The sequence below is a fragment of the Lactuca saligna genome, chromosome 5 (genome assembly GCF_052625555.1).
Source record: "Lactuca saligna cultivar CGN05327 chromosome 5, ASM5262555v1, whole genome shotgun sequence".
In the NCBI taxonomy this organism is placed as follows: Eukaryota; Viridiplantae; Streptophyta; class Magnoliopsida; order Asterales; family Asteraceae; genus Lactuca; species Lactuca saligna.
Genome location: NC_136421.1, coordinates 289446999 through 289519087, shown reverse-complemented (window position 1 = coordinate 289519087; position 72089 = coordinate 289446999). Strand labels below are relative to the sequence as shown.

The following is a 72089-nucleotide window of genomic DNA, read 5'->3' as shown; positions in this document are numbered from 1 at the left end:
GTTGAACGTGTGATTAGTGGGGACTACCAACTTCAATATGGGTATCTAAGGGGTTATGGACATCCTGTTATTCTGTCCGAACTTGCAACCCCAAACACAAATACTAATACTGGCCAAACACTGAAACTACCTGAACATTGAACTGCTTGAAGCAGTATACTGCCACATGGTTGCTTCCCAAAAGCTACTGAGACCTCTTGGGTCTCAATTCGCTCGCCAATCATCTAAAATATCAGGTTTATGCCCGACTGTGGAGCCAAAAGACTCCTACTTAATCGTCTCGCACGACTTCTGAACGTGATCCTTCTCTGAAACTAGTAGTGACTAGTTATCATGCCACTGTGGCTCTAACAACCTCCTAATCTAACCGATCGTGTCCATGCGTCACATCCTTTCATCATCCAATCCAAGACTAAAGTGATTGCTACCTAACCAACGGTAGCCTTACATCACAAACGCCCTTAAGCAGTCCATTACTTCCCTGATCTCATAACTGTAGTGGCATTTCTACAGTCTTATCACTTGCTCAACCAGATCTAATCCATCTGGGTAATACCGAAATCCAATATGTGTATTTCCATATCCTCACTGCTGCACCCGAACTGGTGGGTACTACCATTCCTTTTGCGTCTTAACAATGCGCTCACACTATTTACTAACCTAGTGAATTCTGTGGCTACACCCGCAGTCTCACAACACTCTATCATTATCTGACCGCTAGTGAATGGTACGGCTACCCCCGCAGTCTTACAACACTTTCCATACTATCTAACTGTTGGATTAGTGTCTAAGTCCATAACTATTTTAGTATGTACTTGACCCGATGGTGCATGGTCCTTTTGGGTTGCTTTCACCAAAGCAACTTGATAGGATGAATTATGGAGAGAAAGGATTAAATATGATTTATTAATATATTATGGGAATAATATATTAAAGGAGAAATCATATTGTTTAATTAATATTAGTCAAGAATTAATAAGAATTAAGTTTGTGGCTAAAAGAGATTAATTAAACTTAAGGGACTGGAATTGTAATTATAAGATAATTGCAATTTGGGCCATGGATTGCCTTGAATCAAGGGGTGGACGAATTCTAATGGGAAACCCATAAAGAAATCGTCCAAGGGTGTCACACCCCGCTAAAGCGGAAACGCAAGGTATGACAGCGATAACGGTTTCATTGCAAAAGATAAAGATACATCACCATAGCAGTATTTAAAAGTTTACAACCCATAGCTTCAAAAGAAACAAAATACAAGTTTTCAAAATAACATTGTTCAAAATATAACTTCATAATAGCTTTAACACGATGCAACATGCTCTATGATGATGAATCTTTACATCCACTTACTAATTATTTCCTGAAAAAGCATGTAAAACGAGCGTCAACTATGAAAATAGTTGGTGAGTTCACAAGTTTATAAAATCGAGGGTACAATAATGCTTTTCGTAAATACAAGTACATTGCTTCAATGATAAACAAGTTGATTGCTATTAATGAATACAAGTTTATTGCTATAACGAGAAACGAATTTGTATGTGTATGAGCAAACAATGAGTCTCAACCAAACCTATGACTGAAGCCCTATCGAGATCTATGCTTATCGTTCCATAGATGAATATGGTATCATGCACTCCAGCGATTCGGGCGAGTGAGGAGTTGTCAATTCCTAATAGCGCTATCCATAATGACCATTGGCTCAAAGAGTTAATGGTTAGAGATAAGGGAAGGGCCTTAGTACGATAAGTTCTCATGTTTCGTGTTGCATAGACATACATAAAGAAACATAGCAATACAATAGCAATCGTGTTTGATACAAATCAATTTAAATACAACATGCAAATAATAGTTTTTCTGGACATGCTTTTCCACCCCAAAACATAAAAACCGAAAATAGGGGAGTGTATGAATACTCACGATGTTTCGTGTAGGCACAAGCGGTACTTCGGGATGCACCAACGTCTTACTACCGGGATCCTACGACATCAAACACACACACTAGTGAGTTTCCATGTCGATATCTAATGCTAATATACTAAACTCTACATATATTTGTGTGTATTTAAGTGCATTTTAATGCAATTAACTTTAGAAAATAAGAGAAAAATAATTTACAGTAGAGACAAATCCTCAAAATTTTTACGTAACCTCCTACTGTATAATATGATATCCTGGTAAATTTTCATGAATTTTGGATAATCAGAACTATTTTTCCCATTTTAGACCATTATAATTACCAAAAATTGGGAAAAATAGTAAGACATGATGAAAAATCTTGAAATTATTTTATGGAGTCACCCATCACAGGTAAGGTATGCGAAAATTATTAGATATTGTATTTTCACATCCTCTAAAGTGGTTTTGTAATTTATCATGTCCTAAACAAAAGAAAATTAGAAATCGTAATAAACAGTAACAAAAATTGCTGAAATTTGGTGAGGGGTCATTATTCCCCATAAGGATCATCCATGAATTTAGTTGGGATTTATTGATCTCTAGAAGTATTTTATATGATTTATGCCCTTGGTTTTAGCAATAATTCTAATAAATCAAAGAAATAACAAAAGCTCTTGAAATTTTCCAGATTATCTCATGCATGCAAGGGCTTTCAAAAGGAAAAATGTTAAAAATGTATTCAGAAGAGAAATGAGGGTAATGATTTCAAACAATTTAAGAAAACTTGCATGCAATAATGCATGAAGTGTAGATGTGGTTGAAGTTCATGAATTTGTGTAGCTCATTCAGTGAGGTTTTAAGCCACGAAATTTCAACCATCATTCACTAGATATGTTAAGTTTCTAAGGTATTTTTCCTCAGATTTATGGTTGGATTTAAGGCCACTGATTATGCAAGACAAAAATAGTGACCACAGAAAAAGAGCTGTATGCGCAACCATTTTGTAAAAATTTTCAAAAATCGGATATTTAATATTTTACAGTGAGACCAGTTGGGTTTGAAAGTTAACTCAAGGAACTAACCAATAAAAAAATAATATCATTATTTGGTTAAGAAATGACTGATTTATGGCCGTTCAAAGTCGAACAAAGTAATCTGGCAGATTGCATGTTTGCTTGTGTGCATTATTAGGGTATTTCAACAAGAACATCATGCATGCCTTTGGTAAGGTCCGATTTCTAACACATGCATGGAATGAATGAGCATCCAAGATGTACTAGAAATGGTTTAAATGCTTTTGGTCATGCATGAACACAAAAGAAATGGAGAAGAACATGAAATATTAGGTTTTGATGTCACATGATCATATGTGCATCTTTTTCACTCCTTGCATGAGTTTGATCCCGGATTTTCACCATCTCTAACACATGCATTGTGTTATGGTGAGAATCTACAAAACCACAAGGGAAAAATAAAGATTTCTAGCCATGGAATGGCATAGAATCCGAAAAGAAGAGAAAACTAAGAAAGAAAAGAAGTAAAATCATGTAACTATGGAAGAAGATGATGTTGTTTACCTTTGTTATGATCTTGAGGGAAGTAAGAACACTTCAAGGGCTTCAAAATCTCGAAATTTTGCAGAGGAATGAGAGGATTTTCTTGAGTTTAGAGAGAGGGAAGAAGAGAGTGAAGTGTGTGAAGAGTGGAGTGTAAGAGAGTGAAGAAAGAAGAGGTGGAGTGAGGGTTTTGACTTAATGATTGTGTTTTGGGAAAAGAGAGTGTATGGGGAGGGGAGATGGTCGGTTCTTACATGCATTTAGGCCTCCTCTCTCCAAAATTTTAAACTTTATAAACTTCACCTCCATCATTTATATAAAAACATTCATTTTTTTTATAAAAATGCTTATTAAGCAATTTGATTTATTTAAAAATCTTGTTTTCAACAAATAAATTATGATTAATACTTGGTAATTTAATTTCTATTTCATTGACTATAATTCATAATTTGATTAATAAAAATTTGATATTAGGAAGTTTATAGCCAAATTTTATAAGGTTTTTAAGCTTTATAATTTATTACTTTGGATTTTTGGCTCTTTAGGGTTTTTGGAATATTGTTTGATATTCAACAACATGTTGAAGTATAATTAGAATGTTTTAATTTATTTTTAGAGTTTTATACCCTATTTCAATTAAAACAAAGCTTGAGGCTTTATTCTAATTATAGTATTGGCATTTTCTATTGTAGCTAAGCAACTTATTAGAATTGTAAGTATCAAGTATATTAGTCCTAGATCTTAGTTGGATCCTAGTTTATGCAAGATTTTGACCTAATTTATACTACTAGGCCATGGCATGTTGTGCATGAATGGTTTTTATAAAGATGCATGAGTCCGAGAATGACCTGAATTGGCAGTTGTCACAGTATCCCCCACTTAAAAAGAATTTTGTCCCGAAATTCATTCTATGTCATCGTTTGTCGTCGCAAGGGAAAAGTTGTGGATACTTTTCCTTTATGAAGTCCTCGCGCTCCCAGGTGTCACAAAGGGCTTGATAAAAAGGAGTCTATGGGTTGATTAGGGCTTAAGCATCCAAATTAGGGTTTCCTTGTTAGATAACCCTAATAGCCTCACTATATATAGATCCCTCAAGGCTCAAAAACGTGGCTAAGCCTCCTCTAGGGTTTTGTATACGTTTTTGGAAGCCTCCATCCTCTCTCCTCTTCATCCTCTTGCTTATGGTGTTTGTGAACCATTAGAGGAGTGACACTTGTGACTCTAAGCCTTCCAAAGTTAATACAAGGAAATTTGGGATTGTTATTGCTACATAACAATCAAGGTAACATTATAAACCTATTCTCATGTTAATATGATTATTTGAATGCTAGAATTAGGGTTTATAGTCTTGGATTGTATGAGCACATAGGATGTTCTTAGGACCAAAACCCATCAGTGGCATCAGAGACTTGATTGGTTTCTATTGTATTGATGCTTGATGTAACTGAAAAACGTGTTTTGGCCTCACTGTTCGACCTAACTTGGCAAGTCACTCTTGGACTCGGCGAGTCAGCCCTACTCGGCGAGTTCCAGAGGGTGACTCGGCGAGTCGGTGCGTCAGACAGAAGTAATTTCGGGATTTTTTGCTGTTTATCTTTGAGATACTTGCCTTTATCATATTAGATCAATATAAATCCGATTTTATGATATATATGACTATATTCTTGATCTAATTGAAGATATTTATCAATTAATAAGATAATTGTTTCCTTATGTGATAATTGATTGATTATTTTGATTAAATTGATAAATTGTTTTGCAATAAATCATTAAATAAATCAAATATAGATAATTATGTGATTAATTGTTAATTTTAGATTATTTGTAATTTAATCCTTGGTGTTATGAAAAGTTTCATATTTTTCCCTTTGGTTTTATAGTTTAAATTTGAACCCAAAAGTTTGTTGTTTTAAAATTTAAATAGTTGAAACCCTAATGTTTTGAAAAAGGTTTCAAAACTTGCCCTCAAGTTTTGGAATTTAAATTTTGGTTAATAGTTTAATTTTGATGTATATTTAAATTCTAAACCCTAATGTTTTGAAATGTTTCAAAACTTGCCCTCAAGTTTTGGAATTTAAAAGTTGATTAAAAGTTTAATTAGGAATGTTAAATTCTAAAACCCTAGTAATGTTTTGAAAAGTTCAATTTACACCCTTATGGTTTTATTAATTAATTAAAGTGTATAATTAAAAGAAGTTTAATAAATCCATAAAAGTTTAGGTTTGCAATTTAATTGAATTAAAAGTATAATTGTTAAATTTGACCACCTAGTATTTTAAAAGTATAAAATACACCCTATACTATATATATAACATTAAAAGTCTAACATCATATATATGTATAAGTAAAAGTCAGTCTAACCGTTAGTAGGCCTCATTCACGAAGCTCGTCTATAAGGGGTGTTTAAGGAAATTGCCTATAATATGGCGATTGAATGGGTATCCACTCTTACCCACCGCACTCTTGACTAGTGGAGGGTCGTTAGCCGAACGGGTAGGATAGGACGAAACCTTCCATTATAAGTATAATGAAATACAAAGTAACTAAATGTTTTTCAAATTCCCAATCTTAGTTACTTAGGCAAAGTGAATTGATGCAATTCCATGAAATTACACTTTGTGCCCTTGCGAAGACGTTAGTGGAGCGTGTGTGGTTTACCGACACACTAAATGGTTCTAAGCAAAGGTAGCAATGGGTGACTCAATGTTTGTCATAGTTCGGTGGAGCGTGTGTGGTTTACCGGCACATCGAATAGGTGACTGTAACATGTGAGGGCACCATGTAAGTTTGCATGGTTATTTACACCCGCTTTGTGATCCTCGGCATCCCAGTCACAAACAAGAGGGGCATATCGAGATTTAAACATGCCATTGAAATGTTCAATGAATCTCAAAGGATCTAGGAGTTTTCATAGATTTAAAACTTAAATTTCTTTTTTGTTTTTCATGGTGGAAATTAGTGAATCGTCATTCACTTACCTTCAAATATTCTGCAACTAGATTACGACATCCCTTTTCTAGGTTGTAGCGTATTGTGTAGGGTCCTAGACTTAGTATCTCATTTAGGTGATTTACTAAGGACTCAATCAATCAACTAACTTGAGTTCGTTTTCTCCCGTTTTGTAGATGTCAAAGTTCGACAACTATGGTCTTCCCAAAATCCCATGGAACAAGCATTCCACATGAAGACGATATTCCACGATTCGATCGAGGAACAAGAAATCATGCTTCACTTCCTCCTCCTCCTCCAATTGTTCTCCCTAACCCACAAGATCGAAAAATTGAAAGGTTCAATATCACTCAAGCCCTTTTGGCAAGCAAACATAAAGAAGGAAAGTCGGTGTGTGAACACGTCCTAGGGATGAAGTCGCACATTGATAGACTAAGAATGATAGGATCCGTTGTCGGTGAGGAAATGGCTGTTGATTGGCTTCTTCAGTCACTTCCCAACTCGTATAGTGAGTTCGTAAGAGAGTACTATATGATGAACCACAACGTGACGCTTATAGATCTCACCTATATGCTTGTTGCTGCTAAATCAGCAATGGTTTGACGCAATAGAAAAGCAAAGTTGATTGGTGAATCTGCCTTCCAGACCTCTATGGAAATAGACAATGGCAACGAAATACTTGCTATGATCAAAATGTTTAATCATAAGAAAAAGGCAATGTCTGAAGTAGTTCCATGTGCTGTTCCAAGAGAGTCAATTTGCTTTTATTGCCAAGAGAAGGGGCATTGGAGACGAAGCTGCCCTATTTACCTAAGAGATCTAAGAGATGGGAGAGTCAAAAGTATGACTGCACTTCAGGTAAAATCCACTATCTAACTTCGTTTGAGTTCCTATTCATTGATTCGAATACATGATGTGATAATATTTCATTTGAATGTTTTGCAGGATCGGTGAAAAGAAAGGAAGCTTGCTGAAAGAGCAAGATGAATCTAATCACAAGAAATGGATCTTGATCGTATGGACTTGAAGATTAGATTTTGAGCTTAGATAATTACGATAGAGTTGTTAGAAATTTTCCTTTTACATAGTTTTCAATGGATTTTGCGTTGTAAGGACAAATTTTTCCGCTGCTTTTATAAATAAAATAAATTTTGTTTGACTCATTTATTTATTTCCTTGCAATGAAATCATTATGAAAATTGATGTTTGCATATTTCTACAACGAATGGATATGATTATTGGTTATATTATTTATGGAAATGTTAAGAATTTATCAAACAGGGAGAGTTTCTCATCGCCCAAATTTCAATTGGACAGAAATTTGGAATCACGCAACTTGGTTGCATGATGAATGAGAAATTTCATATTTGGAAATTAGACTAATTCGTTGACAAAGTGTCAAGTGAAGAACTAGGAGATCGAGTACACAAAGTTGTGTGTTGATTAAGTTCGCCATAAGAGTAACAAAGATATTCGTCATGATTTACTAAAGGTTTAGTAAATATGATTACACTTATAAGATTAAGTGTAATTGTGAATTGATTAAAAAAGGTTTAAATCAATAGCAAAACGAATAAGAAGAATCAAGTAGGCAGAAAGATAAAAGTTTCTCCATTCTAAGAAGAAGAGAGAGTAGCTTTTATGCTTTATGATAGGTCTTAATGATTAAGAACCATATCTCAATTGATCCTCTAAGTGAGTCTTAGTACAATTGTATGTTTAAGAAGAGGAATCAAGGATTGAAGAAATGGTTAAATCAAGAAGTCTATCATACTTCGTTCCAATAACAAGTCTTAAAGTTAAGATTGTGACAATGAGTGAAAAGTATTAAAGGTTTATAACATTCATCAAATGTGGAAAGTTGTGATGTCGTGGATAAGACAAAGACCAACTAGGACCAATTTATGAAGTGTTTTGATAAAAGCTACACTAACTCTTTAATATTTGTTATTGACAAAAGAATCTTATATGTCAAGGAGTCAGTGGGAGTCTTAATGCTCTTGAAAGGTTTCAAGAACAAATCAAATAAACCTTAACGATCATCACTAGCACACGAGTTGAGTTTTACAACCTATCGTGTTGACAATATTTTGATTCTGTGCTGTTCCAATTGAGTTAATTATGCATGTGAGTCCTATGAGTTCTCATTTTGAACGCATAAAAGGCAAAGCACCTTAATCAATGAAAGGTACATTGATAGGAAAATGTGAGCTGCTTAACTACTTGGAAGACGTGGTGGGCAGCTGTGCTATCATAAGGCAAGAAATCAAGATTAAAAGAGTTCGGTCCATGTGAGTTTGAATTTTTCGTAAACTTTGGTTTTGACAAATTCACATTGATAGGAACATATACACCATTAAAATCTAAGTGTCATAAGATTTCCTCCTTCATGAAAATGATTGTGAGGAAATGCTTTCACTAAGAAAGATTTTAAGAAGATAGTGATTGTAAAGTTGCATTCTCGAATTCAATTATGGTTACAGTATCCCTTTCCATGATTTGAATTGTGAGGTTTGGCAATTAGTCTTAATTGTTTAGACACACATATGAACTATCTAAGGCAAAGGTGTATAAGCTTAAGAGGCCTTGATAAAAGATTATCAAAGCATTAAGCATTAGAAACATGGACTTAAGAAATTCAATAGGTATTGTTTTTCTGGAAGTTAAGATGTTTTGAATACATGTCGAAGTTAGTGGGAGCATAAATGTTATGTTTTTATAGTAATCATCATGATAGTCGGAGCATAAAAGTTATGATTATATGATTATTATGGAAAGTCTTGCAAGTTGGCAATATTAATTATAGAAAACAAGAGTTATACCTTGCAAAGTCGTAAGGGTTGTAAAGTTGTTTTGCTATAATTAAGGGAGAGAATATTATGCTTCATTTCAAATCTAAAGGATTAGGTTGAGAAATGTTGATAAATTTAGTCAAAGGTACATAGTGTGTTCTTAAAATTTTGATTATGATTACGACATTCCTCTTCACAATTCGAATTTTGAGAACATAGCAAATAAAACATTATGCATCGTGTCCCATACGCTTCGGGTATAGAATCGATTGCAAATGCTTTAATGTTTGACCATTATAAAATTTTCCAAATGTCTAGAGCATTTAGAGGGAAAAGGGACTAGGATCGGTTTTGACTAAAATAATTAAACAACTATCAAAGGACAATCCAAAGTTCGACGAGCATTGGTTGCATGTGAGTAGTTGGAAGCATGGTATTGAATGGACCATATCGACATTATTATGAATAGAAAAGATTCTATTAAGAATGAGTTGTCAAATGGAAGATATGAAAGCATGTCCATATTGGGAATTGAATATTGAAAATCTATGTCTAGATTAGAAACTTTTATGCAAAAGGATGTTCAAAGGAATGTAATTTGAGTGAGAGATATCGTATCTAAGGAATTGTCTTGTAACAATCTCCGATAGAAGATTTTGTAATATCATTGGCAATAGTCTTTGTGACTTTGGTGCAGTGATATTACGAAAGGATGATTGCATAGAATGTTAGAATCTAGCATATTCTATAAGTAACAAGAATTTGATATTCTTTCACTTATGAAAAGGATTTGGAATTGTGAAATGAGAGTGATTGGAAATGTGTTTCAATTTGATCTATTTCACAAAGTAAGAACCATATGTAAACGTTGTGTGCATGCTAAGAGCATAGGACAAGTGTTATAATTCAAGTAAGAAATTGATTACCCGAAACGACAAATAATGAGTAATCGGTATGGTGATAAATAAAAGGAGTTTTATTTATACTCAAAGGTTTGAGGCCATATGGGATTAGTATTATTCTTGTGTTTCAATTTGCATGTTTTGACTTCCAGAATAATTGAGTTTATTAAGAATAATCGAATTATTCGAATGGACCACAATCGTTCATATGTTGGAAGTAGGTATGAATGAAGAATCTCGTGAATTGGTGTGTGGATTGTCTAAAAGGCATTAGACATAAGCAAATGTTTGCTGCAACGTTCATGAGTGCTTATGAATATGATTTGAGCATTGGATTATACCCACGCTCACTTGGATCACTCCATGAATTGTATCACGAGTGATTAGTGAGACGATAACATCTTATATTCTTGAAACCGAGATGTGTGAGTTGTATCTTGCTAATCGGTTGCACATTGATAATATGTAAACGCACTAGTAACTTGGTGTTATAAAACATACTGTTGTGTGTGATTCGGTGAGTGAGTGCAAGCAAGCATTGTATCAAAGTTTATCCGTTCCTTTTATCCAAAGAAGGATAAAAGCGATATCTTTTGGGGCCCTCGATGGTTTAGTGATGACAAACGTAAATGCTCGGCCGGGCTATGGCTAATTTGATTTGTTCAATTAGCCAGTCATCATAAATCGGAAATCGAGAAATAGTATAAAGAGAATGATTAGAAATCATGTCTCATACGATATCTAGACTGGAGGAATATATGATCCCTTATCTAAAGGACACGCGTATCTGATATGATCAGAGTTGACAACGGCTTTGGAAAGCTACGATTGCAGATCAGGATCTAAAGTCATACACATAATAGTTATTAGACTTATCCAAGTGGAAGACTATTGGATTATTGTCTAAGTCCATAACTATTTTGGTATCTACTTGACCCGATGGTGCATGGTCCTTTTGGGCTGCCTTCACCAAAGCAACTTGATAGGATGAATTATGGAGAGAAAGGATTAAATATGATTTATTAATATATTATGGGAATAATATATTAAAGGAGAAATCTTATTGTTTAATTAATACTAGTCAAGAATTATTAAGAATTAAGTTTGTGGCTAAAAGAGATTAATTAAACTTAAGGGACTAGAATTGTAATTATAAGATAATTGCAATTTGGGCCATGGATTGCCTTGAATCAAGGGGCGGACGAATTCTAATGGGAAACCCATAAAGAAATCGTCCAAGGGCTTGATAAAAAGGAGTCTATGGGTTGCTTAGGGCTTAAGCATCCAAATTTGGGTTTCCTTGTTAGATAACCCTAATAGCCTCACTATATATAGATCCCTTAAGGCTCAAAAATGTGGCTAAGCCTCCTCTAGGGTTTTGTAGACGTTTTTGGAAGCCTCCATCCTCTCTCTTCTTCATCCTCTTGCTTATGGTGTTTGTGAACCATTAGAGGAGTGACACTTGTGACTCTAAGCCTTCCAAAGTCAATACAAGGAGATTTGGGATTGTTATTGCTACATAACAATCAAGGTAACATTATAAACCTATTCTCATGTTAATATGATTATTTGAATGCTAGAATTAGGGTTTATAGTCTTGGATAACGTGCATGTACAATAGAGAAACCTAGATCCAAGCATTAGGGTTTGTATAAGCACATAGGATGTTCTTAGGACCAAAACCCATCACTAACTACTAGTGAATGCTACGGCTACCCCGTAGTATTACAACACTTTCCATACCATCTGACTACTAGTGAATACTACGGCTACCCCTGTAGTCTTACAACACTTTCCATACCATCTGACTACTAATGAATGCTACGGCTACCCCCGTAGTCTTACAACACTTTCCATACCATCTGACTACTAGTGAATGCTACGGCTACCCCTGTAGTCTTACAACACTTTCCATATTGGGTCGGACACGCACTCGACCTAACACATCACTGAACTAGAGTCCTAAACCGGAACTCTGACATGGTTCCTGAAACCTGCTATGATGTGACCCCACTGTATCAGTACCGTACCCATGCCCGTGATCAACACGTCACAGTAAACCATGAAATCATCTACGCCCTCTTGCAGGGTGAGAATCAGTGCCTGGCACAACCACCGTCTGGGAGTCTCGAAGGCTATCTACTGCTCGGGCCCCCAACGAAAGGTCACTGACTTCTTCGTCAGTCGGGTCAAAGGAACCTCAACCTCGGAGAAGTCCCGTATAAATCTCTGGTAATAACCCGCTATACCCAGGGAATTCCAAATCTCAGATGGAGACCTCGGAACCTCCCACTGCATCACGACTTGAATCTTGTCCGAATCAACTAGAATATCCTTCTGGTTTTTACATGACATGACATTACAAATGTTTTATTACACTATTGGTTTTATAATGATGTATTTAAAAGTGAAATTTTTGGCCTGTATTTTTGGGATGTTACAAGTTGGTATCAGAGCCTTGTTTGAGGGATTCGAGCCTTCTCTCGAGTGTGTCTGAACTCAAACTAACGGCTTGGTATGAAAATTTTCAAAAGTAAAACCATTTTATAAAAAGGAGTTTGAAAAGAATCTGAAAATAGAAAGGAACTTTGAGAAGAACAAAGTGTGTGATGCGTGCAATCAGCCGAGCTCAAGTAAGTGTTCTCCAAGATACCCATACTTGTTATGATATGTTATCTTATGATATGATTATGAGAATTGCATGCTAGCTTAGGGCTAAGTATCTAGGAGGATGCCTTATATGCCTATTGTATGTGATTGTAGACTTGCATGCTAGTATTGATCAGTCAGTGATAGGATAACCTGTTTAGGTTATTGATATGTGCATATTTAGTTATAAAATTCATGCATTATCTTAATACTTTATGTTGATTTTATCTCATTTAATGAACAAAAGGTGATTAATTAGTTTATAATTTCATTTTTCAGCAACAATGACATGCTCGGGTGGAAAAGGAATCGGAATTGACGATTGGACGCTTGGATCTTGGATTTTGAAGAAAGAAGGACGTTGCTGGACAGCTTGACCCCTCGTCAGTATTTTGGCCATATCTCATGAACCGTAACTCCGATTGATGAGATTCAAAATGTTCTAAAAAGTAGACACAATTTCGGACGACTTTCGTGTTTTGAGAAAATGGTGATTCGAAACGTACTCGGCGAGTAGGGTCGATTACTCGCCGAGTTGGTCAGAAGTTTCGCGATTCTGTACGCGCTGACTTGCCGCACACGGGTTTTAAGTGATGGACTCGCCGAGTAGGTCAATGGACTCGCCAAGTAGCCCCTGTTTTGTGAAAATCTATATAAAGGGACTTTTAGATCGATACCCTAGCATATAGATGAACCCTTGGAGGTCAATTGTCGACTAAAGGTGCTGCTGGAGCGTGGGAAGCAAGGGAATCAACCCTACATTCAATTTTAAGGAGAATCAAGTCAAAATCAAGTTTACTCTTACCTAATATCTTGTTTGAACTATTTTTTTACCAATTGATTTCGTTTTTGTGTTTGTTTCTGCTGTAATCATGAGCTAAAAACTCATAACTTCTGGTTGGGTAGACAATTTTGTGAACATGGATTGATTATTTGATTAGGATTAATTTTAATTGGTAATTATGTTTTGTTAAGCTTGTTAAAGAACCTTATGTGTTGACAATAACTATTCTTCTATTAATAAATCAGTAATTAAGTTGTATGAACATCTCTTAGTTATTAATTTCATATGATTTATTGTGACCACATAGTTGTATGTCTAGGAATAACGAACGTGAAACTAGAATTAACTAGAAGATAGGTAAGTTAATGTGTAAGCTTGTTGGATGAACATCGACAAGAGGTTAATTGAAGGGCCAATTTAGTTAACCACTACAAGTCTTACTTAACCCGAATCAATAATCTAGGAAACCCGTTAATTTAGACAACTGGCCATTGCTTGAGTTAATTTGTTTTCTAAGAATTAGGAATAGCGAACATTAACCTAATTATCTTAATCGGTAGCCAATGAAGAATTAATCTGATACATTAAAATCATCCATGGGAACAAATGAGTCGTACCTAAACAGAATTCCTCTTTACTATTGAATTTAGTTGGTAATTAATTGTTTTAGTTGCTAGTTAGTTAATTTGTGTGTTGGTTATTCTAATTAAGTTTCTAGTCTTGTAAAATTAGAGAAAACCCCCTTTTTGTTATTTGTTTTATTTAGATAATATTAGCATTTATTTTAATTGTTTACCGTTCCCTGTGTTCGATACCCTACTTGCTTGAACTATATTACTAATCGATAGGTACACTGCCTTTCGTGTGTTTATTTTGTGTCTAAGTTAGTATGATTAAAACTAGTTGGTTTTACACACATCAGTTATGCCTGATTGTATGAGCCTTTGAATTGCATGTACAGATTCCTTATTAGAGGATAGAATGATCTTATTGGAATATGATGGTCAGATTTCCCATTGTCTGAATGCTGCTTGCTCTGTGATTTGTGGGACTCTTAGTAATGTGAGTTAACTATTAAGTGAATATGCTAGGTCACATGGGACACATGCTGGATAATCTTAGAGTGCGAGACTTGATCCTATTGCGCAACTCTTGTATGAGTCCAAACGTTCTAGGGATGGGTCTTTTACTCGAAGAATTATCTGATCTTTGTTGCATGTAGCTATATTCATGAGGTAGCTAGTTGACATTACTGGGAATTTTTCAGTAGCTGAGGACTGGGTGAGTTCGGGAACCTAGGGAAGCCTAGGATATATTTTAGTGAGTTAGTAGTGAGGCTCAGTTAGACTTGGGTGTACCAGTTGAGGAAGTGACTCGGAGGATCCGGGAGGATTGCTGAGGAAAGTATGGATAGGTGTGGAAGGTAGTATTGGGCCCGTACTACTGAAAGCACAGGATCCATACTCGAATCAGTGAGAGTCTTGGAGAATCTAAGAAGCTTCAGGGAAGAGTTTGTGACCTAGTTTGGGGACAGAGGATGTTCCAGTTGTTGTAGCTTAGCCATTGGCAAAGCGAGCTAGTGAGCGTGACAGGGTGTCAGACCCTGAAGGATATGGTTTCCAAGAGTTGCAGATGCGAGGCCGATTTGGAGCACTCTGGAAAGAGAGGGTTATGCCAGATATGTATAGTAGACGGTCCCGGGACGAGACCCATGATTTCTGATCATCAGGTGAAAGGACAATAGGGCCAGAGACGGTACAACGGGTACGAGAAAGTGCATGAGGGAGTTTGTCACTCCAAGGATTTAGGCTGCTACAAGGTAGCGGGGTTGGTCATGTCAGCAGAAGGGGATCAGTATTCCTCCAGATGTTGCGGGTATTGCTATTAGGTGGATGTTTGGAACACATATCGCTTTGGAATTGTGAGTGAGTTTGGATAAGTCACATCTCGGGTCAGTTTTCTGCTAAGTGTTTGGGTTACCAAGGATCATATATGCCATCCTGCATGCCGAAAGGTCCTTGATGAACCCAAAGAGGGATGCATTTTGCGGAGTGGGTTCCGCGCACACCGTTATCATTTCAGATCTTTGTCAGGATTTATGCGGGAGTATTATTTTAAGGATACTCAATCAGGGTTGGAGTGATTGTTCTCCAATGAAGTCAGCGTTTGGGGATTCTATGATTGTCCAGGTATGGTCGGTAATTGTCTATGGATGAACCTTGGAGTTCAAGGCACTACCGTTGCTAGGACAGAGCAGGTGACATGAAAAGGTTAGTGTCAGTCGTGGGTATTAGATGCATAAGTGGTTGGTCATCGCATGACCAAGAGAATTGTACTCTCGCGTGGGCTATGTCCGATTAGAGTTAAGCGGTGCTGCGAGATTGGAAGTGGGAATAAGGATTTGTCAGCTAGAGTGAAGATTAAGGTCTTCACTTGACAACATGGGAGATGGATTGAGGCGTTAGATTGGACCAAATTTCAAGAGTACTCCTTTGGATTTCAGAGGATGGGCGATCTTAAGGGTTGATTGGTGATGAATCGCTATCACTGGTAAGTACAGGTTGACATCAAGGGGATATTAGGAAGTGAGAAGGGTTGGAAATCCTTCAATTCTTGCGTGCAGTGAAGACTTAGTCGAATCTAAGTGGGGGAGAGACTTTTTATAAAGTTCTCCAAATGTGGGTTCTGGTTGCGTGGGGTGTAATCTCTTGGGCACCTTGTCAACCAGAAGGATATTCTAGTTGATTCGGACAAGATTCAGGCCGTGATGCAGTGGGAGGTTCCGAGGTCTCCATCTGAGATTTGGAATTCCCTAGGTATAGCGGGTTATTACCAGAGATTTATATGGGACTTCTCCGAGATTGAGGTTCCTTTGACCCGACTGACTAAGAAGTCGGTGACCTTTTGTTGGGGGCCCGAGCAGTAGATAGCCTTCGAGACTCCCAGACGGTGGTTGTGCCAGGCACTGATTCTCATCCTGCAAGAGGGCATAGATGATTTCATGGTTTACTGTGACGTGTTGATCACGGGCATGGGTATGATACTGATACAGTGGGGTTACATGATAGCAGGTTTCAGGAACCATGTCAGAGTTCCGGTTTAGGACTCTAGTTCAGTGATGTGTTAGGTCGAGTGCGTGTCCGACCCGATATGGAAAGTGTTGTAAGACTACGGGGGTAGCCGTAGCATTCACTAGTAGTCAGATGGTATGGAAAGTGTTGTAAGACTACGGGGGTAGCCGTAACATTCATTAGTAGTCAGATGGTATGGAAAGTGTTGTAAGACTACAGGGGTAGCCGTAGTATTCACTAGTAGTCAGATGGTATGGAAAGTGTTGTAATACTACGAGGTAGCCGTAGCATTCACTAGTAGTCAGATAGTATGGAAAGTGTAGTAAGACTGCGGGGGTAGCCGTAGCATTCACTATCGGTCAGATAATGATAGAGTGTTGTGAGACTGCGGGTGTAGCCACAGAATTCACTAGGTAAGTAGATAGTGTGAGCGCGTTGTTAGGACGCAGAAGGAATGGTAGTACCCACCAGTTTGGGTGCAGCAGTGAGGATATGGAAATCCACATATTGGATTTCAGTATTACCCAGATGGATTAGATCTGGTTGAGCAAGTGATAAGACTGTAGAAACGCCACTATAGTTATGAGATCAGGGAAGTAATGGACTGCTTAAGGGCGTTTGTGATGTAAGGCTACCGTTGGTTAGGTAGCAATCACTTTTAGTCTTGGATTGGATGATGACAGGATGCAACGCATGGACATGATCGGTTAGATCATGAGGTTGTTAAAGCCACAGTGGCATGATAACTAGTCACTACTAGTTTCAGAGAAGGATCACGTTCAGAAGTCGTGCGAGACGATTAAGTAGGAGTCTTTTGGCTCCACATTCGGGCAGAAACCTGATATTTCAGATGATTGGCGAGCGAATTGAGACCCAAGAGGTATCGGTAGCTTTTGGGAAGCAACCATGTGGCAGCATACTGCTTCAAGCAGTTCAGTGTTGGGGCAGTTTCAGTGTCTGGCCAATATTAGTATTTGTGTTTGGGGTTGCAAGTTCGGACGGAATAACAGGTTGTTCGGGGTATGCCAAGTCACTCGCAGTAGAATTAGTTGAGCTTTGGCCGAGTCTAAGTGTTATATAAGGATAGTTGGGTCTGTGACCTTGTTTTATAGTGGGAACCGCGAGTGATCAGAAGTTGAGTAGCTTGTTGAGGGATGAACGGACTAGATTCAACAATAATGATCCATTATGAGTAGTCTGTCAGGGAATCAGACTATCACTTGGCAGCAGATTTCAGACGGGGTAAATGAGATCTTGTTGCGAGGAATTCGTTCACCAGTGGATTTTAGGGCTTTATGAGGATTGGTCATGGCTACCTTGGGAAGGCTAAGGTGTGCCCAAGTTGGTGATCATGCTACTAGAGTGGTTGGGCAAGTAAGGAATGGTAAGGAATGATTTTGAGGACGAAATCTAATTTAAGTGGGGAGAGTTATAACACTCATTTATTTATTAGTTAAATAAATAAATGAATGAACGAATGCTAGCCTAAAATAAATAATTATATATGCAGGGTGTTGGGTTCGAGGAGTTAATTGCTCATTTTTAGAAGTCGGGGGTTAAAAGTGTGAGTTCGGGACTCATTTATAAATAATTATGAAGACATGGGCTCCGTGGTAATTATCGGGAATTAATTTAAAAAGAAATGAGGTGGAGGGGCTGAATATGTTATAATTGAGACATTGGGGGACTGTTTGGTAAATTGTGTACCTAAGTTGTAAGGGATTTTAATGGTGAGGGTTCAAAGGGTACTTATTATGATTATGAGGGTTTACATGGTAAATATCAGCCCTAACTTGAAAGAAATGAGGAAAGGAGGGACTAATGTTGTTAATATGGATGGAAGTTTGTTAGGAGCGGGATATATGAACCCACATCTCCGATTGCCCTAACCATGGAAACGCATTGCAGCCGGCAACCCTCTACCACCTTATACCTCCCTCATCTCCAGCAGCCGTTCCCTCCTCCGTCGATATAGCTAACCACCGATCGAATGACTCCGGCAACAAGCGTGAAGGACGAGACTGTGGTTGCTGTTGCTATTTCCTGAATGCTGCTCTTTCTCTCCTTCTCTTTCTTTTGATTCGATCCCCGTTGGGCTGCGCCACCGTCACTAAACACCACCGGTGGCTTCGTCGTTGTTGCCGCTGCAATCGTGGCTCGAGTCGCTGCTCTAGCGATCGCAAAATGTCGTCGTGAGCACCGCTGTCACCACCGTTTGGCACGTTTTGTTGCTCTAGTCACCGTTTGCCATCTTGAGATGTCGTTGTGTTCGTGTGTGTGGACTGTCGGTCGAGTAGGGTTGTGAAGAACCACCATGGCAGTCGGCCATGGTGGCTACTATCGTCCACAGGTCGATTAATTGTGGCTGCCATCTCAGATTCGCTATTGCCGCCGCTGGGAGCCACCAGGTGGGTGGCTAGTGCGTGAACCACTCTTCAATGTGCGTGTGTGTGTTTTCTGTGTGTGTGCATCGTGAGTGGCTGGTTTGGCCGGAATATCAAGAACAACCACCGCCACCACCGTGAGGTGGTGGCTGCCGCCTTGAAACACCATGTATCATAGTGATTTTGTGTGTTTATTTCGATTATTAGCCTTGTAAAATGTAATATGAAATTTGAATAATAAAAGGAATTGAAAACCACCACCTTAGGGTGGTGGCTGCCGCCACCGGCCGCTGTGTCGGGTGGCGGTGTGTCTTGCCTCATCAAGTGTGATTCGTTTGGAGTGCTTGAAACCCTAATGGGCCCAATGTAGCCAAATGGGCTTAGTGAAAACCCTAATGAGTCTAATGGACTATAATTGATCCAATAAAGCCTTAGTGGGCTTAATGACATTCTAGTGGGCCTAGTAGGCCCAATAAAGCCCTAATGGACCTAAAAGCCCAATAATTTGATAAATGGGCTAACATTTGGGACGGAAGAACCGTAATGCCAATAAAACCCTAATTTGGGGAATTAATCGGGACACATGGGAATTATTTAATAACTGGAGATATTAAATAATAATCATCGTCAAGAAATTAATCTAAGTAATATTGGACTTAATGGATTAAGTCCTTAGAGGAATAATTCCTTAATGGGTTGAGTAAGAAACTTAACCCTAATCGACATTTTATGTGAAACCATAACTTCACTTGGGTTTATTGTTGGGCCTTTCTATTGGGCCTTGATGATTGGATTATTAATGGGCCACCCAGGAATAATTATATGGACTAAAATAATTTACTAGGCCTAGGGTAAGTCCCATGTAAGGGGTTGGGCCTAATTTGGAAAATTGGGCCATAAATGGACCATAGTTGGGTCTTAATGATCATATAATGTTGGGCCATAAGACCACATATAGGCCTGGGCCCAATTTGGAAAATTGGGCCATATGTTGGGCTTTAATTCCTAGTTCGCGTTGGGCATGTGGATTGGGACTTGGGCTTATATAAGCCAAGCCTGGGGTAATGAAGTAATTATCCAATTATGTATTATGGTTGTGTGTTGGGACCCAATTACTAATTGGGTGTTGTTTTGGTGTTGACATTTCGGGAATCTGCCATCCAACAATTGGGGTTGAGTCTGCGGGACTTCAACGAGTGTGGGATTGTGTTTACGGGACTTCAACAGTGCGAGGTGAGTTACCTTCCAATAGCGGTGGGTCTAAGGCCACAATACCGGCCCACCAGTAGGAGATGTATGATAGATGATTGTCTTTGTGATATCATCTAGGTTTGCTACTACCTGATATGTTATATGCTAGCATGATATGTTGTATGTGATAGTAGTAGAGTTTAGTTGTTAGGACCGAAGGGTAGTCAAACACCCCAGATACGTCTGACAGTATGTGATGATATGTTGCATGTTGGCTTGTTATGTTTTATGCGATATAGGTAGTAGGAGGGGACTAGTCCTCGAGGTTCGGTTGTTAGGACCGAAGGGTAGTTCAGACATCCCAGATATGTCTGATAATATGTTTATGTTATGCTATATGTGATAGTAGTAGTAGGGGGTGAAATAGTCCTCGAGGTTTGGTTGTTAGGACCGAAGGGTAGTCAGCGCCCCAGAATGGCTTGACATGGGTAGTCAGCACCCTAAAATGGCTTGACGTGGGTAGTCAGCACCCCATAATGGCTTGACAAGGGTAGGTCGGCACCCCAGAAAGGCCGTACCGGGTAGGTCGGGCACCCCATAAATGCATGACAATATATGTATGTTATGTGATTATATGGTATGTGGTATGATGGGGGAACTCACTAAGCTTTGTGCTTACGGTTTTCAATTTTGGTTTCAGGTACTTCGTGTTTAAAGGAAAGGAATCGGCTTGATCACAGCGCATCACACTATGGTTTTTCGCACATGAGATCTTTGGGATTACACTCTGATATTGTTTTATGATAACATGTTTAATTATTTATACTTTGGTTTTGACATGACATGACATTACAAATGTTTTATTACACTGTTGGTTTTATAATGACGTATTTAAAAGTGAAATTTTTGGCCTGTATTTTTGGGATGTTACATAACAACTCTTGTCAACCAGATTCTTGAACCCTTTTGCAAAGGCATAAACAAACACAAAGGATTTTATACATACACACATCAAATGCATTATACAGAGATTTATAAAAGCAAAGATTTCATAATATATGTACAAAATAGATACACAAATTAGAATATAAACAACGATACACATGCACATCTATAACCTAAAATAACAAAAACACAAAAGCAAACACACAAAATGCTTAGCAACGAAAAATCAAGAAATGCATCAAATTTCTACTCAAATATATACACAAACATATTTCTTGGTGAACAAAGTGACCTATAACACACATATACTTATATCTACAACATAGACACAAATCCAAAAAGTATTATAAAAATGATGGTTAATGGTGGTGGTGATGAGGGAAGGAAGAGTGAAACAGTACGTTGGAGAAGATTTATGCCGATAATGAGGAGCAACATCAACATTTTTAGCGGAGAAGGTAGACAAGCATCATATTGGACGGCGAAGGTAGACCAGATGCGTCGGTGAATTCAATGGCTATGTTTCCCAGCAGAGGTAAAGGCGGAAGAATATTAGTGGCTAACATTAACAGCGGCAGTACACAACGTTGGAATGGAAGTGGCAAGGGTTTCAACGGTTGGGGATGTCGTATGTCTCATCGAATCACGATGGTGTATGAGAAGGAGGCTATTATGGCTCTTCTGTATATAGTCACGATAGGTCATGGGGATGTTAGTGGTAGTGATAGGATTTGGCAGAGGCAAGTTGTAGTTCCCACAGCCAAATGTTGTTGTTCCTAGAGAGAGAGAGAGATATTTAGAGAGTGTAGCGAAGAGTATATCAAAAGAGAGAGATAAAAAGTTATAGAAAGAAAAAAGAGTTCAGAGATATAGATGTAAACGACATCCGTTCTTGTATTTTATAGCGTGAATGTTTATTTTTGATTGACTTAAATCTATTGACATGGATCATAATCTATATCATCCAATTAAATCTAAGGGTTCATACTAGGAATGGCAATGGGGCGGGTTCGGGGCGGGGCATGGATTCCCAAACCCTCCCCGATAACTTTCGGGTATCTTATCGGGGTGCCCCATTGGGTTTCGGGTTTCCCCGTCGGGTTTCGGGTATCTTATCGGGTTTACAACAACTGATAACGAAATCTTTATTCTCTTTTAGGGTACCCCAATGTCTTATAAAATATACATGTTCTAGCAACTCTTTTAAATTAAAAACATGATGCATCACTTTAATAAAATAAACTGGACGTTATATAAAAAATTATTTGATTTAAGTTTTGTTTAATACGTCAAAACACATAAAAATGATCATTAACACCAGATTGTTAATAACTAAAAAAATTGTCCACGATAAGTATTTTATATTTGAATGTGTACAATTAACAGCAAACATTTTTGAACATATTATATATATATATATATATATATATATATATATATATATATATAATCGGGGCGAGACGGGTCGGGGCGAGGATAACCCACTCCTTGCCCCGAACCCGATAAAAAACCCGATCCGTTACCCGACCCGAAATGATCGGGTTTCGGGTTTCCCCGTCGAGTTCGGGTTTTTTTGCCATCCCTAGTTCATACGCCACCTCCTTGTTTTCAAAACTTTGGTCTTAAAAACTTTATGCATCCTATTATGTATATATTATAAGTAGTAAGATAAGATATTTAACCAAACATCATTTTGTATTAATTAACGACTAGCTTTTAAGTTAGCATGCAAACGTAGCGTTTATATGTTTTTCTTTATGTTATTTATAACTAATATTATTTTTATTTAATAAAAAACTATCTCTTTGAAAAATTATATTACAACCATAGACGTATAAAAATCAACTTATAAAAATAGAAAATAAATTTCAATAAAAAATTATTTTTAGGTACAGAGAAATTTCTAAATACATGTATACACAAAGATATAAATATTTGTAAAATAATAATATTCTAAATAATATTAATTTTATAAAAACAATTTGATAAAAATAAACATATCTAAATAATATTAATTTTATAAAAATAATTTGATAAAAATAAACATATAGAAGAAATTCTAAAAGTATATTTTGTAAAATATAGTTGGGTTAAAAGTTAAAACTATAAAAATCGAAGTTAATAATGTGATAGCTTTTAGGATTTTAATTTTGGAAAAGGTTATATAAAACAACCGTTGGAAGCGGGAAGTCGAAAGGATTGAGTCGGTGAATTGGCGCTTAATATAAACGAATCTTTTCTTCTTCCCTCTTCCACTCTTCATTCATCCCGCTCGCTGCTCTCAAAACACCGCCGGCGACTCATCCTGATCTGCGTGAATCCGCTCTCCTGTGACCCTAGCACCTTAGTCGATCGCAGCACACTCACTACCATGTCTATTATCCAAAGAAATTATCAACGATCATTGTAAGTTTTCATTCTTATAAATTTTCTCTACTTGTGTTTATTTTTAGTTCTGTAGGGTTTCCTCCAATTTCGAGTTGAAACTTCCTCTCTATATATCATATATGGACAAGAATAGATCGAAGCTTTTTTTTTTTTTTTTTTCAGAGTGGTGAGTTTTTTTCAGTAAATATGACTTTCTAATTGCACAAGTTCTATTGCAACATAAAATCATAAGGAAACTACTTCGTATTTCTGTAGTTTTATCTATCGTTTTTTTATGGTGTTCTTCTCCATCTTTTTAATGTTTTTTTTTTCCTGTAAAAACATCATTAAGCGTGTCTGGTAGGCTTATTTCAGAGTGTGTTTCTGTGGTTTTGATGATTATTTGATAATGTCTTTTTGTCAGCATTCGTAAGAATAACCAATTTTATCAAATGATGATGTTTTAGTCAAATCTTTTTTTTATGTGTGTGTTCATCGAATACTTCATCCGAAACTGTTTATTTTGTTTCCTATTTGGGATGTGCCTCTGTAAGATCGTCAACAAACCAAAGAAACATTAATACTATAAGATATCTAAGCCCTAAGAGCCCAAGATTTGTAACATACCAAATGTTTAACCTCTAACTGTTCGATGAAATGCCTGTGAAATCAATTGAAGCCTAAACTTCAAATTTGACTAGGAACATGGTTAGGCTGAGATGATTTTTTTGGGACTTTAACTTTTAACCAAATTGAGTTCAGGAAATGCTTCATTGAAGAGGATGCTAAAGCAGCTTATGCTAACTCTGTATCAGAAGTTACACAGGTGGACTGATAAAATTGTTCACTTAGTTTAAAAGTTATTGATATGAAAATCATATGTAAGTGATGCTTTCTTGTGCTTGGGTTTTGGAGAGCATAGATCTTTGCTATGGAATGATGGTAGATGATATAGTAATCAATGGTCTTTCTCTTACTATTTTTGGAGGCCCTTTTGCACTATGTGAATATGTAAGTGTTTTTTGGTTGTTAAAATTCACATGCTGTTCTTTTCACTAACTGAATTTTTTGGTTAAAAAATGGAGATTATCAGTTATGGCCTAAATAAGAAGCATACGACATATGTCAAAAAGTCCCTAGTCATTCACCCTGTTATCTGGTTTCGCTTCATCAGCTGAGGAGGCTAAATATTATCTTTTTTATACTTAGTTATATTAGCTATTCACATTTGATGAAAGTTAATTACAATCATGTCATGTTTATTTAAAGGGTTTCTTATAAAACTGTCACTCAAAAAAATGTTTAAATGAATGAAATATTTTTATGATGGTTTTTTGGGTAATAATCATCCTAAGTTACATCCTCTGGAAGGAATCTGAGTATAGCTGTCCATCTGATCAGAAGTGTATTTTGGTTATAAGTGAAAGTTGCATATAAAGTAGTGTGTTTTCAGTTAAATTAAGTTAGAATGAATTTGGTGTGTTGATTGTCAACCAACAACTGTGTAAATTTGCATATTTGAAACAGTTTTTCGATTGTCATTGCTACAAAAATATGTGGAATTATGTTTGTATCATGATTTTTTTTATGTGTGGTGTCCTCTCTGTTTTTAAATCTCATTGTATGATATGCAGATGATACAAAAAAAAAGATGAAGTTGTGTTTGCATTCATGTACAGGTCAAATAGCAATCTACTTTCTAGCTAATTTATCCATGTACTCAAGTGTTCGTTTTTTTTTTTTTAATTTTTTTTATTCTCCCATTCAAGTAGGTGACAGAAGAAAGGTTAAAAGAGGTTATCTGTATGTTTTTCACTAAACTATACTATGTGAAAGTTAAACTCAGTTCTAAGAGTTTAAAATTTTTCATTTTTAAGTTATTTATTTACATGGTGTATTCTTTTCAGACAATGAAAGCCTTTGATCATCATGTTACACGGAACTTAGGACATTTTTTGGTTCATGGATTCCATAGAATTTTGAAGGAAATGGAATGGAGATTCCTTCAGTTACAAAATTGATTGACAAAATGGATGGGAAATGGATTCCATCGAATTCCCCTAAATTCTCTATTTATAGGATTTTATCATTCCTAGTGAAGAATCGAAAATCCATTATTTTATTTTTTCATTAAGAAGATTAATTATCGTATTATTAATTATTTATTTTTCTTCATAAGTCACTTTTAATGTCATATTACTTTATTCTAATGTTTAGTAACTGTTTTATTAAAAAAGTTCACCAAAGGGTGTTTTGGTCATTTAACATAATTTTCACTTCATTTATTTCGAAAGATCACAAAACAACAAATGAATGGAATCCAATCCTTTCCATTTCCTGTCAATGCACAAATTCCATTCATTTTAAAAATATTCTTTGAACCACAAGTTTCCTTGCATTAGTATGACATTAATTGCTATTCTTAATTCTAATTCCTTTGACAGATTCCATTCATTTCTCTGAAACAAGAAAAGGTTTTAGAAACCAAATAAACAACTAACTTATGGTGGAAAAAAAAAAGATGCTTCCGAGAATCAAGGTGTACGTTTTTACTCTTAACACTATAAAAACACTTGATGATTTTTGTGTTCTTATTTAGTTTTTCTGTTGATGTTTAAAGGTACACTTTTAGTTTCATTAATAAGGGTGTTGTGTTGGGTTATTATGAAATTGCTTTATCAAATTACCACCTTCTATCCACTGATTACAAGCTGACAATGCATGGAAACAATATGCAGGAGTACATGTAACTATTGCTGTGAGTGTATGAACCTATTTGTGTATTTCCAGAAATATCCCTCTGTTCCTAAATCCTGTATCTATTCATTATCTTGAGGGGATTAACATACTTCATGTTGAATCAATCAAAAAAAGATGTTGAATATTTGGAGAACACCCTCAGCACTTATCTGTACACCTGGTAATTCTTTACAAAAAGATATTTGTTATTTAGTCAATTCTTTTATTTATTTAAAATAAAAAATGTGATTTTATTTATGGAATTAGGACATCAGGGAAGGGAAATGTTAAAAAGAGGGGCTGAAATGTTAAAAGCAAGTGGTCAATATAAAGAGGGGATCTCTGGTGAGATAATAATCATTTCTTATTTGCTAATGAAAATATTATGTTTAAATATGAAAATTTTCAAATAAACTTCAATCATTTTTGCAGTACCCTTTAGCCAAACCAAATTATGTTAAGAATGTATGGTTTAGCATCTCATTCATTAATTTTTGTTACTGGATCATATCTTAATACTTTAATAGATAATTTTGTTTTACTATTCTTACTTAATAGACAATTTTCACTATCAAATATCAATGAATAGTTAAGTAACAATATGTGATATATGAATGATTCATCTATCTTTTTAGAGTAATATTACATTTTTTGTCCCTGAGTGTAGCTGATTTTTTAAGTTTTGGTCCTTCTTTTAGGTTTATGATGTTTTTTCCTTTTAAATTATTGTTCAAAGTAAAATGACAATCTTTTTGGGACCAAAATTACAATAATAAGCTATTCTTACTTGGAACAGGGACCATAAATGTTACATGTCAAATTCATCAGGGGCCAAAAGTGTATTTTACTCTTCTTTTTAAGTTTGCGTGCTTTACGTCCTTCTGATAAGTTTCACCTTTTTGTATCCAGATAAAACATGCGATGTGTACAGATAGAAATGTTTTGTTTTTGTTTTTAAAGGAACAACATGGAGTCATATTTAAAATTACGTTATTACCCTCTTTGGACACATGTAAGGGTTGATGTGGCAATGAAGCATAATATATGTTGGAAAGCGCGGCTTGTAAAAGAAGTTGATGAATGCATACTCTGAGGAAAACTCCTGACTCAGGAGGTAATTTTTTTCATTGTTTAATATAATTTTAACTACTCTGTCTTGTTATCATGTTAACATACTTAAACCTCTCCAATAACATGAGTCAATCAATCTTTCATGATTTCTACCATTTTGATTACCGATTTATTTTCCGTATGAATTGGTGCTCTTTTCGTCCACCAAAACCAGATGATGTTTGTTGCTACAATATGTTATACAACTGGGACACCAACAGTTTCTTTTTCTTATTCACTTATTCCTTTTCTTTTCTTTTCAATCTACCAAAGTTGAATCTTTTCTTTCCACTTATTCCTTTTTTCCTACATGTTAACATACTTAAAGTGTAAGTTATTTTAGGGCTAAATGCAATAAAAAACAATTTCTTTGTATTTTATAGCATCCTAGTTTCATTTTTTTTTTCTATTCATGTAATATTACTTTATTTTAATGTTTAGTAACTGTTTCATAAATAAAACATTTTTTCAGTGAATAGCAATCCTGTCATTCTTCAAAAAGAAAATAACTAAAATGAGGAATCAAAACCCTTTCCATTTTCTGTCAACCATACACATGATGGATATCATTTTCTTTGATGAATTTTATTCATTACTCTGCAACAAGAAAAGGTATACAGGTGTACAGGTATCTATAGTTATGAGTCTATGACCCTGTTTGTTTATTTCCAGAAATACCCCTCTGTTCCTAATGTATTTCAGATTCTGTCAGCATTCGTATGAATAACCAATTTGATCAGATGATGATGTTCTAGTCAAATCTCTTTTTATGGGTGTGTGATCATCGAATACTCCATCAGCTAATGTTTATTTTGTTTCTTATTTGGGATGTGCCCCTGTAAGATCATCAACAACCCAAAGAAACATTAATACTAGAAGCTATCTAAGCCTAAGAACCCAAGATTCGTAACATACCAAATGTTCAACCTCCATCCGTTTGATGAAATGCCTAGGAACTTGGTTGAGATGATTATGTTGAACTAGGAACTTGGTTGAGATGATAATGTTGGGAGTTTAACCTATAACCAAATGAAGTTTAGAAAATGCTCCATTGAGGAGGATGCTAAAGCAGCTATTGCTAACTTTGTATCAGAAGTTACACAGGTGGACTGAACTTACTTAATTTTCCCTTATACATGTTCATATCAATTTATCCTTCTAATATTTGTTAAATCTGCAGATACCTGAGATTCTTCGATTGTTAAAGTATATAAAGAAGAAGCTGAAAGAAGTTTGATCAAAATGGTAAATTCTTTTGGTAGCAATTAATGATTTTAAACAATACAATAGTTTTACCCTTAACACTATAAAACACTTGATGATTTATTATGTTCTTATTTAGTTTTCAATTTATTGTTTAAAGATACACTTTTAGTTTCATTGAATCTCAAATAAGGGTGTTGTGTTGGCTATACTTTTTGAACAGACTGGAGTGGCTAATAGTTGATCATGCATATTCATACAGATAATGCCCAATCATCTTTCTTTATGCTTTAGATGTATTAAACTACTACATGTAATGCCCAATCTTACAGGTCCAGTTGCTGATGGAAGAGATGGCATTATTAGCTTATTTGTATCATTTTCAGAACTTATTATTCAGGTACTTCAAGTCTGTTTGTTGAATCACAATTTAGTGTTTGACTTTTCAATAATTCTGTCTTGTTATCATGATAACAAACCTAAACATCTCCAATAACATGAGTCAGTCTTTCATGACTTTTGCCATTTTGCTTACTGGTTTAATGGTGTTAATAACTTAAAGTTAACAAGGAACTTTTTACCCATAACGAATCTTTCATGTTGTTGTTTAAAGGTACACTTAGGTGTTGGGTGATTTTTCTTCATTGAAATGTACCACCACAAAAGGGGTGTGTCTATTATCATGGAATGATGAAAAAATCTGCAAAAATGTCAATTAATAACATAACCCTAAAATTTTGACTTTGTTGATTTCAAAATCAGTTAGATAGATATCTACCCTTGGTGACTACATGTATTATTTTTCAAGATTTTAAGTACATTTTATCACCAGATATCTATATCTACACTGACGCACTTAATTCCAAAATATTTTGAAATCATGATTCGATAATAATGCACTGCAAACATAGCAACAACATCCTAACAGGGGACATTCATTAATTAGGGTTCATTCTGTTTCAGAAGCAACCAAGGTGAAAAACAACATACATAAACATTTATGTTGTTTGGTTCTTCAAATCTATCTCATTCCATTTGTTTATTATACTAATACCAAAACTTTTTGATCTTATTCAGTCTTATGATGCTGTTGATTATCAAGGGTAAACTTGTCCAAAAATACCAATTTTGGCTGGAAAGTAGGAGTGATGGGTGAAATGGTACATAACTTAAACATTCTCCAATTATTTACCACTTAAATTTTATTTTATTTAATTTACCCTCATCCTATTGCATTTTCATCCATATGAAACAGTTTTCACTGCTGATTTTACAATATATAAGAAAAGAGTTAAAAGTTGAATGCTATGATAGAGATTATGACGGTTAATCATTTGTTTCAAGATTTTTTACTGAAATGATGCTGCAACCCTCAACAACTGATAGAATCTGAATAATTAGCAGGCAAATAACACTTGAATTAAAAAAAAAAATAGGGCCCGATTCGAGAGGGCTGGATTACAGAAGTAAGTTTGAAGTTGGTCTAAAACAGAATAAATTACCGAGACCTGCTAAGTCTCATAGCTAAACACATTTAATTAACTCATCCTAAAAAAACAAACTGCTTGTATCAACAACTCATATTATTCACAACTGGGGTTAAGCTTGTATCATTTTCACAAATTATTATTCAGGTTACTTCAAGTCCTTTTATTCAATCACAGTTTAGTGTTTCACTTTTCGCTAACTCTGTCAAAATAACATACTTAAAACATCTCCATTAAATTGAGTTGATCTTTTATGATTTCTGCCATAAGAATTGGGATCTTTTTAGGGAAGTAACATGATACTTCTCCAATTAGAAAAAGATAATTTATTGTTTGTAGATTTAACTCAAATTAGAAATATAACTGTATTTTAGATCTAACTAAAAGGTGCAATAAATTATGAAGTTGTGTGTTTTTGTTTAATATAACTGTATTAGGATGAATTTGGCATGTTGATTGTCAATCAACTACTGTATAATTTTCATATCTGAAAGAGTTTTTGATTGTCATTGCTACAAAAATAAGTGAACTTATGTTTGTAATTTTGTAATTTTGGTTCTGCAGTATTGTTCATTCTTCCTTGCAATTTTGAAGGAATTGGAATATAGAAATTCCTTCAGTTACAAATTTGGTTGGTTGACAAAATGGATTCCATCAAATTCACCCAAAATCTGTATTCAAATGATTTTATCTTTCCTAGGGAAGAATTGAAATTCCAGTATATATTTTTCATATTACTTTATTTTAATGTTTTGTAATTCTTTTAACATAAAATCTTATTTCAGTAAATAGCAATTCTATTTATTTATTAGAAAAAATCACTAAACTGTGTTTCGGTCTTTTAACATAGTTTTCACTTCAACTTGTTTGATAGATTTGCAAACCAAACACAAAATAACAAATGAATGGAATCTGATCCTTTCCATTTCCAATTCCTTTGACAAATTCCATTCATTTTAAAAATATTCCATGCACCACAAGTTCCCTTTACATGAGGGTATGACAAAGCATGGAAATGATATGCAGGAGTACCTGTATGACCGTGTTTGTGTATTTCCAGAAATACCCTTCTGTTCCAACTAGAGTCTGTTTATTATCTTGATGGGATTAACATACTTCATATCGAATCACTCAAAAAAAGATGTTGAATATTTTGGAAAACACCTTCAGCACTTATTTATTACACCTGGTAAGTCTTTATTCAATTCTTTTATTTGTTTACTTTTGTATCTCTGGTGAGATAATAGTCATTTCTTATTTGTCAATGAAAATATTATATTTATATATGAAAATTTTGTTAAAAAACATATATATAATTATTTTTTTGCAGGATGTGATGCTTTTTTTGTTACTTTTTAGCCAAACCAATTATGTTAAGAAAGTATGGTTTATAACATCTCATTCTTTCAGGTGGTAATTTTTGTAACTGAATCATATGTTAATACTTTTTAATAGATAATTTTGTTTTACTATTCATACGTACTAGATAATTTTCATTATCAACTATCAATGATTCTGTAACAATAATTAAGTAACAATGTATGAATGATTCATCTATTGTTTTAAAGTAATATTACATTTTTGGTCCCTGAGTGTGGCTGATTTTTTCAGTTTTGGTCCTTATTTGAGGTTTGTAACGTTTTTTATTCTTGTTAAAAGTAAAATTTAAAAAAATTTGGGACCAAAATTGCAAAATTCAGCTCTTCTTGGAACAGGGACCGGAAATATTACAAGTCAAATTCATAAATTAGTTATAATTAGAGACCAAAAGTGTATTTTACACTTCTTTCCAAGTTTATGTGGTTTATGTTCTTTGTTGTATCAGATAAAGCATGCGATTTGTGCATACAAAAACACACTTTCTGTTTTTATAAGAACAACATGGAGTAATATTTGGGATCATGTCTACTTTTATATGAAAAATTAAAAACTATCATACTTTTTCTTCCTACTTATCCTCTTGCTCATATAAGATTATGACATGTGGAAACCACTAATTCTTTCTTGTAATCTCCTCTCTTGATTTTGAAACTTGTCTTGACCTAACGAGTAGAAGGATAAGTAGAAAGAAAATGTAGGATCGTATTTGATTTCCCTTTTCATATAGGTTAGTAAGTTAGTTGTAAATGTGTTATTAAAGTTTGATATAATATGCCAATTTGGTTGAAATTACGATATTGCCCTCTTTGGACACCGGTGGTAGTGGTATGCTTTTCTTGAAAGGGTTGATGTTGCAATGAAACATGTGTTGGAAAGTGTGGCGTGTAGTCATCCAGCTAAAGAAGCTGATGAGTACTCTTTTTTCATTGTTTAATATAATAGTCTCTATGAAAAATAAAAAGGGAATTATTGTGGTCTATTTTTAATGAAACAGTGTTTGTGATATTCCTTAAAATTTTTACCCGATTATAGCACTGTACTTCCAATTTTTTTTTCTTATTGTGTCATTATACTTCGAATAATCTGCCCATTTATAGATTTGTACTTTCATTTTTTTTCTTATTAGGACATTATGTACGTAATCACGTGCCAAATTAAAATATTAAACAATTAAAATATTAGAGACTAGGGAAAGATAATTTATTGTTTGTGATTTTTTGTGGGCTTGTTTATGTCATCACCTGTCTTCCTATTTCCTAGATTTAAAGATTAAAGAACACAAGTTCTTTGTTAGGTCAAAACAGTGTATCCTTTTTTTTTTGTATGTGTTTCTGAATCTCATTGTGTGATACGTAGATGATATGAAAAAGATGAAGCTTTGTTGCATTTAGCCCCAAAAGAATGTTTAGAGCTTGTTGTAGTCACTAATTCAAGTTCAAACTGCATCAGTTGTTCTCTACAACCAAATGTTTGAGGTATAAATTAATCTATCTGTTTACATGCTCACAAACATTCATCACATGTTACAATGCTGAGGTATAAATGTTGATGTATAAATTTATCTGTTTAGTGTTTGTTGTTTGATTTAAAACTCTGAGAAATGTTCTTTTTCATTCAAGTAGGTGACATAGGAGTGGTTATTACTGATGCATAGATCCATCATCCATCACCTATAGAAACTATACCCATGTGTAAGTTTTTTTTACCTAAATATATTGTGTGAAAGTTATACACAGTTGTAAGAGTTTAAATTTTATCATTTTAAAATGATTTTGTCTCAACATGGTTCTTTTATTTTGCTTTTAGGGAAGTAACAACCATCGCCCTTTTTGTCCACCAAAACTAGATGATGTTGTCACAAAGGTTTCTATTTCTTATTCACTTTTTTTTTTCTTTTCAAGTCTACAAAACTGAATCATTTCTTATCTTAAGTGGAAATTATTCCTTTGTTACATGGTTTTTCTGTAGTTTTGTTGATCGTTTCATTGGGGTTTTCTTCTCTATCTTCTCATTGTTTTTTTTTTTTTTCTTTCTCTAAAATCTGATTTTGACAATGTCTGGTAGGCTTATTTCAGAATGTGTTTCTTTGATTTTGTTGATCATTTAATAATGTTTTGCGTGTTTGGATGGGTTTTGAGAATGTGTTTCAGATTCTAACATTTACCAAATCAGACCAATACTTGTTTTTCTTCTCTTTAACATATCCATGTATCATCACATTTCTTGTTTATTCTTTTTAATCAATTTCTTTCAGGGCTTTGTGCATTCTCACACTTTTTTATGAGGTTCATTATTATCATGGAATGTTGAAAAAATCTTCAAAAATTTCACTTCAGTCAAATAACATAACCCCAAATTTTTGACATTGTTGATTTCAAAATCAGGTATTTGAACCACAAGTCCCATTGCATTATTATGACATTAATTGCTATTCTTAATTCCAATTCCTTTGACAGATTCCATTCATTACTCTGAAACAAGAAAAGGTTTTAGAAACCAAATAAAGAACTTATGGTGGAAAAAAGAAAAAGAAAAGAAGATGCTTCCAAGAATCAAGGTGTATGTTTTTAATCGTAACACTATAAAAACACTTGAGTGTATGACCCTGTTTGTGTATTTCCAGAAATACCCCTCTGCTCCTAAAACCTTTGTCTATTCATTATCTTGATGGGATTAACATACTTGAGGTTGAATCAATCAAAAAAAGATATTGAATATTTGGAAAACACCCTCAGCACTTCTCTATACACCTGGTAATTCTTTACAAAAAGATATTTGTTATTTAGTCAATTCTTTTATTTAAATTTTAAAATAAAAAATGTGCTTTTATTTAGAGAATTGGGACATCAGGGAAGGAAAATGTTAAAAGGAGGGGCTGAAATGTTAAAGCAAGTGGTCAATATAAAGAGAGGTTGAATTTTACTTTTGTGTCTCTGGTGAGGTATTAATCATTTCTTTTTTGTCAATGAAAATATTATATTTATATATGAAAATTTTGCTGATAAACATCAAGCATCTTTATGTTACATTTTTAGCTAAACCAATTATGTTAAGAAAGTATGGTTTATGTCATCTCATTCTTTTAGGTGGTAATTTTTGTTACTGAATCATATGTTAATACTTTTTAATAGAGTATAGCTGATTTTTTCAGTTTTGGTCCTTCTTTGAGGTTTATGATATATATATATATATATATATATATATATATATATATATATATATATATATATATATATATATATATATATATTTTAAATTATTGTTCAAGGTAAAATGACAATCTTTTTGGGACCAAAATCACAATAATCAGATATTCTTACTTGGAACAGGGACCAGAAATGTTACACGTCAAATTCATCAGGGACCAAAAGTGTATTTTACTCTTCTTTTTTAAGTTTGCGTGCTTTACGTCCTTTTGATAAGTTTGGCCTTTATGTATTTAGATAAAACTTGCGAAACAATCTTTCATGATTTCTTCCATTTGGATTACCGATTTATTTTCCGTATGAATTGGTGCTCTTTTTGTCCACCAAAACCAGATAATGTTTGTTGCTACAATATGTTATACAACTGGGACACCAACAGTTCCTTTTTCTTATTCACTTATTCCTTTTCTTTTCTTTTCAATCTACCAAAGTTTTCCATTATGCATGCCTGTTCATATCAGTTTATCTTTCTAGTATTCTGATTTGTTAAAGGTGCAGATTAAGGAGAAGCAGAATGAAGTTGATTTAAATGGTAAATTCTTTTCGTAGCAAGTTTTAAACACTACAAAATGCATCTTTATAACTTTAACTATACAGAAGTGTACCACTTTCATCTTTTTTCTTATTTGACAACTCTACCCAATTATAGATAGCATTCTACTTCCAATTTTATTTGTCTTGTTGTCACATTATACTATGAATAATCTACCCATTTATACCATCACATTTTCATTTTGTTTTTATTTTATTTTTGCTTATTAGGACATTATATTCTAAAAAATTCACCTAATTAAGCAGTGAAATCGCTCATGGCGTTGCTAAAACTGGGTTGATTTTTGAAACTTCAGTTTGGTAATAAGATGAAATGAAAGTAGGATGCTTAATATATATATATATATATATATATATATATATATATATATATATATATTCGTAAACTGGTCATTATTTTTAGTTTTTGAGAATCTTTACAAAGATCTTAGTTAAATTTTTGTAAATCATGTTGTTATTCGGTTTTCAGGCTCTAATTTGTTAATTGGTCATTATTTTTAGTTTTGAGAATCTTTTATTAATGTAACATGGAAAAGTGACTATAATGTAATAGGAAAAACACAAAACAAAAGTAGAATTTTATAGTAAACAAATGAATGAGAGAACTGGAAGTTGGTATATATTATGCAGGAGGAGTTGATAATGTTCTTTAAGCAATTTTAGCATTATTATTTTAGTGATAGCTCTATGGTTTCAATATCTAACCTATTAACATGTTTTACTTTTATTTTTACTTTTTTGTTAAGACACAGCATTATAAAAATTTAACGTATTAAGACTTTGTATTTTGCAAATCTAAATATGTTTGATATTGGTTACCACTTGTAGCATTTTACTTTAACTTTTTAATGTTATACGTTTTAACTTCTGTTTTTCAATAAGACATTACACTTTGGAAATCTAACATATTTAAATCTGCGCTTTTTAACTTTTTTATTAAGGCAAGAATGCATCTCCTATGTATATACTGAAAAAAATGAGACTAGAATTTTCTAAAAGTGTAAGCATCCTAGTTTCCTTTATTTTATTTTATTTTTATTTCTATTCATGTCATATTAATTTATTTTAATGTTTAGTAACTGTTTCATAAATAAAACATTTTTTCAGTGAATAGCAATCCTGTCATTCTTCAAAAAGAAAATAACTAAAATGTGGAATCGAAACCCTTTCCATTTTCTATCAACCATACACATGATGGTATTTGGTTAAAACCGTAACACAATCAAATCCTTTATCGGGCCTTCTAGACAAAACATATAGGACTGTTGCTTTAATGGTATTTGGGCCAATCGATGCTCAATTAGTATCATTACTCCTGCCATAAAAAAAAAAAAAAAGAATGAGTAGATGTATCTTAAAGAAGGAAGAGAATTCCAACTTGTAAACTACAAATCATATGATATTTGTTGCTGTATTACCTTATACAACTGGGACACCAACGGTTTCTATTCTTATTCACTTTATGCTTTTTAGTTTTTTTTCTTTTCAACTCTTACCAAAATTAAATATTTTCATATCTTGAAATTATGTCCTAAAAAACCCTAGAAATGCTAAAAAAAATACTTTGAGATATCTAATCTCTTTTTTTTTTTTTTTTTTTTTTTACTTTACAAGCTAAAAATCCCAACTTTTCGTTCAATTTCGCTGAAAAAAAAAAATTAAAGTTAGTTTAAAAGGAGAAGATTTTAAGACATGAGTAGTTGATATTTTCACCCTTTTCCTCTAGAAACGATCCGCCCAAAATTGGGCTTATTGGGAGGGCAATAAATTCCAATTTTACCCTTAGCCTCTTCACATTCAACAAATAGAAACAGCTCCATCGACTCTCATCTCCCTCCCATAAGTAGTCATTTTTAATGTAATTACTTGTTTTAAATGGTTATGAAATTAGAATATGTATGTTTGATGTTTATATAATTATTATTTCATCAATAAAATATTTTTTATTTATGAAATTAGAGTATGTCTATTTCTATGACCCTGTTTGTGTGTTTTCAAAAATACCCCTCTGTTCCTAAAACTTGTGCTTATTTATTATCTTCAGGAAAAGATGAAGTTGTAATGCATTTAGCCCCAAAAGAAAGAATGTTTAGAGCTTGTTGCTGTAATTCATTTAGAAAACTCGTTGTGTTTATTATTTAATTTTTTGAATTGAAATCGGGGTCTATTGAATATAAGATTACAAAGAATTTAATTATACATTTCAATCCTACATGGGACATTCATTAATTAGGGTTTATTTTGTTTGAGAAGCAACCAAGCTGAAAAACAACATACATACAACTTTATGTTCTTTAAATCTATTTCATTCCATTTGTTTATAATAATTCTAAACTTTTTAATCATATTCACTCTTATTGTTTCCAAAAAAGGACATATCCATCAGCTGTATAGCTTCCTCATATTCTTGTAGCTACAAGCTCTGATCAAACATGAAGAAACTATAACTTTTGTTACTGTAAGTCCATGATTTTTTTTATTTAGAAAAACGTATATTGATTCCTGGAAGTAATGGCCTATACTAATATAATGTTGTTGATCATCAAGGGTAAATATGTCCAAAAAGAATCAATTTTGGCTGGAAAGTAGAAGTGATGGGTGAAAAGGTTGATAACCTTTTTGTTTTGAAACATGAGATTTCCACCAACTTTATTGAACAAGAAGTTGTTTACTTAAACATTCTCCATCCATTTACCCTAATTCCACTTTCATTGTTAAGACATTGTAATTTTATTATTTTTCCAATCTTGTCATTGTACTTAAAAAAACTAACCATGTTTGTTTTTGGAGTGGTTACCAATTATAGCATTATAGCTTTGTTTTTTTTTTTTTATTTAAGATATTGTACTTTCAAAATCTAACCTATTGCAGTATTATGAAATAACCCTTTTTTTTCTTTTTCAATAAGTGCTGCACTAATAAAGTTCTACCTCGATAATGATGTCTTAACTTTTCAGGATTTGTATTTATATCTATTTTTGACTTGATAAAAACTGCTTTCATTTAGCATATAGTTCAATCTATTTTTATGTTAAAAGTTATTGATGTGAAATTCATAATTAAGTGATGCTTTCTTGTGTTTGGATTCATTCTCGAGAGCCCAAATCTCTGCTATTCATTTCACTAGCTGAAATTTATGGATACAAAAATGTAGAGTATAAGTAAGAACAGATAGTAGTCTGCTACTTCATCATCAGTTCATGTTGCTTTACATTGAATTGGCGGTTTAGGCCCAAAAGGGAATCTTTTTGCAATTTTGGTCCTTTTTTCATAACATTTAGGTACTTTTCACCTTCATCTGTTTCATTTTCGTATTCAAAGAGCATGATGACATTTCAACAGAATTATATGTCTATCCTTAAAAACAATTGTCATATATTTTGAAGGAATATAAACTAAACCCTAAATCCTTAAAAATGGAATCTTTTTGGAAATATGGTACTCATTTCATGGTGTCAAAATGTGTTTGGTCTCTGGGTTGCAACTTCAACAGCCCATACGTTAACTTTATGAAAATGACCATTTTGCCACTGTCTTCTTCACCCAACAACATTCATCACTTTTCTTTGAAATTATCTATGTCATATATGTTTAAAGAGCATAACTATACACTAATCCCTAAAAAAAATTCTCGAAAGAAGAATATTTTTTGAAATTTTGGTATTCATTCCATGGTTTCATAACATTTTTGGTCCATGGGTCGTCAACTTTATAACACATTTGTTAAATATCTGAACATGACCGTTTTGCCCACGTCTTCTGCTTTTCTTTCATTTCTATGTTAAAACCCAAAGAAAATTCATATGCTTCCTAAGTCTGATATATGATATGTTCAAAAATTATTGTTGTTTGTAATATGTCGTTTTTTGCTTCAGATCATCAGACACGAATGTATTTCAAAGAAGTTTGTCTTCATTGAAGCTTCCAAGATCTCTTATTATATAATTGCTACTCTATCCTGACAAAGTTATTATTCTTCATTATTTTTTTTGGTCAATATACTTCATTCTTTTTATAAATATAAGGTCAAATACTTTCTTTTTTACCCACGATAGCGAATTAGCGATGTGTAACCCATAATAGCAACAAATTTACATTTCCTTAGTTGTTATTGCAACGCACGCCATATCTCTTTACCAATAATAGCAATATTCCAATATATAACAACTAAAGTACATTGCTAAAGATCCAGGGTACCAACAAATTGAGAAAAAAAAAACATGAACAGGAAACTAAAAAGATTATAGTTAGATTATTTTTATTTTTTTGGATGTTGATTTTGTTTTAACTTTTGGGTTTTAAGTAAATTGATTTTTCTCCCTTATCTTCATCTTCTCAATCTCCTTCATCTTAAGTCATTAAAAACAAACAGTCAACTTTTCTCAATCCCCCGCCGACTCGTTGAGTTTCCCTGCAACTTGCTGAGTTCATGCATGTCCAAATGCCGGGAAGAACCCTAACTGACTCGTCGAGTCCATGCAAAGCTAGGTACGGGCCATCTTCAACCAACTCGTCAAGTCGCATTCAGTCCATCACTTATTCGGACGATTTTAAGCTGCTCCAAAGTTCCAAACAATAGATTTATGCTCTTAGGGTGCTGTTATCACGTAAAGTTGCTAACTTTACGTGTATGCAAGGTTTTATGAAGATAAAACACTCATAAATAGCATTAGGTGAAGGTTTTGGACATGGAGAAGGGGTAAAGCTTCGTAAAGCATAAGGCTTTATGTCCATAATGCCTTGGAATTCAAGATCTGAAACTATGCCCTTGTGACAAGCTCAAACCTTAGTGTGACCCCCATCTTGCCCTATAAATGACCATTTCTTCTACTAAAAAGGGAGATCTAAGCAATGAAATGTAAATGTGGTAGATTTATACCTCAATTTTGTTGCTACAACACTGGAAAGGTTGGATCTACAAGCTCTTCCTTGTTCCAAGCTCTTAACTCCTCAAGAAATCCTCCAATGCACTCTCTTTTGGTCTCACATACTCAAAAATGGTGGTTAGCTAGCTATTAGGGTTTCTTTGGACATGAAGGTGACAAAGGAGGCCGAGCAAGAAAGTTAAGGACCTTTACATAGGGTGCAAACCCTAAAAATTTAAGGTTTTCACTTTCGAACACCTACTCATCGAGTGGGGTCTAAAACCCACACGGCTGCTTTGGTCTCTACTCGACGAGTTGGCTTATCAACTCGTCGAGTCGCCTTTAAATCTTGACCATTTGAGCTTTAAACCGGCATCAAGAAATCGAGATGTTACAGTTATGGGGAGTACTTAAGTAGCACTCATTACTACAGAGTAGATCCAGCAGGTCCGGAGCAGGCTCTGGACTGCTCAGAGTCGAAAGAAGAGCTACGCCGATAAGAGGCGTTCAGATTTAGAGTTTCAGGTGGGCAACATGGTCCTCCTCAAGGTGTCACCCTGGAAGGGTGTCATTCGGTCCTGGAAAAGGGAAAGTTGGGACCTAGGTTCATCAGTCCGTTTAGGGTTTTGGATCGGATGGGTCGGGTTGCTTACCGGTTAGATCTTCCAATAGAGCTCAGTTAGATCCACAACACCTTCCATGTTTCTCAATTGTGGAAGTGCTTAGTGGATGATTCAGCAATGGTACCCCTTAAGGATATTCAGGTTGATGACAACCTGAACTACATTGAGCGGCCAGTAGCTATCCTTGACAGGAAGTCGAAGGATTTAAGGAACAAGAGAGTGGAGTCGGTAAAGGTGCAATGGCAGCACCGTAAGGGCTCAGAGTGGACCTAAGAGCCCGAGGAGGAGATGAAGGAGCACTATCTAGAGTTGTTTTCAGGCACAGCAGACTTCGAGGACGAAGTCTAAGACAAGTGGGGGAGAATTGTAACGCCTGGTTCTTGGTATGCATTCAACTTATTTATTTATTCATTTTGTAAGGGCTACCCGGCGAGTTGGTGACCCTAACTCGTCGAGTAGAAGGCAGAATATGTGCGGGTTTTAAGTGAGCTACTCGACGAGTCAGAGTCTTGAATCGACGAGACGGAAACCCTAATATTTAGGGCTTGCTTAGGCTCTACCGACGCAGTTGAAAAAAAATGCATGATATTCTCTTAAAAATCTCACGGGCTTTAATTGACCATGCGTTTTAGGGTACGTGACCATGTGTTTTGGTCGGGTAATCTTTTAAACCCGATTGATCATTCTTGACTCTCACATAAAACTCACGATGGTGTGTCCTCCCTCCTCTCTATTACTCTTAACCGAAAACCCTCCTAACCCTAATAAACATTCAATTTTCTTCAATATTTTCAATCAATACGAGATTAAAGCACTTAAAGCACCAAGGTATGTAATTTTTGCTTCCTAACTTCACCTACTTCATCATCTAGGTTGAATTCTCCCAACGAAGATGTACAAATCGGATCTTGCGTAAAACCCTAGTTTTTGTTTTGTAAATTTTTACTTGATTCTTGTATTATGTTTCAAAATTTTGTGTAGAGCTTCAAGAGCAAGCTTAGGGAGGTGTTTTGGAAGGAAGATTGAAGCTTTTACCTCTAATTGTACATTCCACCATTGATGAGTTCAAGCTTTCTTGAGGTTGAAGATGAAGTGAAAAAGTCAAGCACTCATTACCGATTTAAGCATTTGACTGTCTCAAGTTTTATACAAGAATCTTAAGATTGTTTGACTATAATTGTTGAGAATCCATCCATGCGCTTCATATAATAATACATTCATGTCTCAGTTGTTGTGCTTCAGTTTCCGATCATACTTTGTCTAGTTGTGCTTTAGCTTTTAATCATCCTTTGTCTATCATATACATTTGGCTTGTTAGCACCATGACAAAATGCAAGATTCCAAAGGTGGGCGACATGGTCCTCCTGAAGGTGTCACCCTGGAAGGGTGTCATTTGGTTCCGGGAAAGTTGGGCCCTAGGTTCATCGATCCATTTAGGGTTTTGGACCGGGTGGGTTGTGTTGCTTACCGATTAGATCTTCTGGTATAGCTCAGCCAGATCCACAACACCTTCCATGTTTCTTAGTTTTGGAAGTGCTTAGTGGATGATTCAACAGTGGTACCCCTTAAGGATTTTCAGGTTGATGACATCCTGAACTACATTGAGCGGCCAGTAGTTATCCTTGACAGGAAGTCGAAGGATTTGAGGAACAAGAGAGTGGAGTCGGTAAAGGTGCAATGGCAACACCGTAAGAGCTCAAAGTGGACCTGGAACCCAAAGAGGAGATGAGGGAGCACTACCTAGAGTTTTTTTTTCAGGCACAAGAGACTTCGAGGACGAAGTCTAAGGCAAGTGGGGGAGAATTGTAACGCATGGTTCCTGGTATGCATTTAACTTATTTATTTATTCATTTTGGAAGGGCTACTCGACGATTTGGTGGCCCTAACTCGTCAAGTAGAAGGCAGAATATATGCGGGTTTTAAGTGAACTACTCGACGAGTCGGAGTCTTGCATCGACGAGACAGAAACCATATTCTTTAGGGCTTGCACCCTATTTAATCATCATACATGGCCTCCACCACAACCTTTATCACCTCCAAGCCCTAATCTCGAAACCCTAATCAACCTTGAGTGATCTTGAGCCATTTCTTGCCATTTTTAGTGGTTTGTGTGTTCTTGAAGCTTAGAAGAATAAGAAGGAGCTTGAAGGTTCAAGGATAAGGTTATAGATCCAAGGATTTCGTTCCATTCTCATCACTTTCTCGTAATCAAATTCGTAAGTTTCTGTAACATCCCAAAAATCACGACTAAAATTTTCTTTTTAAAACATTACTAAAACCATATTCATAAAAATCGTATCATAAATCATAACATAATTTCGCAGCATTAATTCGAAATACAAACTTATTATCAGAGTAAAACATCTCAGGCTAGTTGGCTATGGTGTGTGCACTGCAATCTCTCCGAGCTCCTCCTTTGAAAACTGAATACCTGAAACCAAAAACTGAAACTGTAAGCACGAAGCTTAGTGAGCTCCCCCAAACTACCACATACCATACAATAACATATAAAGCACATACTAGGCCTTGCCCACTACATCGGACCGAGGTCCGGACTAACTGGGGCCTTGCCCCCTGCATCGGACCGAAGTCCGAAAACTGACTGGGACCTTGTCCCCTGCATCGGACCGAAGTACGGACTAACTGGGGCCTTGCCCCCTGCATCGGACCGAAGTCCGGAAACTAACTGGGACCTTGTCCCATGCATCGTACCGAAGTCCGGACTAACTGGGGCCTTGCCCCCTGCATCGGACCGAAGTCCGGAAACTGACTGGACATAGCATAGCATAGCATATCAACTATCATGAACACATATACTGCATACTGCATCGGGTCGTAGCCCAGATCACATAACACATAACACATAACACATAAATCCTATCAGAGCCACGAAGGCATCAAACATACTAACTACTGCATCGGACCGAGGTCCGAAAACTACTACTAGCTAAACGGGTCGGCATTGTGGCCTTAGACCCGTTCCTACTGGAAGGAAACTCACCTGAACTGCTGAATTATGCTGGTAACCCTCGGACTGCTAACCAACCACCGTCGGAAACGCTGCTCCTCTAATCCGAGCTTTAAATAACAAAGAAACACTTAGCATGTCATACCTCTAAAAGTCAACTAACTCAACTCCGATCAAAGTCAAAGTCCTGGCCAAAGTCAACCTTCCATGTTGACCCTACTCGCCGAGTCAGTCTACTGACTCGCCGAGTTCACTGATTTCCGAGTTCTGACCCGTCCAACTCATTGAGTCCCCACTCAACTCGCTAAACTGAGCCTTGACTCGAAGGGTTTTGGGGTTCGCGACTTGACTCGCCGAGTCCAAGAGCAGACTCGCCGAGTCCAAGGCAATCTTCAACAGACTCGCCGAGTTGTTCATCCAACTCGTCGAGTTCGCCTCCATCTTCATACTACTCGCCGAGTCCCTCAAAGGACTCGCCGAGTCTATTCAATCCTTAATCCATGCAGTGGCTTTTCGAGCCAAACAAGGCTTCCAACTCATAGATCCATACTTCTAGGGCCTATCCCTCATGTAAAGTGGCAAACTTTACGTGTAGATCAAGAGATCTAGACTTAAAACAATCCAAACTAGGGTTTAAAGACAAAGAAGCTTCACTATCAACCCAAGAACAGATGCTTTATGACTTTCTAGGCCAAGATACACTCAGATCTGAAGTAGTAACTTCAGATATGGCTTCTAACTCGAAATAGTTTCTTAAGCATGGCATAAAAGCTCCAAATCTCATAGCCAAGGTTGATCTATTAAACAAAAGAGGGAAGGTAACGATTTATTACCTTTAAATGCTCATAAATACTCCACCAACTCTGGATCCAAGGCCCCCTTCTTGCTCCACAATGACTATCCTCTATCTCAAGCTCCAAAAAGCTTCACCAAGGGTTAGATCTTGCTCCAAAACGATTATAGAGGCTAGGGTTTATTGTTCTGAGTGAAAGAGGCACTAAAGGAGCCTTAGGGAAGAGAATGAGGCGTTTAAATAAGCTCCAAGTCCCGGATTTAGGGTTTTCCTTGCCCAGACCAAACTCGTCAAGTCACCTTGCTCGACTCTCCGAGTCGGTCGCTTACACCTCGACCCGGATCCCGCTCGGACTCGCCGAGTCCCTCCTTGGACTCGCCGAGTCTCCACTTAAAATTGGGGTTTTCTTTCTTTTCCTGGCTTTCCAAACTTTGGGTGTTACAGTTTCCTTATAGTTCATTAGATCTATTTATGGTCTCTTTTATGGGGGTTTTGTCCAAGTAGCATGATTTATGATTCATGGATGTCCCAAGCTGATTATACTTTCAAATATGGAGTTATTAAGGGCTATAAAGGCATAAAGATGCAAACTTTATGCCATTTGAGTCTCATGAAAACCTTAAGGATGTTGTTATGGCTTTTTAAGCCCTAAATGGGCCATACATGGAAGCAAGCTCGAGACTTTACGTGGTTAATTGGTTTCTAGGCCCTAGATCTAGGCTTTCATGCTTTGGTTTGAAATACTAAGGTTGTTTGGACAAGATCTATGTCTTAGAGGAATTAGGGTTTTAGCTAAACCCTTCAAAAAAGGGTTATCAATGGGTAAAGTTGTAAAACTTTACCCTTAGAAAGGTCATTTCCAGTGAACTAGCGAAGTATGGACTATAAATCTAGAGAGCAAGGGCTTAATTTGTTAAGATGGCCAATTAGACATAAGTGTTGGGTTATGAGCATTCTAACACTCCTAAGTGTACATGCAACCCTAAATACCTTGGATTTATGTTTTCTCTATTATACATGCAAATATGAATATCCAAGGTATTATCCTAAACTAGCATACACAACTATCAATATAACAAGATAGAATACATACCTCTTTGATGGAGCTTGTCTTCATGAAGCTTGAGTGCCTAGTGCCCCAAGTGTGACACCTCAAATGGTTCACAATCATCAAAACACTTAGAATAACTTAGAGAGAATTCTACACTTCATGAAATCGGCTAGCCCTTTCTTACTCTCACTAGTGGCCGATTTTTCCTCAAGAATAAGATGCTTATATAGTTATACAATTAGGGTAAACCCTAATTGTCATGACTTTCCATTTCCTTGGATCCATGGGTTCAAATACACCATGGAGCATCCATGGAGCATCATATGGGTTTTGGCCCAACTAGATAATCCATGGAGCATTAGCCCAATATACAAGTATGGATGATTTACACAATCAACCCATATATTTAATTAGTCTTCTTTTGATCACTCAATTAATGCTAGATTAATTATTGATCAATACTAATTAAATAATCTCATTATTCTTATTATTAATATACTAGAACTTATAATATATTAATAACCATAAGTGTCTTATTTCTCTCATTTAGTCTATCCAAGTGCATGATGGTATGCAACCCAAATGGACCATGCCGGGTCGGGTCAAGTCTTACCAATTATAGTTATGGACTTAGACATTAATCCAACAGTCTCCCACTTGGATAAGTCTAAAACTATTATTGCGTATGACTTCAGGAACCAACTAGCAATCGTAGCTCTCAAAAGCTTCTGTCGAACTCTGACCTTGTAGATGAACTCTGATCTTGTCAATGACTTGTCCATTAGATAAGGGATCATATATTCCTCCATTCTAGATGTCATATGGACTGAGACATTGATTATAATCATTCTCTCTGTCCATTTGTTGTTTCCCGATTTCCGATTTATGACGACTGACTAATTGAACAAATCAAATCAGTCCTGGCCCGGCCGAGCACTTCCATTTGTCATCATCAAATCATTGAGGGGCCCACAGATATCACTTTTATCCCAAAGGTAAAAGGAATGGATAAACTTCGACTCATATGGCTTGTTCTACTACTTGTTGAATCATACACAAAGGCACGTTTTATAGCACCGAGTTACCAAATGCAGTTTCGTGCAATCAATGTACAACCAACTCATAGTAACAACTCATATCTCTAAGTTTGAAGAATATAAGATATTATCGTCTCATGATCACTCGTGATAAAATCCATGAAGTGATTCCAATGAGCGCAGGTTGAATCCAATACTCAGAACTTATGAGCACTCATGAGTGTTGTAGCCATTTGTCCAACACCTTAGACCTCTACAAGCCAACCCATGACAGTCTTAATTCATATCTACTTCCAACATATGACCGACTGTGGATGGTTTGAATAACTTAGTCATTCCGGAAGAATAACCTAGTTTATTCGGGAAGTCAAAACATGCAAAGTGCAACACAATAATAATTGAATCCAATATGGTCTCAGAACTTATGAATATAAATAAAACACCTTTTATTTATCACCATATGATTACACATTATTCATTGTATACTGTTTCAGCTATCAACATTATTCTTGAATTTAAAACAATAGTTGTCCCATGCTCCAAGCATGTACACTATGTTTTTCTAAACACTAGTCATGCCATACACCAAGTATGCATACTATGTTTGTCTATGATCTTTACTTTGTGAACTAGATCAATTGAACATAATCTTCAATGATTCTCTTTTCACACTCCCAAATCCTTAATGCAAATGCAAGAATTCCAAATTCATGCCATTTACTGAAATCTGTTAGATTCTAAACTTATATGCATTGATCCTCTTGTAACGATTATGCACAAATTCACAAAGACTTGGCAACAATCATTACAGAGCATTCCAAAGGAGATCAACTCCTTGGAACCATCCTTCTTGCATTAAGTTTCCTTAATCTTACACAGATTGAAAATTCTAACTTTGAAACATTTCCAGATTCCATTTCGACTATCACTTCTGAACAAGAGTTGCCTCCTTACAGATTATGTCAATATGGTCATTCCAGAATTATCAATATACTTCCAACTGTCCTTGAGCAACCAATCTTTGGTAAACCTTAGATTGTCCTCGACAATTGTTTAATCCTCTTAGTCATATCCAGTTCTAAACCTTTTCCATTCTTAATGCCCCAGGCATTTGGAAACTTTTAGAAAGGATAAATATAGCACATGTAATCGATCCTATATCCGAAGCATATGGGACACAATTCATGATGTCTCACATAAAGACTAAACCAGTCTTTTGCTATAACATTTCCATTTCTATTTGCCAAGTTCTCATAATTCAGATTATGAAAAGGGATGCCGTAATCATAATCGAATTTTAGAACGCAAATAATGGACCCATATACAAAATTTCCTTATGTTGAGCCATTCCAACATGAAATTCATATATATTCTTGACTAAACGATTAAAACCTCACGATCTAAGCTTATAGATTTGAGATGAAGTGTAATTTCCTCTCCCTTGATTATAGCAAAACAACTTTTTCCCAATTGAAACCTTTTGTTTTCTATAATTAACATTGCTAACTTGCAATCTTTATCATAATTATCATGCTCCCACTAACATGATGATTATTAGCATAACACTTATGCTCCCACTAGCTTTGACATGTACTCAGAAATCAGCTGGACTTCTAGAAATCAATACTTTATTGACTTTCTTACCAAAGTTCAGATTTCTGATACTAGATTGTTTTAATAGAACTTTATCAAAATCATACACCTTCCCTTAGATAGCACACTTGTGTGTCTAAACAATTATGAAGAGGGATGCCGTAATCATAATGGTTAGACCTTTTTTCCACTTCTCACAAGTCCAGGTTAGTGTGCCGGTAAACCACATACGCTCCACTAACGACTTTGAGAATGCAAATATCACAATTGCTATCTAGTTAAAATCTGCTTAGTGGAAGTGTTTCCTCACCATCATTTTCATGAATCGGAGAGAAACCTTATGACACTTAGATTTAATGGTGTATGAGTTCTTATCCATGTGAATTGTCATAACCATAGTCACAAGACAAGAATTATGACAAATCCAAACTCATATGGATTGAACTCAATCTTAACTTCTTGCCACCTGGCAGCTCAAGGGCCTGCCATTGCTTCCAAGTTGTTGTGCAACCAATTGAGAATTCTAAGAACTCATATGCAAAGCCAACTTTGATTGGAATGGGCACAGAATATGTCAACACGATAGGTTATAAACCTCAAGTCGTGTGCTAGTGAAGAACTTCAGGTTTTATTCTTGATTAGTTCTTGAGACTTTCAAGACCTTTAAGACTCCCACTGTCCTCTTGACCTATAAGACTCCCTTGTCAAACATCCAAGAGATAGTGTGGATTCTAACCAAGACAAACACTTCACACAATTGGCCTAAGTTGGTCTTTGTTTTATCCAAAACATCACAACTTACCAACTTAACATGAACAAGAGTAGGACACTTTTACTCTTACATTTGACACGTGTTTTAAACCTTCTTAAAGACATGTCACTCAAATTACAATCTTGGAGTATGACTCTAAGACTTGTATTGGAACGAAGTATGACTCATCTTCTTGATTTAACCATTTCAACAATTCAAGATCCCTTCTTCTTAGTCATAAGAATGCACTAAGACTTCCTTAGAGAACTAATTTTGATATGGATTCTTAATCATTAAGATGATCACAAAGCTGATACTAAAGTACTCTCCCATCTTTTCAGATTTGAGGAACTTTTATCCTTCTGCCTAATTTGATTCTTCTTATTCGCTCTGCCATGCATTGGAACCTTTTCCAATGTCTCATAGTTACACTTAAGCTTGTAAGTATAATCATATTTACTGAGCTTTAGTAAACTATGACGAATAGCCTTACATCTTTTGTGGTGGACTTAATCAGTGCACAAGACTATGTACTCGATCCCTTAGTCCATTACTTGACTCACACATTCACGTGAACAAGTAATCAGTCTTATTTTTCCAATACTTGAAAGTTCTCATTCATCATGCTATAGAACTTGCATGATTCCAAGTTTCGGTCCAATTGAGACTTGGTGATGAGAATCTTTCCTTATTTGGTAAATTTAGACATTACCACAAATGAAGGAATCAATTTCATATTTCCACTCTTGCTATTAATGGAATCATATAAGCAACAATTTTTCCTCAAATGCCATTGTAAGGATATTTTTAAAATAAATAAAATCAAAATTTTCTTTTATTTCAAAACTATGCGGAAAAACTTATCCTTACAATCCATATGAAAACTTGTTGTTATCTATTCCTTAGCAATATCTCATAAATGAGGAGGTGAAAGAAGTATGATTTCCATGGGACATCATCTTCATTTAGGAAAGCTTGTTTCAAGAGATTTGGGAGGATCATAAATGTCTAAACCAGACATCTTTTTGGGAGATATTCAAGATAGTTGATTTTAAAGTCCTTAATATGACACCCAATATGAAATATTAAGGCTAAGATCCAACAAACTATTTTACAACTTAGAAGGGTATGCCGTAATCCAAGCTATAAAACAATTTGAAGGTAGGTGAATGACGATTCACCAATTTCCACCAAGATAAACGAAATGTATTATTAGGTTTTAATTGGTTTTTGAAACTCCTAGATCTTTGAGATTCATTGAACTGTTCAATGGCATGTTTCAATCTCGAGTGTGCCCTTCAGGTTTTGTGACTGGGATGCCGAGGATCACAAAACAAGGTGTGAAGTAACCATGCAAATTACTTGGTACCCTTAATAAATTACCCCTCAATCGATGTGCCGGTTAACCACACACGCTCCATCGATACTATGATAAATATTAAGTCACCCTTTACCTACCTTGTTAAGTCCAAGTTAGTGTGCCGGTTAACCACACACGCTCCACTAACCGACTTAAACAAAGTGCAAAGTGTAATTTCATGGATTAGCACCTTATTCACATTTTCCTAAGTAACTAAGATTGGGTATTATTAAGAGTTTAGTTACTTAGTATTTATCATTAATACTTTTAATGAAGGGAGAATTATAGTCCTGTCAAACCCGTTCGGCTAACGACCCTCCACCAGTCAAGCAAGCGGTGGGTGAGAGTGGACACCCATTAAGTTGCCATTTTATAGGCAACAACCTTATACCCACCTTATAGACCGGCTTCGTGAATGAGGCATACTAGCGGTAAGACCGACTTTACTCTTATACATGTATATATTATTAACTTATAATATTATAAAGTATAAGGGTTGAATTTTAACTTTTAAAATTCTAAGGGCTAACTTGGAATTAAAGTATTCATAAGAGAAAACTTTACAAATTCCAAAACTTGAGGGCAAGTTTTGAAACTATTCAAAACTAATTAATTCCATAACTTATGTATTTAAAGTAGTTTTAATCCAAAAACTCTTCAAGTTCCATAACTTGAGGACAAATTATGGAAGACTTTAAACTAATAAAGAATTAACTTTTTTCTTTATTTTATAACTTATGGAATTAATTAAGGTTACATTATTATTATTATTTTTTTTATATTTATTTAATGAAGAGACTCTCGGTCCTCCATAACTTGAGGACAAATTATGGAGTCATAACTCCAATTAATTAGAACTAGACTCTTCATTTTTGTAACCTTTGCCAATTTTATGAGTCTTATGAGTCTTTAATGTGACTCTTCATGTAACTTGAGGACAAGTTACACAAACACATTTTATACTCAACTCTTAGATTAAAATGGATTGAAAACAACTATTTCAATTAACTTTTCTATTAATCTAAGCAACTCATAAGAACAAGATAATTCAAATCAAACTTTTTCATGTAATTAGTCTAAACCTTAAACTAATACAAAACATGAATCTATTGACAATTATCTTTGAAAATGGATTAGCATGAACATTACCACATCAAAAAACAAGTTTATAAGTTCAAAAACAACTTAGGGTAATGTTCCTAGTCCATTTCTAGCCAAAAACCTCGAAAATATGCTGTCTGGGGTCCAACTCGTCGAGTGCATGAACATAACTCGGCGAGTTGGATGCATTTTGCCTTGGACTCGTCGAGTCCCTTCATGGACTCGGCGAGTCTGCTGGGTAGACAGCAACAAAACTCGATTTTTCAGCTTCTATTGCAAGTATAACAAGAAAACAAGCCTAGGCTCTGATACCACTGTTGGGTTATGAGCATTCTAACACTCCTAAGTGTACATGCAACCCTAAATACCTTGGATCTATGTTTTCTCTATTATACATGCAAATATCCAAGGTATTATCCTAAACTAGCACACACAACTATCAATATAACAAGATAGAATACATACCTCTTTGATGGAGCTTGTCTTCATGAAGCTTGAGTGCCTAGTGCCCCAAGTGTGACACCTCAAATGGTTCACAATCATCAAAACACTTAGAATAACTTAGAGAGAATTCTACACTTCATGAAATCGGCTAGCCCTTTCTTACTCTCACTAGTGGCCGATTTTTCCTCAAGAATAAGATGCTTATATAGTTATACAATTAGGGTAAACCCTAATTGTCATGACTTTCCATTTCCTTGGATCCATGGGTTCAAATACACCATGGAGCATCCATGGAGCATCATATGAGTTTTGGCCCAACTAGATAATCCATGGAGCATTAGCCACTATACAAGTATGGATGATTTACACAATCAACCCATATATTTAATTAGTCTTCTTTTGATCACTCAATTAATGCTAGATTAATTCTTGATCAATACTAATTAAATAATCTCATTATTCTTATTATTAATATACCAGAACTTATAATATATTAATGACCATAAGTGTCTTATTTCTCTCATTTAGTCTATCCAAGTGCATGATGGTATGCAACCCAAATGGACCATGCCGGGTCGGGTCAAGTCTTACCAATTATAGTTATGGACTTAGACATTAATCCAACAAGAAGGACTCGTGGAGTTCATGAGGGAACTCGACGATTCGGGTCGTGCTGTCTCCTTTTAGTTTATGGTAGAACTCGACGAGTCTGTAGAGGGATTCGACGAGTTAATTTGCCAAGTCGCAGCTTTGAGTAGCATGATAGGACTCGATGAGTCGGAGGAACGAATCGGTGAGTTAGGTTGCGGTTTCAGGATTTATGAGTTAAAGAACTCGACGAGTTGAAAGGTTGACTCGACGAGTTGGTCAACCCAGAATGCTGACTTCGACCAGATCATTGACTTTAACCAGGGGTAAAATGGTCATTTTACCCTTACATGGATTTTCACTTTTCCGACTAAGTATTATTGTATAAAGTTAGCCGTGGAGCAGCCAACAAAGATTCCCTACGCACGAGTTCAGCATCTAGTTTGAGTGGTCAGTTTTCCTCTAATAGGAACGAGTTTAAGGCACCAATGTCGTCCCGTTTATGTATGTTAGCATATGCCGGACTTCAGTCCGATGTCGGGGTTAGTCCGATGTCGGGGTTAGCCCGATGTAGAGTATGTGTTCCGGGCTTCGGTCTGATGTCGGGGCGGACCCGAGAAGTGTTTATGTATGCTTGATGTCTTTGTGATTCATGCATGTTATGTGTTATGTGTTTCGGAGCTAGGTCCGATGTGACGATGTATGTTAGCTTATATGTGTTATGTGTTCCGGGCTTCGGTCCGATGCCGGGGGCAAGCTCGATGTATGTTATATGTTTATGTTATGTGTTTATGATATGTGTTATGCAGTGTGTATGTCGGGGTAAGCCTGATGTTGGGGCAAGCCTGATGTAGGTCGAGGCCCGATGCCAGGCGTGGTCTGATGCTGGGGTGAGCTTGATGCCGGGCAGGAGTCCGATGTCGGGTTCGACCCGATGCAACTGGGCGGAGTCCCAAAGTTGTATGTTATATATGATATGTTATGTGTATGATATGTGGTAGCTTGGGGGGTCTCATTAAGCTTTGTGTTTACAGTTTTCAGTTTTGGTTTCAAGTTCTGCTAGCAAAGGGAAGGACTTGGGGTGATCGCATGTCACACACACACCATAATTTTCTAGTCTATGATATTTCACCATGATATTTGATATAATATTTTGATACCTTGACATATATGATGATGTTTTTGAGATATATGGTTTACAATGTTTACTTGATGATGATATTTATGGTTTTAATAATGAATTAAAAACAAAATTTTTTGACCGTATTTTTGGGATGTTTCACATATTCTATGAGATTTTTTAAGTTGTCATTATTAAAAAAAAACTATTTAGGCGAGGTGTTCATGAGTTTTTTTTCCCCTTCCTAAATATACTCTTTTATGTCATTTAATATATATTCTAGCTAGCTTATTAGCTAGTTTTTATCAAACATTATTTTTTATTGGTTAGTACGCCAAACATAATTTAAATATGATTTTTTTTTTAATTTATGTTATTCATAACTAATATTGTTTTTAATTATAAATAGTTGGCTTTTTGAATAACCATAATTATTTCAACTATTGATGCCTAAGAACCAATATATAGAAAATAGAAAATGAATTTCGATAAAAAATAATAAATTTAAATATGGAGAAATGGTATTATACATACGTACAAACAAATAGTAACATGTAGAAGAAGCTATAAAAATACTTTTTGTAAAATATATAAAATGAAATAAAAAATATAATTTATAAAAACCAAGAAATTTTAGAAAACATACATAAAATACAGATAATAAAGTATTTGTAAAAAACTACTTTTTATATAAATGAGTTTCTATAAAACAATGTTGTAACAAAATAGATTTTTAAATAAATATATTTTTAATAAAAATATATAAAAAGAAAATTGTAAAAAAATTAAAAGGAAAAAAGTTTTGACCAAATAAATATTAAAAAGGAAATATAAGAAACCAATTTTATAATAAAAGGTAAAAAGATGGGTTAAAACCCTAAAAATCAAAAGTTAATGGTAAAGTTAATGGGAATGTTTTTTTTGTTAATATTGGAATTTAGAGATTTTAAGTTTGGAAAGAGGTTATATAAAAGAACCGTTGGAATGGAAGTCGAAAGGATCGAGTCGGTGAAATTGGCGCTTAATATAAAAGAATCTTTTCTTCTTCCCTCTTCCACTCTTCACTCATTCCGCTCGCTGCTCTCCAAACACCGCCGGAGATTCATCCCGCCCGTTCTCCGTCACTCCACTCTCTTGAGATCCTCGCACCCCAGTCCTTCGCAGCACACTCACAATCATGTCTATTATCCAACGAAATTATCAAGATCATTGTAAGTTTTCCTTCTTATTATTTTCCCTTCTCGTGCTTATTTTTAGTTCTCTAGGGTTTTTTTTCTCCAGTTTCGAGTTGAAATTTCCTCTGTATATATCATATATATGGATAAGAAAAGATCGAGGTTTAGTTCCTGCTTTTTTTTTTTTTAACTCTTTTTTCTTTTCTGAGTGGCGAGTTTTTTCTGTAAAATATGACTTCCTAAGTGCTCAAGTTCTATTGTAACATAAAATCATAATGAAACTACATACTATTTCTGTAGTTTTATCTATCTTATTAGGGTTTTATTATCTATATCTTTTTATTAGGTTTTTTGTTTTTTTTTTTTTAAAATATTCATTAAGCTTGTCTGGTAGGCTTATTTCAGAATGTGTTTCTGTGCTTTTGATGATTGTTTGATAATGTCTTGTGTGTTTGGATGATTTTTTGTTGGTTGTTTGAGAATGTATTTCAGATTCTGTCAGCATTCTTATGAATAACCAATTTTATCAGGTGATGACGATGTTCTAGTCAAATGTCTTTTTATGGGTGTGTGATCATGGAATACTTCATCTGCTAATGTTTATTCTGTTTCCTATTATGGATGTGCCCCTGTAAGATCGTCAAAAACCCAAAGAAACATTAATACTAGAAGCTATCTAAGCCCTAAGAGCCTAAGATTTGTAACATACCAAATATTTAACCTCTATCTGTTGCCTGGGAAATCAGTTGAAGCCTAAAATTCATATTTGAACTAAGAACTTGGTTAGGTTGAGATGATTATGTTGGGAGCTTAACCTATAAGTACCAAATGAAGTTCAGGAAATGATCCATTGAAAAGGATGCTAAAGCAGCGTTTGCTAACTCTGTTCCAGAAGTTGCACAGGTGGACTGAACTTACCTAATTTTCCTTTTTTATACATGTTCATATCAATTTATCTTTCTAATATTTGTTAAATGTACAGATACCTGAGATTCTTTGGGTGTCAAAGCAGATCAAGGAGAAGCTGAAATAAGTTGATCAAAATGGTAAATTCTTCTGGTAGCAAATAACAACTTTAAACAGTACAAAATGCAGCTTTATAATTTTAAGTAGACAACAGTATAATTCCTTTATGATATTTGGCATGCCATAAAATGTTACACATATTAAAATGGAACAAATGCCATAGGAACCAAATACATTCTGTTTTGTTGTTGTTAAGTGAAAATAAAATAATGGGTTTGATATTTAGCATGTCCAACTGGTTTTGGAAAAATTAAACTTATATCAGATTGTGTATTGTTCCTTATACAAGGCACATAACCCCTTTTTCTGTTTCATCAAGTGTTTTATCTATGATAGAAAATGCTTTCGTTTAGTGAAGACTTTAATCTATTTTTATGTTAAAAGTTCACTTAGTTTAAAAGTTATTGATGTGAAATTTATATCTAAATGATGCATTCTTGTGTTTGGGTTTTGGAGAGCATAAATCTAATTGCTTTCCTGGTCAACATTTTGGCTGTTTACTCAACAAAGAGGATGTGGATGAGGTTCTTTCTGAAAAAAAAACAATTTTATTTTAAACGTAAACACACTGCTATTATACATACAAGAATACAGTACAATTTTAGTGCATTTATTGGTAAAAGAAATGTAAGAACATTATTACTTTAGGTAAAATAATGTATAAATACGTTTTGCTATTATATGTAAAAAAAACAAAGTACATGTTACAGGTATAACTATCTATAAATATTAACTCTTAAACTTTTCTCAATTACAACAGTTAAAGGTTTACTCAACAAAGGGTTAATTCTTAATCAATATGTTATTTTTCTTTCCTACATTTTCTATTTATTTGGTTCATGGATTCCATAGAAATTTGAAAGAATGGGAATGGCAGATGTATTCAGTTGCAAATTTGGTTGACAAAATGGATTCCATCAAATTCCCTCAAAATCTGTATTCAAAGGATTTTATCATTCCTAGGGAAGATTTGAAATTCCATTATTTATTTCTTTATTAAAAAGATTAGTTACTGTTTGATTAATTATTTATTTGTACAGGACTACAGGTAGCAATAGCTATGAGTCTATGACCCTGTTTGTGTATTTCCATAAATACCCCTCTGTTCCTAAAACTTGTGCTTATTTATTATCTTCAGGAAATGATGGGATAAGCATGCTTCATTTTGAATAAAAAGAAAGATGCTGAATATTGCATTGAAAACGCCTTCAGCACTTATTTAGTATGCCTGGTAAATTTTTTACACAAGATATTTTGTTATTTAGTCGGATGTTCTATTTATTTAATTTTTTTTTTTTTACTTTTTATGTAGCGAATTGGGAAATCATAGAAAGGAAATGCCACAATGTGTGGTCATTGGTGGGTTTAAATGTATAAAACAAGTGGTCAATACAAAGAGGTAATAATCATTTCTCTTTTGTGAATAAAAATGTTGCATATGAGAATAATAAGATGATTGATATCACCCGAGTTGGTTAAGATAACAGCTAGCCTCAAAATCTATGTTAATTTTTTAAGGGAAATAACAATGTAGTTTTACTGATTTGTACAAAATACTTAAATTTTTACTCATAATGGCAACGTATTAATAGATTTTCTTCCAAAAACAACAATCTTTAACTTAACATGTTATTTTTTTGATTATTTTGGTTGATGGCAAGGGTATTTCAAGAAGAACAATTTGAAATCATTTCTTCCAAAAACAACAATCTTTAACTTAACGTATTTATAGATTTTCTTGATTAAGTTAAAGAGTTGTTTTGCTTTGTTTTCAGGGTGAAACAAGCCAAAATAAAAGATTAAACAACTTATTGAGCTATTATAGATTCAATTAGGGAAAGATAATTTATTGTTTGTATTTTTTACTCAATTAGAAAGAAATAGAAGTGTATTTTGTTTCTGTTTAGTTAAGTTAGGATGAATTTATTGTGTACAGGTCAAATAGCAATCTAATTCTTTACGAAAGATATTTGTTATTTAGTCAATTCTTTTATTTATTTGAAAAAGTATACTTTTTATTTAGGCAATTGAGACATCAGAGAATGGAAATGCCACATGGTGTGGTCTTTGGTTGGTTGAAATGTTAAAAACAAGTAGTCAAAATTCCTCTTTTTTGTATCTATGTGATTCGTGCATACAGAAATGTGCTTTTTATTTTTAAAGAAACAACATGGAGTCGGAAATATATTTGGGGATCGTGTCTATTTTCATGTAGGACAGTAAGTTAGATTGGTTGAAATTACGTTATTACCCTCTTTGGACTCATGTGGTATGTTTTTCTTTTTTGGAAGGAGTTGACAAATATAAATACTTTTTGAAAAATTAAAAGGTTATGGGATGTGTGTAGACTTGAATTTTATCATTCCTTGGGAAGATTTGAAGTTCCATTCTTCATTAAAAAGACTACATTATTATTTATTCAGTAAATAGCAAGTTCTATTTTATTTTATTAAAAAAAGTCACTAAAGGGTGTTTCGGTCATTTAACATAATTTTCACTTCAATTCTTTAGATAGATTTGCAAACTAAACTCAAAACAACAAATGAATGGAATCAAATCCTTTCCATTTCCTGTCAAACCATGACATGGCAGAATCCCATTCCGTTGACAAATTCCATTAATTTTAAAAATATTCTGTGAACCAAAAGTTCCTTTACATCAGTATGACAGTAATTGCTATTTTTGTTTTTTTGTTTTTTAATTATTTTTAAATTCCAATTCCTTTGACAGACTCCATAAATTACTCTGCAACAAGAAAAGTTTTTAGAAACCAAATAAACAACTTATGTTATGGTGGAAAAAAGAAAAAGAAACATCAAGGTGTATGTTTTTAATCTTAACACTATAAAAACACTTGATGATTTTTTGTTCTTATTTAGTTTTACTGTTGATGTTTAAAGGTACACTTTTAGTTCCATTGAATCTCAAATAAGAGTGTAGTGTTGAGTATACTTTATCGACGGACTGGAGTGGCTAATTGTTGATCATGCATCACTATCCCTTTATATGACACACTTGGTTTGTCTCCCCATTATACTTATCAAAGTGGTAAACCATCTTTCTTTTTTGCTTTAAATGTATTAAACTACAGGTAATGCCCAATCTTACAGGTCCAGTTGCTGATGGAAGAGATGACATTATTAGCTTATTTGTATCACACATTTTCAGAACTTATTATTCAGGTAACTTCAAGTACTTTTGTTGAATCATAGTTTAGTGTTGGACTTTTCACTATCTCTGTGTTGTTATAATGATAACAGACTTAATCATCTCCAATAACACGAGTCAATCAATCTTTCATGATTTCTGCCATTTTGATTACTAATTTAACGGTGCTAATAACTTAAAGGTCACAATTTACAAAACTTTCTTCAATACTTTAAGGAATATAATCTGTGTGATATTATCTTAAAGTGTAAGTTATTTTTAGGGCTAATTGCAATAAATAACAACCTTCTTTCATTTATTTGTGTTTTATAGCAGCATCCTAGTTTCATTTTTCTTTGTATTACAGCATTTTCTTATTAAGACATTGCACTTTGAAAATTTTACCCAATTATAGCATTGTACTTTTAACTGTTTTTTTTATTAGGTCCTTATACTTTTAGATGTCTACCCAATTATAGCATTGTACTCTCATATCTTTTTCTTATTAGGGCATTTCTCTTTGAAAACTCTACCTAATTTTACCACAAAAGGGTGTGTCTATTATCATGGAATGATGAAAAATCTGCAAAAATGTCAATCGATAACATAACCTCAAAATTTTGACTTTGTTGATTTCAAAATCACTTAGTAGTTTGTCAAAGTGTAAGATTTGAGAAACCCATGTTTGATTTCATGTGTAGATACCTACCCTTGTTCACTACATATATTATTTTACAATATTTGAATTACATTTTGACACCAGATATCTACACTGATGCACTTAAATTCAAAATAATTTGAAGTAAATTAGGGGTTCATTCTGTTTCAGAAGCAAACCAAGGTGAAAAACAACATACACACAAATTTATGTTCTTTGGTTCTTCAAATCCATTTCATTCCATTTTGTTTATACTAATTCTAAACTTTTTAATCATATCCAGTCTAATAGTTTCCAAAGGGGGACATTTCCATCAGCTGTATATATAGCTTCCTCATATTCTTGTAGCTAAAAGATGTGATCAAAGGTTTATTCTTTTTAGGGAAGCTACAATAACTGGGACACCAACAGTTTCTTTTTCTTATTCAGTTATGCTTTTTTTTTTTTTGCCTTTAAAAGTTGAATCTGTTCTTTCCACGTATGCCTTTATGATAATGATTTTATTGTTTTTATTTACATCATGACAAAACGGTTGTTTCTTTTTTACTTAATGGGTACTGTATTTTCATTCGTGTAGGACAACTTGAAACTGTTGGATGACATGCAGTTTTCCATGATTATATGATGGATATGATAAATATATGTATGTATTTTATAATCAGTTAGGCTTATTGATGCTCAGTTAGGTGTGTGGTTATTGCAGTGAAGTCATCTAGTGGTCTGAAAAAAAGACTGTTTAATGCAAAGAGGAAAGCATTACTTAAAGGTAACTGTTTACAAAAATAGATGATAAATATATGTAATTTGGTTTTTCTATACTTTATAAAGAATATAATCTGTCTGTCTGATATTATCTTTCAGGCAAGAATGCATCTTCTATGTGTGACAAATTCCATTCATTTTAAAAATATTCTATGATCCACAAGTAATTGCTATTTTTTTTTTAATTCCAATTCCTTAGACAGATTAGATTCATTACTCTGCAACAAGAAAAGGTTTTAGAAACCAAATAAACAACTAACTTATGGTGGAAAAAATAGAGAAAAGAAGATGCATCCGAGAATCAAGGTGTATGTTTTTACCCTTAACAATAAAAACACTGATGGTTTTTATGTTTTTATTTAGTTTTTCTCTTGATGTTTAATGGTATAATTTTAGTTCCATTGAATCTCAAATAAGGGTGTTGTGTTGGGTTATTATGAAATTGCTTTTTTTAAATTACCACCTTCTATCCACTGATTACAAGCTGACAAAGCATCGAAACGATATGCAGGAGTACATGTAACTATTGCTATGAGTGTATGACCCTGTTTGTGTATTTCCAGAAATACCCCTCTGTTCCCAAAACCTGTGTCTATTCATTATCTTGATTGGATTAACATACTTGATGTTGAATCAACGAAAAAAAACGATGTTGAATATTTGGAAAACGTATTATTCAGGTAACTTTAAGTCCTTTTGTTGAATCACAGTTTAGTGGTGGACTTTTCACTATCTCTGTCTTGTTATAATGATAACAGACTTAAACATCTCCAATAACACGAGTCAATCAATCTTTCATGATTTCTGCCATTTTGATTACTGATTTAATGGTAATAACTTAAAGGTAACAATTTACAAAACTTTCTTCAATACTTTAAGGAGTATAATCTGTGTGTAATTATCTTAAAGTGTAAGTTATTTTTAGGGCTAATTGCATTTAATAACAACCTTCTTTCATTCGTTTGTTTTTTATAGCAGCATCCTAGATTCATTTTTCTTTGTATTACATTATTATTGTCCTTTCAGCTTTTTCTTATTAAGACATTTCACTTTGAAAATTTACCCAATTATAGCATTGTACTTTTAACTGTTTTTTTTTGTTAGGTCCTTACTTTTAGATGTCTACCCAATTATAGCTTTGTACTTTAATATCTTTTTCTTATTAGGGCATTATTCTTTGAAAACTTTACCCAATTTTAGCACTGTACTTCCAATTTTTTTTTTCTTATAATTTGAATAATCTACCGATTTATAGCTATATAACTTGTTATGAATGAGAACAATTTTCTGATTCTCTCTCTCTCTCTCTCTCTAACTGTGGTTTTGTTGATCATTTGATAATGTTTTGCGTGTTTGGACGTGTTTGGATGGGTTTTGTTGGTTGTATGAGAATGTATTGTTGGTAACTGTTCCTAAGGTTAAATCAGAACAATATTCCTTGTTCTTCTCTTTAATACATCCATGTATTACATTTCTTATTTACTCTTTTTAATCACTTTCGTTCAAGGCTTTGTGCATTCTCACCATGTTTGGATGGTTGTTTTCTAGCATTTCTTGCAAAGGGGCTGCCTTTTTCTACAATGATGAAAAAATCATCAAAATTTTCAGGCCATAACATAACCCCAAAATTTTGACTTCTCTTGATTTCAAAATCAGTTATTATTTTGTCAAAGCATAAAATTTGAAAAAACCCATGTTTGATTTCATGTGTAGGTACCTACCCTTGGTCACTACATATATTATTTTACAATATTTGAATTACATTTTGACACCAGGTATCTACACTGATGCACTTAAATTCAAAATAATATGAAGTTAATTTGGGTTCATTCTGTTTCAGAAGCAATCAAGGTGAAAAGCAACATACACACAAATTTATGTTCTTTGGTTGTTCAAAACTTCAAATCCATTTCATTCCATTTGTTTATACTAATTCTAAACTTTCTTCATATTCTTGTAGCTACAAGCTGTGATCAAAGGTATATTCTTTTTAAGGAAGTAACAACCCAAGCATCACCCTTTTCTTTTCATCAACCAAAACCAGATGATGTTTGTTGCTACAATATGTTATACAACTGGGACACCAAAGGTTTCTATTTCTTATACACTTATGCTTTTTCTTTGCCTTTAATGTCTATCAAAGTTAAATCTGTTCTTTCCACATATGCCTTTATGATAATGATTTTATTGTACTTAATCATATCACGACAAAACGGTTGTTTCTGTTTAACTTAATGGGCACTGTATATTCATTTTTGTAGGACAACTTGAAACTGTTGGATGACATGCAGTTTTCCTTGATAAATATATGTATTTTATAATCAGTTAGGCTTATTGTGTCTCAGTTAGGTGTGTGGTTATTGCAGTGAAGTCATCTGGTGGTCTGAAAGAAAAGACTGTTTACAAAAATTTATGATAAATATATGTATTTTGGCTTTCTATACTTTATAAAGAATATAATCTGTCTGTCTGATATTATCTTTCAGGCAAGAATGCATCTTCTATGTGTGACAGATTAGTACTTAACAAAATAAAAGACAAACTTGGCCATCATCCTTGTTTCCTGATGTCATATATTTTCTTAAAGTGTAAGTTATTTTTAGGACTAAATTCATCCAACTCAATCAATATGCCACAGAGAGGATCAATGGGCGTTTGAAGTTGATCAAGTAAAAAGGCTCTTCACTATTTATGGTGATGTCCTATTTTGTAATGTATGTTCTATATCAGAAGTTACACAGGTGGATTGAACTTACTTAATTTTCCCTTTTTATGCATGCATGTTCATATCAGTTTATCTTTCTAATATTCTGATTTGTTATAGGTGCAGATTAAGGAGAAGCAGAAAGAAGTTAATTGAAACAGTAAATTCTTTTGGTAGCAATTAACAATTTTAAAGAGTACAAAATGCAACTTTATAATTTTAACTAGACAATATTACAGTTATTCCTTTATGATATTTGGCATGCCATAAAGTAATACATGTCTTATATAACTAGTGGTTAATAAATAAAATCTTTTTTTTAGTAAATAGCAATCCTATTAATTTATATAAAGAAAATGACTAAAGGGAGTTTTGGTCATTTAACATAATTTTCATTTTAATTTTTTTTGATAGATTTGCAAACTAAATAAGAAACAACAAATGAATGGAATCTAAATCCTTTTCATTTGCTGTCAACCATATACATGATGGATTCCAAGGATTCCAATTCCTTTGAAAAATTTCATTCATTACTTTGCAACAAGAAAAGGTTTAAGAAACTGAATAAAGAACTTATATGGTGGAGAAAAAGAAAAGAAGTTACCTTTGAGAATCAAAGTGTATGCTTTTACCCTTAACTTAATAAAGTCCTTCATGCTTTATATGTTCTAATTTAGTTTTTTTTTGTTATTGTTTAAGAAACGGTATGCAGGTGTACAGCTAGCTATAGCTATGAGTCTGTGACTGTGTTTATATTCCCAAAACTACCCTCTGTTTGTTTAGTATTCCTGGTAATTCCTTACAAAAGATGTTTGTTATTTATTCAATTTATTTATTTCTTTAAAAAGTGTGCTTTTATTTAGAGGGAAGGGAAATGCCACATAGTGTGGTCTTTGGTGGGTTGAAATGTTAAAAACAAGTGGTCAATATAAAGAGGTAATAATCAGTTCACTTTTGTAAAAAAATATATTGTATATGAGAATTTTGTTAAAAGAACCTCAAATAAGGAACAACATGGACGTAAAATGTTACAAGAACCTCAAATAAGGACCCAAATTCATAAATTTGCTATGATCAGGGACCAAAAGTGTATTTTAGTCTTGTTTCTAGGCTTGTGTGCTTTATATCCATTTTCATATATGACAGTAAGGTAGTTGTAAATGAGTTATTAGAGTTTGATGTAATATGCCAAATTGGTTGAAATTACGTTATTGCCCTTTTCGGATCCAAGTGGTTTGCTTTTCCTAGAATGAAACATATGTTGGAAATTGTGGCTTGTAGTCATCAATCAAAGCTAATGCAAGAACATTGTTGCATTTGTAGTACAGAATGAATCACAACATCAAGCTAAAGAAGTTGATGAATTCCTACTCTGATAAAACTCCTGATGAGGCAAGTTGTTTTTCATAGTTTAACAGAGTATAAGTACTGTTTTTTCATTGTTTAGTAGTCTCTTTAAAAATTAAAAGGTTATGGGTTGTGCAGTTTTATAATTACAATAATGTTTAAAGGACAATATCATTTTCCCTTTTTGAAAATTGCAGAACTGGGGTCTATGAATGAATCTTCATTGGTTTAAATCTAGTCATGTAATGCTTCTGTTTTCATTTCAAATTAAAATTATTTAACTTTTTCTATTAATAATGTCAACAAGAGAGGCGGAGATGATGGATATCACCCAAATTGGTTAGGATAACAGCAAGCGTTAAAACTTATGGTAACTTTTTAAAGAAAATTTTGTTTTATGTTTTTATGATTTTCTTACTTGTTGGTCATTAGTAGGTAAATAAAGCACTATAATCGGTAAAATGGTAAAATTTTAGTGTTTTTATGGATTTCACCTTCTGAATATTTACCAAAAAATTATTGTTTAGCTGTAGATTGTTCTTCTTTGCACTTTAGGTGTTTGATGGAATGTCTTGATTAAGTTAAAGAGTTGATTTGCTTTATTTTGAAGGTGAAAATGTTATTGGATTAAATTATGTAGAGAGAAGTACATAATCACAAGTCAAATTAAAATATTCTTATGAATAACCAATTTTATCAGATGATGATGATGTTCTATTCAAATCTCTTTTTATGAGTGTGTGATCATGGAATACTTCATTAGCTAATGTTTATTCTGTTGCCTGGGAAATCAGTTGAAGCCTAAAATTCAAATTTGAACTAGGATATTGGTTAGATTGAGATTATTATGTTGGGAGATTAACCTATAAGTACCAAATGAAGTTAAGGAAATGTTCCATTGAAAAGGATGCTAAAGTAGCTTTTGCTAACAATGTTTCAGAAGCTACACAGGTGGACTGAACTTACCTATTTTTCCCTTTTTTATACATGTTCATATCAGTTTATCTTTCTAATAGTTGTTGAACTCACAGATACCTGAGATTCTTTGGTTGCCAAAGCAGATTAAAGAGAAGCTGAAAGAAGTTACATATATTAAAATGGAACAAATGCCATAGGAACCAAATACATTTTGTTTTGTTGTTGTAAAGTGCAAATAAAATAATGGGTTTGATATTTAGCATGTCCAACTGATTTTGGAAAAAAAAACTCATATCAGATTGTGTTATGTTCCTTATATAAGGCACATAACCCCTGTTTCTGTTTCATCAAGTGTTGCACTGATAAAGTGCTACCTGGATATTGATGTCCGATTTGTGTCTATTTTATCTATGATTGACTTGATAGAAAATGCTTTCGTTTAGTAAAGACTTTAATATATTTTTATGTTAAAAGTTCACTTAGTTTAAAAGTTGTTGATGTGAAATTCATATCTAAATGATGCTTTCTTGTGTTTGGGTTTTGGAGAGCATAAATCTATTTATATGTTGTTATTTAGTTTTCATGTTATTGTTTATAGATACACTTTTAGTTCCATTGAATCTCAAATAAGGGTGTTGTGTTGGGTGTACTTTTTAAACAGACTGGAGTGGCTAATAGTTGATCATAAATATTCATACAGGTAATGCCTGATCATCTTTCTTTATGCTTTAGATGTATTAAACTACTACAGGTAATGCCCAATCTTACAGGTCCAGTTGCTGATGGAAGAGATGGCATTATTAGCTTATTTGTATCACACATTTTCAGAACTTATTATTCAGGTACTTCAAGTCTTTTTGTTCAATCACAATTTAGTGTTTGACTTTTCACTAATTCTGTCTTGTTATCATGATAACAAACTTAAACATCTCCAATAACATGAGTCAGTATTTCAAGACTTTTGCCATTTTGATTACTTATTTAATGGTGTTAATAACTTAAACAACTTATCGAGCTATTAGAGATTCAACTAGGGAAAGATAATTTATTGTTTGTAGATTTAACTCAAATTAGAAATAGACCTGTATTTTAGATCTAACTAAAAGTTGCATATAAAGTTGTGTGTGTTTTTTTTTTTTTTTTAATTAAGATAGGATAAATTTGGCGTGTTGTTGATTTCCAACCAACTACTGTATAATTTGCATATCTGAAAGAGTTTTTTGATTGTCATTGCTACAAAAATATGTGAACTTATGTTTGTATTTTTCTTTCTGCAGGATTTAGAGATTAAAATTTGATTTTTGGGGCATAAGGTCATCAAATGCTTAAATCTTAATCAAATGAGGTGTTGTGATTTTTTGTGGGCTTGTATATGTCATCACCTCTCTTCCTATTTGCTAAATTTAAAGATTAAAGAACACAAGCTCTTTGTTAGGTCAAAACAGTGTATCCTGTTTTTTTGTATGTTTAGAGCTTGTTGTAGTCCACTAGTTGAGGTATAAATTAATCTATCTGTCTACATGTTCACAACATTCATCACATGTTACAATGCTGAGGTATAAGTTTATCTGATTAGTTTTAGTTGTTTGATTTAAAACTCTTAGAAAGGGTTTTTTTTTTTTTTTTTTTTTTTTTTTTCATTCAAGTAGTTGACAAAGGAGTGGTTATTACTGATGCATAGATCCATCATCCATCACCTATAGAAACTATACCCATCTGTAAGTTTTTTTACCTAAATATATTGTGTGAAAGTTATACACAGTTGTAAGAGTTTAAATTTTATCATTTTAAAATGATGTTGTTACAAAGGTTTCTATTTCTTATTCACTTATTTATTTATTTATTTTCTTTTCAAGTCTACCAAAACTGAATCTTTTCTTATCTTAAGTGGAAAATTTTCCTTTGTTACATGGTTTTTCTGTAGTTTTGTTGATCGTTTCATTGGGGTTTTCTTCTCAATCTTTTCATTGTTTTTTTTTTTCTCTCTCTAAAATCTGATTTTGACAATGTCTCGTAGGCTTTTTTCAGAATGTGTTTCTTTAATTTTGTTGATCATTTATTACTGTTTTGCATGTTTGGATGGGTTTTGAGAATGTAGCTCAGATTCTCACATTTACCAAATCAGACCAATACTAGTTTTTATTCTCTTTAACATATTCATGTGTTTATTCTTTTTAATCAATTTCTTTCAGGGCTTTGTGCATGCTCACACTGTGCTGTGAGGTTCATTATTATCATGGAAGGATGAAAAAATCTTCAAAATTTTCACATCAGTCAAATAACATAACCCCAAAATTTTGTCTTTGTTGATTTCAAAATCAGTTATTTGAACCACAAGTTTGCTTACATTAGTATGACATTAATTGCTATTCTTAATTCCAATTCCTTTAACAGATTCCATTCATTACTCTGAAACAAGAAATGGTTCTAGAAACCAAATAAACAACTAACTTATGGTGGAGAAAAGGAAAAGAAGATGCCCCTGAGAATCAAAGTGTATGTTTTTACCCTTAACACTATAAAACCCTTCACACTTTTTATGTTCTTATTTAGTTTTCATGTTATTGTTTTAAGGTACACTTTTAGTCCCATTGAATCTCAAATAAGTGTGTTGTGTTTGGGTGATTATGAACTTGCTTTATCAAAGTACTGCCTTCTATCCACTGATTACAAGCTGACAAAACTTGGAAACGATATGCAGGTGTACAAGTAGCTATAGCTATGAGTGTATGACACTGTTTGTGTATTTCCAGAAATACCCCTCTGTTCGTGTTTTTTTTTTTTATCTTGATGGGATTAACATACTTGATGTTGAATATTTGGAAAACACCTTCAGCACTTATTTAGGACACCTGGTAATTCTTTACAAAAAGATATTTGTTATTTGGTCAACTCTTTTATTTATTTAAAATAAAAAAAATGTGCTTTTATTTATGGAATTAGGACATCAAGGAAGGGAAATGTTAAATAGAGGGGCTGAAATGTTAAAAGTGGTCAAATAAAAGAGGGGCTGTTGTTTATCTTTGTATCTCTTGTGAGATAATAATCATTTCTTAGCTGCCAATGAAAATATTATATATGAAAATTTTGCAAATATAGTTCAATTATTTTTGCAGTACCCTCTTATTTCATCTTAATCCTTTAATAGATATTTTTGTTTTACTGTTCTTATTTAATAGATAATTTTACATTTTTGGTTCCTGGGTGTAGCTGATCGTTTCAGTTTTGGTCCTTCTTTGAGGTTTATGATATATATATATTTTAAATTATTGTTCAAAGTAAAATGACAATCTTTTTGGGACCAAAATTACAATAATCAGCTATTCTTACTTGGAACAGGGACCATAAATGTTACACGTCAAATTCATCAGGGACCAAAAGTGTATTTTACTCTTCTTTTTAAACAAGTTTCGCCTTTTTGTATCGGATAAAACGTTCGACGTGTACAGGTAGAAATGTTTTATTTTTGTTTTTAAAGGAACAACATGGAGTCATATTTAGGATCATGTCCAGTTTTATACAGGACAGTAAATTAGCTGTAAATGAGTTATTAAAGTTTGATATAAATAAGACACCAAATTGTTTTGAAATTACGTTATTACCCTCTTCAGACACAGGTAGGGGTTGATGTGGCAATGAAGCCTAATATATGTTGGAAATTATTTTTCATTGTTTAATATAATTGCAACTACTCTGTCTTGTTATCATGTTAACATACTTAAACATCTCCAATAACATGAGTCAATCAATCTTTCATGATTTCTACCATTTTGATTACCGATTTATTTTCCGTATGAATTGGTGCTCTTTTCGTCCACCAAAACCAGATGATGTTTGTTGCTACAATATGTTATACACCAAAGGTTTCTATTTCTTATTCACTTATTCCTTTATATTTCTTTTCTTTTCAATCTACCAAAGTTGAATCTTTTCTTTCCACTTATTCCTTTTTTTTTCTGACATGGTAATCTGTGTGATATTATCTTTCAGGCAAGAATGCATCTCCTATGTATATACTAAAAAAAATGAAACTAGAATTTTCTTAAAGTGTTGAGTTATTTTTAAGGCTAAATGCAATAAATAACAACTTGCTTTCATTTCTTTGTGTTGTATAGCATCCTAGTTTCATTTTTTTTTCTATTCATGTCGTATTACTTTATTTTAATGTTTAGTAACTGTTTCATAAATAAAACATTTTTTCAGTGACTAGCAATCCTGTCATTCTTCAAAAAGAAAATAACTAAAATGTGGAATCGAAACCCTTTCCATTTTCTGTCAACCATACACATGATGGATATCATTTCCTTTGATGAATTTTATTCATTACTGCAACAAGAAAAGGTTTTAGAAACTAAATAAAGAACTTATGAAAAAGAAAAAGAAAAAAAGATGCCCCCAAGAATCACCCTTGACACTATAAAGAAGGTTGTTGGTTGATTTGCCTTCATGGAAACGATATGCAGGTGTACAGGTATCTTTAGTTATGAGTCTTTGACCCTGTTTGTGTATTTCCAGAAATACCCCTCTGTCTCTAAAACTTGTGTTTTATTTATTATCTTCAGGAAAAGATGAAGTTGTATTGCATTTAGCCCCATAATAATGTTTAGAGCTTGTTGTAGTCCACCATAAAAAACTGTTTGTCTTTATTGTTTAATTTTTTGAATTGTGAATATAAGATTACAAAGAAACTAATTATACACTTCAACCCTACATACAGGGTACTACACAAGTTCAAATTGCATCAGATGTTCTCTACAACCAAATGTTGAGGTATAAATTAACTTATCTGTTTACATGTTCACAACATTCGTCACATGTTACAATGTTGATCTATAAATGTTGATGTATAAGTTTATCTGTTTTGCCCCTACAGCCAGCTTCTCAACCTGATTTTGTCTCAACATTCTTCTTTTATTTTCTTTTAAGGGAAGTAACCACAATATTTTCTTCTATTTTCCTGTTTTACCCTTTGTTGGGCCTTCTAGACAAAACATATAGGACTGTTGCTTTAATGGTATTTGGGCCAATCGATTCTCAGTTAGTATCATTACCCCTGCCATAAAAAAAAAAAAAAAAAAAGAATGAGTAGATGCATCTTAAAGAAGGAAGAGAATTCCAACTTGTAAACTACAAATCATATGATGTTTGTTGCTGTATTATCTTATACAACTGGGACACCAATGGTTTCTAATCTTATTCACTTATGCTTCTTTTTTCTTTTCAACTCTACCAAAATTATTTTCTTATCTTAACTGGAACTTATTCCTTTTCTTACAAATGTTGCTGGTGGAAGTCTTGAAATTATGTCCTAAAAAACTCTAGAAATGCATAAAAAAAAACTTTGAGATATCTAATCTCTTTTTTTTTTTTTTTTTTTTTCTGACTTTACACGCTAAAAATCCCAACTTTTTGTTCAATTTCGCTGAAAAAAAATTGATTTTTTACTGTGATTTTTAGCCCTGTAAAATTTAAAAAAATAGATATCTGAAACTAACTACTACATCCCCATCAACATGCATTAAGGTTGACTCTTGATGGACTCTAAACCTCTTGAGTGCATCTGAGTCAGGTAGGGTTTCTTTTTGACTTAGTTACTGTATTTTCATTCATGTAGGATAACTTCAAATTGTTGGCTGAAATGGTGGAATTGAGACCTATTCTGCTCTACTGTCTTCCATGATTATATATAACAGAGTATATGTAATTGTTAAGTAAAACATTTTTTTAAAACTGTCAGTGGTGCCAGGTAGGAACCTTGCAACGAAACTAAATTTGTTTGTTAATTTATTTATGTTTTTCAATTATACACACACTATTTTGATAATACTTGAAATAAATAGTTTTTTTCTCACATGGCGTGAGTGATCTCCTCTTTCTAGTATTCATCATGAAAGATGAATCATAAACTTTTTTGGTGTATTGTTTCTTTGTCCAAATTTCAACCATGATCAAAATGGTATGCACTCTGAACTCTTTTAACTATCAAAGGTTCATCCAAAACTATTGCTTGAATTACTTCTTTTGTTTCCGCAGGACTCTTATCCAATTTAAAAGGCAAGTAAATTTACTCTTCTACCCTCACAAACACACAATCCAAAGCCTAAAACTCAAGGTCTCATTTTTTTTATGGTGTCTAAACTCACGGTCTTAGTCGGAGCCATGCGTTTAGTGTTTTTCGGAAAAACACACGGGCAAAGAGCAAAAAACGCATGACCTTAGGCTCTACGGTGCGTGTCAGTGCAGTTGAAAAAAAATGCACGGTGTTCTCTCAAAAATCTCAAAGGCTTCAATTGGCCATGCGTTTTAGGGTATGTTTGTAAAAGGAACATATGAGTAATTCAAGCAAATCACAACCACAACCTTGAAGATACATTTCACTAGAAAAGTACAAGGACTCTTTCATATTCTGATAAGGAGTTCATTGCTCAGCCTTCTACGAAAATGGGTGCTACAAAAGCTTACACTTAACATACACATGTACCCATGGCGTATTCCCCCAATGCCAAATTTACGAAAAGGCCACTAGGTCCCTTTTTGCATAAATTCTTGAACTTAGGAACCAAAATGCAACATAAATAAATTATGGGATTAAAATTAGAAGTACCTCGTCATCAGGATGTTACAACAAACTGTAGATTTGATTTAACAATATAAATAACTATCAGGCGCTTTACTTTTTTTATTCAGATAATATATACTTAATGGTTATTAACAAACGATATATTTTATTTAAAATGATTTTTTTTAACAAATAGTTGTTATGATGGCATGACAGTTGTTTATTCTAATATTGAAGATTAATCGATTAAAAAGTAACAATAAAACATTAAAACCTCTTAAAAGCCGAATAAAAAGAGCAAAGCACATAAACGAATGATGTAAATGAAAAACACAT

General features: G+C 33.9%; 3 long non-coding RNA genes across 11 annotated transcripts; all 3 read left to right on the top strand.

Moving 5' to 3' along the window:
* The first annotated feature begins 23303 nt into the window (after positions 1-23303).
* On the top strand, positions 23304-37306 carry LOC145048151 (uncharacterized). Of its 9 annotated transcripts, XR_013682735.1 has the most exons (22): positions 23304-23525; positions 24249-24312; positions 24409-24497; positions 25121-25165; positions 25931-26025; positions 26225-26406; positions 26493-26570; positions 27135-27339; positions 27808-28439; positions 28516-28580; positions 28871-28938; positions 29616-29698; positions 31052-31214; positions 31356-31435; positions 32762-32880; positions 33028-33096; positions 33212-33268; positions 33660-33789; positions 33862-34158; positions 34240-34346; positions 35110-35143; positions 37208-37306. It is a non-coding gene; the product is annotated as an uncharacterized LOC145048151 (long non-coding RNA). The 9 variants fall into 9 exon arrangements; XR_013682736.1 differs by lacking the exons at positions 35110-35143; positions 37208-37306 and adding an exon at positions 34735-35092; XR_013682737.1 differs by lacking the exons at positions 35110-35143; positions 37208-37306 and having other exon boundaries at positions 33862-33962; positions 34029-34158; positions 34240-34477.
* A 17862-nt stretch (positions 37307-55168) lies between these two features.
* On the top strand, positions 55169-57043 carry LOC145046119 (uncharacterized). Its single transcript, XR_013681957.1, has 4 exons — positions 55169-55535; positions 55615-55678; positions 56797-56889; positions 56971-57043. It is a non-coding gene; the product is annotated as an uncharacterized LOC145046119 (long non-coding RNA).
* Positions 57044-58582: 1539 nt separating this feature from the next.
* LOC145047630 (uncharacterized) lies at positions 58583-60296 on the top strand. The gene is made up of 3 exons (XR_013682297.1): positions 58583-58676; positions 58769-58840; positions 60167-60296. It is a non-coding gene; the product is annotated as an uncharacterized LOC145047630 (long non-coding RNA).
* Positions 60297-72089: the final 11793 nt, after the last annotated feature.